The sequence below is a fragment of the Malus sylvestris genome, chromosome 8 (genome assembly GCF_916048215.2).
Source record: "Malus sylvestris chromosome 8, drMalSylv7.2, whole genome shotgun sequence".
Classification (NCBI taxonomy): Eukaryota; Viridiplantae; Streptophyta; class Magnoliopsida; order Rosales; family Rosaceae; genus Malus; species Malus sylvestris.
The window spans coordinates 8,440,992-8,497,776 of record NC_062267.1 but is presented as its reverse complement, the minus strand read 5'-3'; the positions used below and the strand labels follow the sequence as shown (position 1 = coordinate 8,497,776).

Genomic DNA, 56,785 nt, shown 5'->3' with positions numbered 1-56,785 from the left:
AAATCGAGCTGATTTACTGCAAAACAGAAGACCAGATTGCTGATATATTAACTAAAGCTTTGCCAAAGGATAGATTTGCTTGTCTAAAAGGATTGCTTTGTGTGAAATCAGCTAAAGGGTTAGAAGGGAATGTTGATGTGTAACCCTTGAGCTGATATCTTGGAGGCAAAGTCACAAGTTTTGAATTTCATTTTTATATGTTTATTTTCTGATGTAATTTGAGCCATTGGATCATAGTCCAAGTGGTATCTTCTCTAGCCTAAGATCTAAGTGATAGATTATGAGAAGTGTAATCACCTCATAGGGTGATAGAATTAAAGGCTAGGATTTAATCTTGGTGTAAAACTGTTAGAGAAGAATCTCACTTCTCTCTTCTCTAACGTTTGTATTTGGTTAGTGGAGTCTGAAATACAATCAGAACTTTCATCACTCTCATAGCACCATAGCTGCATTTTCTCTGCGACTTTCCTTCTACCCAAACACTTAAAACCTTTATAAAACTAAATACCATAAGCTATGAACTCTAACATGTATGTCATACGTTGATGTACTCTAGAATTTACGCAACTTCAAAAACACTGCCTCAGAATTCAGAACAATTAACATAAATTTCAAGACTTTGAATCATTTAGGCAAGATTAAAGAATCATGAACACTCGAAAAGTACATGTCTTGCAATGACCTACCCACCAGCTATAGGCAAGATTAAAGATGAAATGAAATCAGCCACAAACTCTTAAGCGACGTCATTTGATTCATCGACAATGCGCTCGACGGTGTCTAATACAAGCTTGCTGTCCACTAAGTACTTGATAAACCCTTTCAAGCTTGGAGATCCAGTTCTTAGCTCCCCTATCTACGAAACATCAAGAAGTAATTCTATCAACATCAATACAACAAGATTTATTGGTTCGAACATTTAAAACCAATAATCTGATACTAAAAGGAGGAAAACATTTAGGTTGTAAAACAGTCGATGCTGGGCGAAACACAATCCCATTCTCCAAGGCATGTCTGTGTAAAACTTAGGATTGCTCAAGAGTTCACTTCAATTGCATGCCTTTTCAAAGAGAGGCTGCATGTATTTATATTCCATTTCAAATTACATCAAGGAAAGAAAACCTTATTTACATTTAGGTTGATCACAACCTCCTGAAGTCACGGGAGCAGGAAGCAAACACTGACTTGGTCTAACATCCCCCCATTCCCAGCAAGTTGACAGGTGGAGGAAGAACAGGAAGCTTGGAAACAAGAAGCTTGAACCTTGTCGATGACAAACCTTTTGTGAACAAATCAATAACCTGATCTTGAGCACAGATGAAATTGACAAGTAATTCAGGTTGAACCACCTTATCTCGAACATAATGATAATCAACCTCCAAGTGCTTTGTCTATGAGTGAAACACAGGATTAGAAGCAAGGGCAATAGAGGAAATATTGTCGCACCAAATTGTGGGTATGTCAAGGTGCAAGTGTAAGTCTCGGAAAAGAGACCTGAGCCACCAAAGTTCTATAGCTGTATAAGCAAGCTGCCTATATTCAGCTTCTGAACTCGACCTACTAACTGTCTTTTGCTTCTTAGAACTCCATGACACGAGATTGGACCCAAAATAAATACAGAAACCACTAGTTGAATGTCTTGTATCAGGATTGCCAGCATAATTAACATAAAAAAAAGCCATGAAATGTGCAGTACCAGGTTTATAGACAAGGCCATGATTGTATGTGGCCTTTACATAACGAAGAATTCTTTTGACTGTCTGCCAATATGTACTCCTTAGAGAATGCATGAACTGACACACCTGGTTCACAGCATAGGAAAAGTCCGGTCTTGTGGTTATCAAATACTGTAATGCACGCACAACACTGCGGTACATCTCTGGATTGTCGTATGGTTCACCATCATAAGCACTAAGCTTGTGACCACTAAGGACATGAGTAGGAATAGGTTTAGCATCCAAAAACTTTGTATGTTTCAATAAGTCCAAAGCATACTTGGCTTGATTGAGATGCATTTGTTGCCGACAATAATTAACTTCGCCCCCCAGAAAGTAATGTAGATGACCCAAGTCTTCATTGAGAATAAAGTACCCAATTTCTTGATTAAGCTTGACATTTGACGAGGACTATTTCCTTTCAACAGGATGTCGTCCACATAAACCAATAAAACCAAATAGATCCTACTGTGATTGAAAACGAATAAACTGTAATCACAATTCGAAGCGTGAAACCCTAGTTAAAGAAAAAACTCTGAAAAACTTTGGAACCACGCTCGAGGGGACTTGTTTCAAGCCATATATGCTTCGTTGCAATTTACACACATGATTTGGATACTGCTGATCAACAAAGCTAGTAGGTTGTCGCATATATACATCATCTTTTAGAAATCCATGCAAGAATGCATTATGTACATCCAGTTGCCTTACATGCCATCTTTTTGAAAATGCTAAACTGAGGACAAGTTTAATGGTGTTGTGCTTGACCACAAGACTAAAGGTCTCCGTGTAATCAATTCCAGGCTGTTGATGAAACCCATTGGCGACCAACCTGGCCTTGTGTATCACATCCCAGCTCCGCCTCTGTCGTAGCACGATATTGTCTGCTTTGGGCCTCAACCACGCCTTCACGGTTTTATTTTTGGGAACTCACACGAGAACTTTCTAGTGGGTCACCCATCCTGGGATTACTCTTGTGTGATCTCGCTTAACTTCGGAGTTCTTATGGAATTCGAAGCCAATGAGTTCCCAAAAGGTCTCGTGTTATATAGAGGTGGGCATGTATATATAAGGCACATCACTCCCTATTCGTTGATCGATATGGGATGTTACAATCCACCCCTTAGGGGCCCGACATCTTTATCGACACACTCGTACCACATGACAAAGTGGTTCTGATACCAAATTGTCACATTCCGGCCCCGTGCTAAAAGAGGCAAACATGTACATATAAGGCATAGAGGATCCACTTTCCTGGGCGATGTGGGATCTAACAATCCACCCCCTTAGGGGCCCAACATCCTCATCTGCACAATTTCGGCCAGAGATTGGCTCTAATACCAAATTGTCACATCCTGACCCCGCCTCCGCCGTAGCATGATATTGTCCACTTTGGGCCCTTACCACGCCCTCATGGTTTTGTTTATGGGAACTCACACGAGAACTTGCTAGTGGGTCACCCATCTTGGGATTGCTCTCATAAGATCTCGCTTAACTTCGGAGTTCCTATGGAATCTGAAGCTAGTGAGTTCCCAAAAGGCCTCAAAGATTAGTAGAAACATGCAACACATATTTAAGGTTAGGTTTTAGCATTCAAGACTGCAAACGAGTTATCATTTGCTGCAGTGTTACAGAGGGAATCGAGGGCTGACTCATCTGTGTATTGGCATGATTTGATGATAACATAAGCTGATCTATATCTGACTCATGAAGTACTGCTCGTTTATTTAAATTGAGATTGGTGGAGATAAGGTTAAGTAAAGATATAGTGGGTGGTTGATTTAAAGGTTGTGGTACAATGGGATTTGAGAGAGGATTTATCAAATCTGAATGAGTGGATTTGGTTGAGGCAAGAACACTAAGGGTTGAGGTGAAGTTAGGGAGTTGGTGGATGAGGTTGACATTAATATAGGAAAAGTAAACAAAAGATCAGGAGATGTAGCACTACCTGTTGGATCAACGTTTTCTAGTGGAGATGTGGGTTCCTTAAATGGAAATGAGTCCTTATCGAATAGGACATGGCGAGACAAATAAATTTGTCTCGTGGACAAGTCCAGACATTTGTATCTTTGATGATTCAGTGAGTAACCTAAAAACACACACGGTTTTAACTTGGGTTGAAGTTTATTTTGTGCATAAGGCACAAGCCAAGGAAAACACTTACAACCAAATACCTTCAACGTCTCATATTTTGGAATTTTGGCAAACAGTTTTTCATATGGTGACTTATATGACAAAACCCGAGTTGGCAGTCTATTGATTAAATAAGTTGCCGTTAAACAAGCATCAAACTAGTATTTGTTTGGAATTTGAGAATGAGAAAGCATGACAACACTAGTTTCGACAATATGTCAATGTTTTCTTTCTGCAATACCATTTTGCTCAAGGTGTTTTGGACGCGAAAATCTTTGAGAGATTCCATGTGTTGCAAGAAACTGTTGAAAAACACGACTCTTGTACTCTTCCCCTTCATCACATTGAAGAATCTTAATGGAAGTGTTGAACATATTTTCCACCTTAGATTTAAATGTAACAAATATTTGAAACACTTCAGACTTATTTTTCATTGGAAAAATCCAAGAATATCTAGAATAATCATCCACAAACAAGACATAATATTTAAAACCTTCAATTGAAACAACTGGAGAACAGCAAACATCCAAATGTAAAATTTGTAAAGGAAATTGGGAAACAAACTCGGAAACACTAAATGGTAGTTTAGTACTCTTTCTTAGTGGACATGACTGACAAAACATTACATCAAAAGTACCATGAATTGGTACTCGTTTATTTGAAATTATTAACTTGATAATAGATGACGCAGGATGACCAAGACGTGAATGCCATTTTTGAGCTGAGACTCGAATGCATACACACACTGAAATAGGGTAATTGAACTGTTGATCGCCACCAAAAAATGGGTATAAGCCATTCTCACATCTCTCATGGAAAAGTGTCTTCCGGGTCTTGAGGTCCTTAACAAGAAAAAAATGAGGAAAGATAAGTAAATAACAATTGTTATCTAGGGTAAACCTGTGGGCAGAAATAATATTGGTTGAGGCAGTGGGACATCTTAGAATGTTTTTCAATTCAAATGAGCAAGACTTAGTTTCAATTTTATTTGAACCTAGATAAGAAATAGAGATACTAGTATCATTACCTACTCATTACCATTATACTCTTTTGGGTTGATCAAATTCTGAAGATCTGGAGTCACATGTGCATTAGCACCCGTGTCAAGCAGCCACTATCCATTAGGTTGCTTGTTGATTGTGACGGGTGATGTAGCCATAGCAGTAAGTCTCTTTGCTGGAATTCGCCCTTCATATGCTACATTCATTCTTTGGTATCAATCTAGGGCAGGGTGCCCTTATTTTCCACAGATTTAACAAGTGAGTCGTTCACATGTAGACGTGAACTTCTCACCATTGCAGCCAGAGTTGAGCCTTTGATTGTTGTTGCGAGGAAGAAACCTTCATTGGTAGGCAGCACCATCACCACGTGTAGACGGAGACACATTGCATCCATTGCCTCGAAGTCGTCCACCACGACCTCTTGCAGTCACAAATGCATTCACAGGAGCAACCTCCATAATAGGAGTAGTTTGCTCAGCCATCCTCATCTCCATTGTCAGTAGGAGAGCTTCAAGTGTAGGGTACGTGATTGGAGTGTCACGTGCCTGTGCAGCACTCACAATCATTTCATAGGTAGGACCCAGATTGTTCAAAATAATCTGGACAAGCTTGTTTATACCATATTTAGGACCTCGTATTTAGATCTCGTACAAATACTCAGGGGACTTAAATGTAATTATGGGATAAAGGAAGGGGCAAATATGTAATAAGTGAGGAGTCCTTATTCTATAAAAGGACCCATCACCCTCACAATTAGAGGAGGCCAAATTCTTAGGCCCTCTCACCCTCTCTCAACGCTCTCACTCTCAGAGCTCTCTCTCCTTCAAATAAATACAATCAGTGTGGACGTAGCCCAAACCTTGGGGTGAACCATGATACATCTTGTGTTATTTACATTACTTGCAGATTCACGGTCGGATTTACGTTGTTCCAAGACCTCCGGTTTTGGCATCAACATTTGGCGCCATCTGTGGGAAACGATACGAAAAGTTGTGTCGGTTCTCTTTCATTTTTTTCACCTCCACCGTGAATCTGCAAAAACCCACAAACCTCACTGCATTTTTCCAGAAAAAAAAAATTCACTAAGCTCCAAAACTCACCCCTTAAATACTATCACTCATCTCTCTCTTTCTCTCTGTAGAAAGCGTTCTATCTCTCTCTTCGATTCTCAGAAGAAAATAAAAAGCTTCAGTCTTTCTCTCTCTAGAAAACAGTGGGAGACAACCAGTACTCGTTTTCTCTCACCACTTTCAATCCTTCAAGGAAACTAGTGCTGATCGAGCATGCTTTGACGGCAGTCGGGTCTGGCAAAAAATGTGAAAGTTTCTTCGCGGCAGTCACAAGCTTTATGCTGCTGATACCTTATACAGAGAGGAAAACGAAAGGTTTTTTTTGAGAGAGAGGATGAGAGAGAGAGGCAACAGAAAAGGAGAGAGTGATGGCTACAGATTCATTTTGGTCCTACACGGACAAGCCTTACGCTCCTAGGATCTGTCAGATCCTCTCTCAATATCCTCAGATTAAGGAGTAAGTTCGATGCCCACTCCAAAACGACAATAAGCATGGAGTTTCAGACCCAGAGCATGGAAATTGATGGCAAAGAGGTCAAGGTTCAGATTTGGGACACCGCCGGACGGGAATGCTTCAAAGGCCGTCACCTATGTTTACTACCGTGGCACCATTGGATCTCTCTTACCCTCTGCCCTGCTCCCAATCATCGTCAACATCCAAAACCCATATGGCTCCCTCCAGCCTAGGGTTTTCATCCGCCGTCTCCAAGTCCATCAATCATTTGAGAAGCCAAAGCGTGGAAAGAAGAAATCAGGTGCTGTTGAAGAAACGCACAGAACGCAGGGTAGCATCTCTCTTTTGCGTTTGCTCCACAGAAATCTTCCTAGCTAGGAATTAGTACCAGTACGTTTTACACTTGGCCCATTTTTCTATTGTGTGTTTTGATCCCCTCTGTAATTTAGGGTGTGTTGGGCAAATGGCCCATTTTTCCGTTCTGTTCTTCCACATAGACCAGCACCACCAAGTAGGCCGCCTCTCACTCCTCCAAATCCTAAATTCCAGAAATTCCAGAACTGACCCAGAAAATTCCTCCACATAGCAGAAGCAAGATGAAGTTGATCGTATGCGGCGGTAGCACCAACGACTCGGCGATGTGAGTGGGTAGTTGCGCGAACCACGATGCGAGTAAGACGAGTGGCATGCAAAACCAAATATGTGGGGTCGTATGAGGTGGTAAAATGAATCTAGTGGCGACAAATAATATTGATGGGACTCGAGCGGGACCGGAAAGGAATGCCCTCGATGCGAGGGGTGGTTGGGGTATGCAAATACGACAGTGGGACACTGACGAGGCAATGCGTTGTCTGCCATCCTTGGCACACTCAGAGATGACACATGTACACTTATAGATGGCCCATTGTGCTATTAAAAAGAAAAAAATAGAGACAGGTTTACTGGAGTAGCATGGTCGATGTACACAGCAGTTCAGCTTGCTATGCACATTGTTTGCCTGGACAGAGATGGGCACTTCAGCGTCATGCAGCACTTCAGTGTCATGCAGTGAAAGCCTCCGCTGGATTAGCGACGTCGTTTAAACAGCAGCAACCCTAACGCTGCTGACGTCTTGGCCAGGAAGATTTACGTGGGGAACGTCCCGTTTGATATCTCTTCGACAGACTGTTGTCGGCTTTCTCGGCGTATAGAATGATTGAAGAGAGAGAGAGATGGAGGAGGACCAGGAGCGAGACAGAGAGAAGATAAAGATTGGAGTTTGTATGGTGGAAAAGCAGTAAAGGTAAAGCAGATTTTCTTTAAAACACACAACTGGAAAGTAAAGGAATTCAGACATCTAATGATGCCAAGCTGTTGCCATCCTACTACAAGGTCCCAGCATCCCCTTGTGTCAGTGCCTTGGGACGTTGGATTGACAGGACACCGAGCACCATTATTCCTAAAAAGAGCGGTCCTCCAAGAAAGCGAAAACAAAAGAGAAAGCAAAAGTAAAGAATAAACACCAATGATGTGATTTACTTTTCTGAATGATGTAAATTATTTTTCTTATCTTTCGGAGATATCTGTATAAACCACATCAGAGGGTAATATGTATAAACCCCATCAGAGGGTTAAAAAAAAAAAAAGGCAAAGCCCAAAAGAAATGGGCTAGCATGTTGTGGAGGGCGAAGACCCATAAGCCCAAAATAGCACAAACTAGGTGATCAAAAGTACGCCCAGTACTCCACAATTATTCGGCAACCTGCCGCTATTACTACCAACCAGGTGACCAAAAGTACGCCCAGTAGTCCAAAAATTATTCGGCAACCCGCCGCTATTACCACCAACCAGGTGATGAAATGTACAACCTGTACTCTAATATCATCTGGCAACTAGCCATTCATGCCACCAACCAGGTGATGAGATGTACAACCCGTACTCTAATTTTGCAACTAGCCATTCATGCCACAACCAGGTGATGAAATGTACAACCCGTACTCTTCTTCATGCCACCAACCAGGTGATCAAAAGTACGCCTAATACTCCAAATTATACATGAGCATTACTCATGTCGTTCATACATAAACATTCATGAGCATCACTCATGACAATCATACATAAACATTCATGACCATCACTCATGTTAACATTCATGAGCATCACTCATGACAACATCCATGAGCATCACTCATGTCAATCAACATAAGCATTCATGAGCATCACTCATGTCAATCAGCTTCAAAAGCTTCATTTACATAGCTCTAGCTTCGAAAGCTTCATTTACAAAGCTCTAGCTTCAAAAGCTTTATTTACAAGAGCTCTAGCTTCAAAAGCTTCATTTACAGAGCTCTAGCTTCAAAGCTTCATTTACAGAGCTCTAGCTTCAAAGTTCACTTACAAAGCTTTACCTACAAAGCTTCAGTGCAGGGTATACAAATACCGCCTCCGAACAATCGCCACTTCGGCCCATACATGGATTCAATTTGAAGTCTTCATTCAACAGACTCTATTGACCGAAGACTTGGGGGACTACATTATTTACCACATATTGGGCCTCAACTGAGCCTCATGAAAAATACTGGGGGGACTTAGCCCATTATTTATGTATTAAGGAGCAAACCCTTATTCTATAAAAGGGACTCCCTCACTTTCATTAGAGAGCACCCATCACTTATGTACTGAGGAGCGAGCCCTTGTTCTATAAAAGGGACTCCTTCACCTTCATTAGAGAGCAACGCCACCAGCTGAGCAATCGCCTCGCCGCGAGCATCACTCTAGCCCATCATTCATGTACTGAGGAGCGAACCCTTATTCTATAAAAGGGACTCCCTCACTTTCATTAGAGAGCACCCATTATTTATGTACTGAGGAGCGAGCCTTTATTTTATAAAAGGGACTCCCTCACCATCATTAGAGAGCATCAACTCTAGCCTATCATTCATGTATTGAGGAGGGAGCCCTTATTCTATAAAAGGGACTCCCTTATCTTCAAACGCCGCAAGCCGAGCCAACCAAGGTGCCATAAGCCACGAGCCGAGCAGCATCGCAGCGTGTGCTACTTCTAGTTGAGCGTCATTTCAGATTGAGCACCGCCTCATATCAAACCTCAGTTCAAGACAACATCTAGTTACTTCGGCCCACATATGGACTGAATTTCAAGTCTCCAGCCAAAAGACTCTCTTGACTGAAGACTTGGGAGACTATTGTTTATACCATATTTAGGGCCTCGTATTTAGATCTCGTACAAATACTCAGGGGACTTAAATGTAATTATGGGATAAAGGAAGGGGCAAATATGTAATAAGTGAGGAGTCCTTATTCTATAAAAGGACCCCTCACCCTCACAATTAGAGGAAGCCAAATTCTTAGGCCCTCTCACCCTCTCTCAACGCTCTCACTCTCATAGCTCTCTCTCCTTCAAATAAATACAATCAGTGTGGACGTAGCCCAAACCTTGGGGTGAACCACGATACATCTTGTGTTATTTACATTACTTGCAGATTCACGGTCGGATTTACGTTGTTCCAAGACCTCCGGTTTTGTGCATCAACAAAGCTCATCATCATTCACTGGTTGCTTAGCTAGGGCAAGGTTGTCAAAAATCGAGTTCATTCGATCAAGATAATCAACAATAGACATATCTCATTTCTTGGTTTGCATCAATTCATTATGAAGAAACAAAATGCAATTTTGGGATAAGGAAGCATACCACTGCTCGAGAGCTTCCTAGGTATCACAAGAGGATTTCTTGCTTGCCACGACAGACAACACAGATGGCGTGAGGGAGCCATTTATCCAACTTAGTATCATTTGATCATGCTGCACCCAGGTTGTATATTCAAGGTTGATGGCAGCGGTACCAGGAAGCTGTTTGGGAGGGCATGCGATGAACCCATCTACATAACCCATAAGGTCACAACTCTTGAGGATTGGTAGGATTTGAGCCAACCATAGAAGATAGTTGGTTCGATCCAGTTTGATGTTTAAGACTGTAGTCATGTAGGAGAAGGGGTTTGTCGCAGGTATTGCTAGGTTGGGAATGGAATTGGTTGGGGTTGCAGCACTGTTTGAGGTAACAGCCATTGGAAGAAAAAAAAAAGATCTGTGTCGTTGGACTGCTAGGGCTCTAATACCATGTAAAACTTAGGATTGCTCAAGAGTTCACTTCAATTGCATGCCTTTTCAATGAAAGGTTGCATGTATTTATATTCCATTTCATATTACATTAGGGAAAGAAATCCCTATTTACAAGGCTATTGAAAATTCAAATATTACAACAACCTATACAAAAGAAACATATCAGAGAAACAACAAACATTTAAAAGAGTTGTAACCTAAGCTAACTGTTCAAGGATAAGAATTTAGGTTGATCACAACCTCCTGAAGTCGAGGGAGCAGGAAGCAAACACTTACTTGGTCTAACAGTCTGTAAGAATAAAATTGCAGCAACTTATCCAAGAAACAAGAATTCATCCAATTAAATCGCAACTAGTCTAAATTTTGCATTTAACAGACTTAAGAACCAAAACCTTTTAGAACATACCTGCATTGTTCAATCCTGATGAAGAAGCCATTGCAGCCTATGTGTTCGAAACCTTCTCCTCTTTTACAATCACAATAGCTTCTCTAATCAATAGGACTTAGAACAACATAAGCTGGTATCGCAAGAGCAGTGGTTTGAACCATAAATATATAGTGCTCCTTTGTCCATTCCCTATTAGAATTGGACTGAGATTCAAGCTCATACGAACCATGAAGAATTACGAGACCTCATGAAGTTCCAACACTAAGTTCTTTTCCAAAACCAATTGGAACTTCTCTCAACTATGTTATCCTAAAACAATAAGGACAACCTAAACCGTTTTAACCAAGACTTTTCCATATCAATCTCAAACACTATAACCAGTTCTTGTATATGTTTCATACTCATAATCTTACAATGTCAGCAAGTTTGCTTCCAAAATGCTGGCAGCTATAGAAAACCTGAGGCGAGCATAAAACACCAGAGTTCTCATATAGAAAACGATAATAAACAGGTGAAGAACAGCATTATAAGTGAATTGTTCAATTATAGAAAGGTGCGTACAACTCCAATGGTGTTTTTCACGAGGTTATTGATATTATCTGCTCTTGCTTTATGCAGTATCTGCTTGACAACCAGACCTCCCATGCTGCAAACAAGAGAAAGCTGGTAGATTATTGCATTAAAAATATAATCATCTATAAATTATATTATATAAAAACTTAGTAATAAAAGGATGCTATGAGCTGTTTACAAAAAAACATAGAAAATCAATAAAATGCCCCTAGCAAAACTTTTTTTTATTAAAAAAACTCTTAGACAACTTTCTTTATCATTAAGGACACCTTTTTGTATTATTAAAGACACTTTCTTTATTATTAAGGACCTCATGAAGTGCGACTCATTTTTGCTTTTCATCCTTGTAATACAATACATGTTCTTAATAATAAGAAAAGTTGGCTAAGTGTTTTTCGATAAAAAGAGTTTTGTGAGGGACTTTTTATTAGTTCTCCCAAAAAACAAAGGATGCTGTGAACCAAAATAAAGAGAAAGATTGGTTACATTATTAACTGCACTAAAATTGAAGGTGAGAAAAGGAAGACACAATAAAAGACTATATCCTTTGGTTGTGAGACTCTGGACCACATTTGGTGTTTACCAGAAAGTTCATTTAGAAGAAAAACGTCTGCAGCACCTGCTTATTTTACTTCTGTTTTGTTTTTTTTGGGGATACAAAAAAACTCTGACAACACACAAGACCTCGAAGACATCCTTAAATCGGTCAAAGTTAGAACTCGAAATTGAAAAAATAAAGAGAAAGAGTGCATTTTATAGATGTGTGTGTGTGTGTATGTGATGACTGAAAAAAATATATATGTTATGGCTACTGTATGATTAAACCGAAAATGGCACACCAAGGGGATAGATTTGAACACACAAGCAACACTGTACAGACCTGTGAGTCACGAAAACAACAGGTCTATTCCCAATACCTGCAGAAAGAAGCTTCTCTAACAGCATCGAGCTAACTTCCTGCACGATCCAAAAACAAAGGAAGACAATTGGAAACTGCAAGGAGCTAAAAAACATCTAGATCAGCTACAGGCTCAAACATGATTTGTGGGTCAAATTTCTTCTAAAATCTCTTTGGGTCGATCTAATTTCTTCTGAATCTGTTTGGGTAGGTCTTGTGAGGCTTTTCATTGAGATGTTGTGTTGACAGTGATGTGCCAAAGGCATAAGGCGACTCACCAAGAAGACTAGGGCCATCAGGAGGCGACTCCCCAAGAAGACCAGGGACATCAGGAGCAGGGATGGGCAAATACCCATCGATTATAGGTAACCATAGTTATCCGTCCGAATTTCACGGTTACGGTTATAGGTAACCGTTTACCCGTGAAATTTATATGAGCGGTTATGAGTATTAAATACAGTTATAAACGAGTACCCATTTACCATTTATTTTAATAAATAAATAAAATTAAAAAACAAAAAACCTAAGCTAAGCTAAATCACAACATTCACTTTCCATAGAAATTGCATGTTGATTATAACATCCATTTCAATTATAACATCCAGTGCTAATGCTTATTGATTCTAGTGCTGGTGCTTATAACATCCAGTCCTGGTGCATATTAAGATAATGACTACCTTGAGTTTTAGAAGCTTTACTTTGTAATCGTATGGATGTTATAATTGAAGACTTGCTTGGGTATAGAAGAAAAATATGTTTGAAATACATGAATTTTCTTTCCAATATGCTTGCTCAAGTAATGAGAGGTATTTGCATGTTGATTATAACATCCATTTCATTATAACATCCAGTGCTAATGCTTATTGATTCCAATGTTGGTGCTTATAACATCCAGTCCTGGTGCATATTAAGATAATGACTACCTTGAGTTTTAGAAGCTTTACTTTGTAATCGTATGGATGTTATAATTGAAGACTTGTTTGGGTATAGAAGAAAAATATGTTTGAAATACATGAATTTTCTTTCCAATATGCTTGCTCAAGTAATGAGAGGTATTTTGTAAGTAACAAATTAATTCTTAGCAAATGTATCATATTACCTTGATTGATAACAGTTAAAAATATCGTTCGTAAATTATTATTTCAATTATTGGAGTTGTATACGGTTACGATTAAAAAAAATGTAAATAGGAGAAAAATGGGTAAACGGGTATATGGTTAGGGTTAAATAGATACGCGGTTATGGGTATGGTTAACCGTTTATAAACGGTTATGGATATGGGTATAACCATTTAGGTAATTACCCAACAGGTAAACGGTTGTGCGGGTATGAGTATAAACAGTTATAGATGAATAACTGCAGTTACTTGCTCGTCATAACCATTGTCCATTCATAATCAGGAGGCGCCTAATCAAGCACTAGGTACGGCTAATTTGCATTCCAGTAAAACTCGATTTTGATTTTCATTGATATATTCTACTTAGTGATTTCCCCTTCTGGTATTTTTCAATTTAGGATTTCATTGTGGGTTAGATAATTTATGATGTTGTATGGAATTAATTTGTTGTGATTGTTTAAATTGGGTCCTTTTTTCACTGATTTTTATTACCCTACTTTTTAGTTCGATATTATATCAAATGCTTTACTATGTCAATTAAATTTAGTTTAGTCTAAATCAGTCTAGCTTAGTTTTTGAAGTTAATCCAGTCTGGAAATATCCAGTGTAACAAACGCACAAATTTTAGACAGATGATGCAACTCGAAGTTCTTCTTGTGTGGAAGAAAGAATTTGTCCCCACCCTAGGAAGCACCTTCATGTCCACCCAAATTGATTTAAACCAAAACTAAGTTTAGACCTGTCCAATTAAATAAGGATGAAAGTATCCTTCAACTGCGACAGATTAATTCGTTTGTTCCTTTTATTCCAAACACCGAATTTAAAGGTTGATTATTCCTTAGGGTTTGGATTATTTCAACAGTTTGATTTAATCCAACATCTGGCTGTTTTGGTTTGTTTTTTCAAAGGCACGTGTTAAGAGTCTAATTATTTGCAAACTAAGAGATGACTATTCTTATCACTTTTTAAAAAGAAGAATTTGAAGTACGATTGGATAAAGTTACATATTATCCTATCTGTCAACCTCGTATTGTTGAATTGGCTACTGCCATATGTAAGACCAATTGGTTGACATCGAATAAATTCAATCACTTTTTCTGTTTTTTTTTTAACTGAATTAATAAAATACGGCAGCATGACATTGAATAAATTCAATATATAATTCTAAGAAAAGCTTAAAAAATTCTGTCAAAAATGACACTCTTCATAAATTTTCTGTCATCTTATATTTCTCACAATATTTTAAAATGTTAGCACAGTAATTGATTGTGAGGTAGCAAAAAAGTCCACAAAAAGTCAAGAATCTCCTTAGCATTTCTCTATAATTATTCCCATTTATGCATGAGGCTATATATGCCGGTTTAATTACGTATAAAACCCCTTACGGGCTTAAAATTGTGTTTGCCTGCAAGTTTTGATTGGACGATGACGATGCTTATTATATAAAAACACTAATAATATTTTTTTCGTTGAAATCACTGCACATAATCGCCAAAAACTTGAAGAATTCTGCAATTTTATATCACCCAACAGTTAGAGATAAAGATCAAAATATGCACCATAATCCGAAAGGCATGATTAAGCACGCAAATGAATCAACTAAAAATCTATGATCAGCATAATGAGTTGAAAAACGAACAAGATTGTTTGACGCGCACACCATAAACCTAATGATAATTAATAGACCTTCGCAGCGGTCGAGACAAAATCTTGTTGCAGCCACATATACATCCATGATCAGTTAAATATTTGAAAAAATAAGCAAAGTTTCTCAAGGAACTATATTTACACCTCATAGCAGGAGCATCAGGTTATTTATTTATTTTTAAAATTTTTCTATTGTTAGAAAAATGGAGGAAAGTTTGAAACTATTACAATAAGTTAAAAGATGTGAAGTCTCGGAGGCCACATAAGTGAAAACCCAACACCTATTCACTATTTAACAAAAAAAATTAAAATTAAAATTAAAAATTAAAAAACAAAACTTACTCGCTAGAATATTCGACCACATGCAAACATATCAAGTTAGTTCTGATGAAATACTTGAAAAGGCAACGTTCATTTTTATTTTCTTCATAAAGTAAGCCTAAAAATATAAAAGTCGGTCCGCTTTAAATCCAGAAATTGAAAACCAATAACCTGAAAAGTACCAAGGTTCTGACTTTTTAACCCTCACGCTTCACTCTTGTTATAAAAAATAAATAAATAAATAAATCTAACAAAAAATAAATACCATCAAATTCGAACCCAAAACTCCACATATAGAAGCAAAACTAACATATTAAGCTTAACCTCATAAAGCAAAGCAAACCTAAATCTCAAAAGAGAAAGCTGAGCAGGGAAACACAAATTCATCACCAAACCATACATTGTATGGATGAACCATTCGAAGAAGTGCCGGGCAGAGGAGATGTAGTCTTCAACTTAAGAGATGGGTGAATTGGTGGTTTTTTGTTATAGGTGGGATATCTTATTCTTAACTAGAATAGCTATACAAGGTTAATTTTAAAATTATATTATGCTGTTGCCATCATAAAACTACGAAACCCTAACAGAAGGGGTTCGTGAAATGATTTTGAAACATCAGGGGGTATTTCTGTTACTTTTAAAATTTGAGATGGTTTTGTGAAAACTCAAAAAATCTCAAGAGGTGTATGCGTAATTACAAGTCAATATTGCATGCAGGAATATATTACATACGCAAGAGCCTCATCAAGCTGGATATTGGCTGCATAAAATTTGGGAGGAGTTACAAAAACGATATTAGTATTATGAACTGTCTATTTATTGCATGCAGAAATATATTAATACAATAAAAATATTACGAACCATCTATTTATTTGCTACAATTGATTGGCCATCCATTGTAATTTTATTGATTTTCTTATAGATTATGTTTATAAAATATTTTGTAATAAAAATAATTTGGATCATAAGCAAAAAGTCTTGTGAATTAGCTACGAAGTTTTGTGTGGAAATTCCTCTACAATTCTTGTGGAGTCAGTTATCTCCCATAGTCAATTAGATACAACTATAATTAATTAATTCGCCTAATTTCTGAAGGACCGGCTCAGCAATTCAGCATGGGTTATTATCCACACGTTGGAAATTATCTAAGGGGAGGTTGCATGCATATTTCCCGGAAGATGGGTTACCATACAGAAACACGCATGCACGAAAGCTGGTGTTATAAATACCAAGACTACTTCTCTCAAAGCATAACTCAGAAATCTCTCTCTCTCTCTCTCTCTCTCTCTCTCTCTCTCTCTCTCTCTCTCTCGCTAACTGATCTGATGGAAAGAAGCGGTAGAGTAGAGCCCCCCACAGTCTTTGGAAAGATAGTCACAGTTCTCAGCATCGATGGGGGCGGAATAAGAGGCCTCATTCCGGCAACCATTCTTGCTTTCCTCGAATCTGAACTTCAGGTATATAAGACTTTCTGTCAATATATATATAAGTACTTTACCATATCTGTTTTAATAGTACTTTAAGTGATTTATTTTCCCAATTAAGTACAAATAAGATTAATGTCATTGGTGGTACTGCAGAAGCTGGATGGTGAAGATGCAAGGATCGCTGACTATTTTGATGTGATTGCAGGAACAAGCACAGGTGGTCTTGTGACCGCTATGCTCGCAGCCCCAAACGAGAATAACCGCCCACTGTTCGCTGCCAAAGATATTATAGACTTCTACTTAAATCTATGCCCTAAAATCTTCTCCCAAAACAGGTAATGCATGCTTAATTAATTACATGTTAATTATGTCAACTTAATTAATTTTTATATTTTGGATATTCATAATAATTGTTGCTCTAACGGTTTAAACGACAGTTGGCCAATTTTTCCCAATACGACAAAGATTATCAAAGCTCTAGCAGGACCAAAATACAATGGCAAGTATTTGCATCGCTTGATTAGGAAAAGGTTGGGCAACAAAAGATTGCACGACACATTGACTAATGTTGTAATTCCCACATTTGACATCAAGAATCTCCAGCCAGCTATCTTCTCCAACTTTAAGGTAATTCACCGTCTTTCTGATATATTAACTAATTCGAATAATTTTAGTATATTCCAGAATATTCTATACGTCAAAGTATTGTAAAATTTGTTCACGTCTAAAAATTATTTAAGCAAATTACTCATTATGTTGTAATATAATATGATGTGCTTATTTTTGTTGGCAGGTGAAAAAGAAGCCATCATACGATGCCTTACTCTCTGACATATGCATTGGAACCTCAGCGGCACCAACTTATCTTCCAGCTCATTATTTTGAAACCAAGAACGTTGCAGGCAGAACTAGGGAATTCAACCTTATAGATGGCGGCGTGGCTGCAAATAATCCGGTATATGTGATAGGAGGAGTTATATTACCAGATTGTCAATTTATACCACTGATTTTAAAAGTAAACTTCGGGATTATAAAAAATTAACTTAAACACTCAACACACTTTTGTCCTTGCAGACTTTACTTGCTGTTTGTGAAGTTACAAACGAAATAAGGAAGGCGAATCCAGACGTTTTTCCTGTGAAACCTATGGACTATGGGAGATTTCTAGTGATATCATTAGGAACTGGTTCATCAAAAGCTGAAATGAAATACCATGCAAGCTCTTCAGCGAAATGGGGCCTGTTGAATTGGTTAACCAGCGGTGGCTCCACCCCCATCATTAATGTTTTCAGTCAAGCAAGCAACGATATGGTTGATCTTCACCTTTCTGCAATTTTCCAAGCCCTTCATTCTGAAGAAAATTATCTTAGAATTCAGGTACTGAACCCGTCATCCGAAATGCATTTTATCCATAGATTCATCAGTATAACTTTTTTTTAGAATAATGTTGTTTAGACACAAAAACTGACATCATTTCTGATACCAAACGTAGGATGATACCCTTCGTGGGACAATAGCTTCTGTGGATATAGCCACAAAGAAGAATTTGACCAATCTTGTGAAAGTTGGAGAAGGGCTATTGAAAAAACCGGTTTCTCGGGTTAATTTGGACAGTGGCAAGTTTGAGGCTACTAAGCATGAGACAAATGCAGAGGCTCTTACAAGGTAAAATATTTATCATTAAACCAACAGATTTATATATGTAATTGGTGAGTAGTGAAAAATTGTAATTTAATTACTACAATTTTCAGGTTTGCTAAACTACTGTCGGAAGAGAAGAGGAGGCGCCAAGCAGGGTCAACCAACGGGCATACTGAAAGTACTTACTGATTAATTGTTACCCTAAGACGATGACAAGTCATTATTCTTTAAATTATACTGTTTGGAAATGTAAATTATGGATAATTCAAGGGTATGGGGGCAAATGGCAACCATATACTCCATCTCTTAATATTTGTTTGTGTTCTAATAAATCCCTGTTGGGATATCACTGTAGATCTCTCTGTAATCGATATATTCATTCTTTTGTTAATTTGTTGGTTGTTGGATACTCAATAAAATTAAGCTTTCATTTTAAAAACACGGTATTACAGTCCTACACAGTTCTTCATCATGGTGTACGCAAGAGTATTAGAGTATGCAATTACAAGAAGCAGCCATCCTATTCAGGCAGCATTATGAATATATTTGGAGGATATTAAATCGAATATGCAGAGTGAAATTATGAGATTTTGGATTAATTTCTCAACTCTCACATACTGATAACATGTATCACAGTACGTATCAATGGAAGAAAATGCAGAAAACTAAAGAGAATGTATGAGAGAGAATTGAGAGAATCAAGCTTCTGAGATTTCTTAGATGATTCCATCAGTCACAATACAAGCCGTATATATTGCTAGTAGTAGTAGTAGCAGCAGCTCAGCATGCAAGCTAGCATCATAACCACCTAACTTCCTAACTAATTTGACAGCTGATGTGGCGCTGATGTATTACATTTCTTAACTGCAATAGATGATGATGTAGCAGCATTATCACAGTCTTCATCCCCCTCAATCTCAGCTGGGATTCCGCAGCTTGAGATTGTAACAATGCTTGATAAAAGCAGGACTACGTAAACCCTTAGTTAATACATTCGCAGGTTGCTCTTCAGTTGGTATGTATTGGATCTGTAAATCTCCTTGCTGCCCTCTCTCTCTTACAAAATGATGGTATGTATCAAGATGTTTAATCCTTGAATAGAAAATTGGGTTTTCACTTAATGCAATAGCAGACATATTGTCACAGTGAATGACAGGTGGACTATGAACAAACACCTTCAAATCCTTCAATATATTCCTTATCCAAGCTATATCAGCTACAATGTGTGCCAAAGCTTTGTATTCGGCTTCAATTGAACTTTGAGAAACTGAGCTTTGTTTCTTTGATTGCCACAAAATTGGATTATTGCCCAAGTGAACCACATATCTTGTGATTGATCTTCGAGTATTCCAATCCGCAGCCCAATCCGAATCTGAGAATGCATTGATTAGAGTAACCGTATCTGCATTAAAACTAATTCCAGTGTTGATTGTCCCTTGGAGGTACCTTAGGATCCTTTTTAACAGCTCCAAAATGTATATCAGTTGGAGTAGACATGAACTGACATACAATATTTACTGCAAATGCAATATTTGGCCTAATGAAGGTTCTAATAAACCAACTAAATTTCTATACATTGATGGATTTGTGAGTAACTCTCTTTCTATTTGCAGCATTTGATGATATGGCTTACACGGGGTATTTGCAGGTTTACAAGAGTCCATTCCTGCCTTGTGGATTAAATCCTCGACATACTTGGACTGGTTTACAAATATGTCTCCATCACTTTGATATTGGGGTTGCAATCCCAGAAAATAAGTAAGCTTTCCCATATCCTTCAACTCAAAGACTTCAGATAATTCTTGCACCACTTTTTAAACTTTTGTAGCATTTAAACCAGTCAAAATAATATCATCCACATATAATAATAGGATGATAATATTTGATCCATCTTGTTTAACAAAGAGACTAGTATCTGAGGCTGAAGCTTTGAAACCCAAGACTGTCAAATAGCTAGTGAATTTCGAATTCCAGGCTCTTGGTGCCTGTTTCAATCCATATAAGGACTTAATCAACTTACAAACATGAAAGGGATAGGATGGATCAACAAAGCCCTAAGATTGCTTCATGTATACCTCTTCTTGCAAATCTCCATGCAGAAATGCATTTTTAATATCCAATTGCCTGAGAATCTAATGATTGGTAGCAGCTAAAGCTAGAAGGATTCTCACAGTGGTATGCCTTACAACTGGACTAAAAGTATCGAGATAATCAATACCATGTTCTTGAGAAAAACCCTGACCTACCAACCTTGATTTATACCTTGACACATTGCCATCTAGATTCTTCTTAACCTTGTACACCCATTTACTCCCTACAATTGCTCTATCTTGAGGTGGTGGAACTAAAACCGATGTCCTTTAAGCTCTAAGAGAGTCATGCTCTTCTTGCATTTTTGTTTGCCATTATGGTATAGTTGCTACTTTTCGAAATGTAGCAGGTTCAAGTACATCAGAAATTTCAAAAACAAATGAATACCCATCAGTGAATGGTTCTTCATCTATAATTTGCAAAGATTGTAACTCCGGAAAAGCTATAACCAGTGCAACATAATTTCTTCTTTCAATTGCTCTATTCTTTAGTCTAGTGAGCATTGAATGAGTTCAAGTGACAAGTTGTTGAATTCCATCAGAGGACAGGTAATACAAATATTGTACCAGAGTGATGGTGTAATGGGGAGAGATGTTGTGAAGATGTTAATGATGTGATATCATTGCTCTTGTGCAACAGTCCAGAACTGTTAACTCCTTCTATGTTTTGAACTGTTTCATGAATAGCAGGACTATCAGAACCTGCACTTACATCACCAGTTATGATAGACACTGAGTTAAGGTCTTGAAAATTGTATTAAAGTTGTGCAGAAGTGGATGATCTAACACCTGGAACTTGTAAATGTATTAGAACTGGGGGTTGTAATGATATTTGCACTACACTTGAGGTCTTCTTTGTTGAAACATGCTTGAAATGATATGTCTTCATCATGAATTACATGTCTGGACAAAATAATCATTCTGGTCTTATTGTCATAACATATTACTCCCTTATAACCATGCGCAAAACCAAGAAATACACTGAGTTGATCTTGGTTCCAATTTATTATGATTGAATGATCTCAGTAATTGATAGACTGCGTGCCAAATACCTTAAGATTCTTCATGTCAGGAATAGTCTAAAACACAATATGATATGGAGATTTCATGTGTAAGCCTCTACTAGGCATTCGATTGATTAGAAAAGCTGCATGAGAACATGCATGATACCAAAAATGAATATGTAGTTGTGCATCTGACATCAAACTGATAACTGTCTCAACTACATGCCTCTTTTTCTTCTCAGTAACTCTATTATGTTGGGGAGTGTGAGGACAGGAAACATGGTGTATAATACCCTTTGCATCCAAAAATTCTTTAAACAAATTACTCATATACTCTCATCCGCCATCAGATTGTAAAATTTTGATTAACACTTGAAACTGGTTCAAAACAAAGGCATGGAATTTTGTAAAAATTGAGAAAGCATCTGATTTATTCACCATTGGAAATATCCATACAAACCTAGAATAATCATCAACAAAGGTAAGTAATACCTATAACCTTCCACATATTTCACAGGTGAAGGCCTTTATACATCTGAAGGATTTTCTCAAAAATAACAGTAGACCTATCTTGCTTTATATGAAATGGCAGCCTACTCAATTTTCCTTGAATACAAGAACTACACATGGATTAACATGAATCTATACTATTTGACAACTCATTATTCTGCAGCATCATACTAAGAACTTCTTCAGATGAATGTCCCAACCTTTTATGCCAAATTGTAGCTTTAATCTTCTTACCAACAAATGCAGCACACTTTCCCATTCTTGTAACACTAGACTTGAACAACATTGTAATTGGTATCTTGAACAGCTCCCCATCATCACTATTTCCTTGGTACAATATCCTTCAAGTTGCCTTGTCTTGTACAAAGAATATCAAATTCTATCGTTTTAGTAGAGTTTTATTAAATGGCCTCTATTTGTGTTTAGGTGCGTCGGTGGGAAGTGACATTGTCTTCTCTAGTTCGAGCGGCTCCCCGGAAAAAAAAATATATGTGAGTGGACCCCTTCTTGAATTGCATGTTTTTATAAAATATTAGGTTTGCATGCATTGCATATTTCACGAATTGAATATGTTTTATATTATGTTTTACGGATTTCCATACTTAGGGTTTACGGAGAATTTATGATTTATTTAACTTACTTTTACAAAATATTTATGATTTATCGAATTTATGTTTTACTAAGGGTTATGAATTATTGAATTTTTGTATATGAAATTCTATGGATTTACGAAAATGAGTTATCATGGATTTATGAGATGAGCCTTTGAGCTTTTGAGCTCTAGATTTGATATGAGATTTTTGAGATATGTTTTCGGTGCTTAACTAATGGGTTATCATACAACACATACACATAACCGAGTATGTAGACGTTTATGACCATAGTATACAATTGATGATATTTGTGACATACTTCCAGCTTCATTAGCCTGGGGCTAGTGTCGGTGTGTTATGTTATATGTAAATGTTTCTTCTCTGGCGTAATCTAGAGTCGTACAGCTTCACCTTCAGGTGATAGACCCTATATTTCTTCTCTGGCATAAGTCGCGTAACCCAGAGTCGTAGAGCTTCACCTTCGGGTAATAGACCCTATATTTCTTCTCTGACGTAACCCAGAGTCGTACTGCTTCACCTTCAAGTGATGGACCCATTACATATACATATACATATACATATATATATATTTGTTTCTTCTCTGGCGTAACTCAGAGTCATACAGTTTCACCTTCGAGTGATGGACCCACTACACATACATATACATATATATATGTGTATATATATATATATGTATATATGTTTCCTTTTTAGCGTAACCCAAAGTCGTACAGCTTCACCTTCGGGTGATGGATCCTATATTTCTTCACTTGTGTATCCCGATGTCGTACAACTTCACCTTTGGGTGATGGTTATGCCTTCGAGCCACTATGATACCCCTAGTTGAGTACATCATTGATGTGATTTATGAATGTTTTACAGATTTGCCTTCGGGCGACTATATTACCTTTACCAAGCACTGGTGCTCTAGATTCTACGTACTTGTTTTACAAACATTTTTCATGGCATGCTAGAGTTTTCAAAAAACCTATTATGTAGTACTATACATATGTGTTTTCAAAATAGGGGGTTAGTGTGTTCAGAAAGAAAATGGTTTTCTTATTATTAGTATTATTATTATAAACTTTGATCCACTCATCCTTTGTTTTACACCCCCTTCAGGAGTTAGAATCAAGGCACACGGTCCCGGCGTTAGGGCACTTACGCATAGGTATCGCATAGGTATCTTCGAGTCTTCTCTGTGTAGGACCCATTCCTTTGTTCGTATCTCTTTATAATAATTCTTTCACATTATTTTTGATTAGTTGTATGCTCTGAACACATTCATGTATTGGCATTTTTCTTTATAATTACATATTTTCTTTGTAGGCATGTTTAAAATGGCTTCGTTACCCTCGGATGTCGGCCATCACGTACTCATCCTGGTATTAGAGGGATATTAGGATCGGGACATGTCAATCAAGATTTGGATGGATCCTTATCTTTTATCTCTAGACTCGCGGCCACACTGTATTTATTACTTGGATCTAGACTTTGTAATTTCAATAGATAATTTCTTTGTTCGTATCTTTTTATAATAATTCTTTCATATTATTCTTGAATAGTTGTATACTCTGAACACATTCATGCATTGGCATTTTTCTTTATAATTACATATTTTCTTTGTAGGCATGTTTAAAATGGCTTTGTTACCTTCGGGTGTCGGCCAGCACGTACCCATCTTGGTATTAAAGGGATATTGGGATTGGGACGTGTCCATCAAGATTTGGATGGATCCCTATTTTTTATCTCTAGACTCACGGCCACAATGTATTTATTACTTGGATCTAGACTTTGTAATTTCAATAGATAATTTCTCTGAACTTAAATGCTGCCTAGGGTTTTAGACATGCTGAATTTAGAAACGTTGCCTAGGGTTTTGGACAGGCTGAATTTAGAAATGTTGCCCAGGACAATATGGAGAGAATAAATAAAATGATATAAAGTATTTTTCTAATTAATTTAATTCTTAATTTTTCACGTATTGAATTACAAATACGAACTATAATATGAAATTTATATAACTCGTTAATTTTCATGTGTTTGCAAACGCAAAGAAAAGTCATAAATTAGAAATGCTTATGTTTATGTGTTAGTAAACACATAGAAGTCAAGAATTGAAATGATTCTGCTACCCAAACGTTTACTGACTTAATGGATCGAAATCAAAACTAGGTTCGATTACTATAACAAAATAATTTATAGAATTTTTTTTCAACTATTTACGAGTAAAATTTTCAAAAGAAAAATATTACTTTGATAATAATACTATTTTAATTTCTTTAAAATATTATTTGCTATATATTTGGTTGAGACTTGAAGCCATTGTTGGAAGTTCCAGAAGCACATAACTCAAGTCTTATAAGCGAGCTGCCATAATCAAACCATAAGCCACGTAAGGACAGGAAGCCCCTAATCGATAGGTACAACTTGCCACTAGAACTTGACCACAAATTATTAATGTTGTTTGTACCATACTTGCTACTAGAACTTGACCACAAATTATTAATGTTGTTTGTACCATACTTGACCAATCCCAAAACTATCGAGCACCTATCAACGTTATACCGTCAAGGACCTAGAAGAGTTTCCCTCCAACTAGGAGGCCAATCACAGTACGACACGTGTCGACATCAGAAGCCAATCATAGCGCGACATGTGTCAACATCATAAGCCAATCACAACACGACACGTGTCAATGTCAGAACAAAGCTAGAAACTTTCTTCTATAAAAGGAGATCATTCTCCCACAATATTTCCTAATGTCTCTTTTGAACTCTTCATACATGCTTGGATTACTTCCGGTGAAGATTAGATCATCCACATATAAGCACACAATTAGAATATCTTCATCTTTGACTTTGATGTAGAGAGCATGTTCATGAGGGCACTTGGTGAAGTTGTTTTCTTGGAAGTACTTGTCAATGCGACTATTCCATGCTCATGGCGCTTGTTTTAACCCATAGAGGGCTTTCTTCAGCTTCAGAACTTTGTCTTCATGCCTTTTGATTTCATAGCCTGACGGTTGCTGAATGTAGACTTCTTCTTCAAGGACTCCATTTAGGAAAGCAAACTTCACATCCATTTGTTGAATATTCCATTTGTTTTGAGCTACCAAAGAAATTAGTAATCGTATAGTTTCCAACCGAATAACGGGCGCAAATACCTCATCATAGTCGATTCCGGCTCTTTGACTATAGCCCTTCGCCACTAATCTCGCCTTGTATCTTTCAACCTCTCCGTTGGCATTTTTCTTTGTCTTGTACACCCACTTGACTCCGATGGCTTTGTGTCATTTCGGAAGAATAGCGATTTCCCATGTATCATTCTTCTGGATTGCTTCAATTTCTTCATCCATTGCTTTCCTCCACTTAGTATCTTGCACTGCTTCTTGGAAGTCAACTGGTTCACAATCAGCAAAGAGACAGAAAAGTGTAGGATTATCGAGTCTTTCGGCTACCTCATAAAGATCTCGTAGACTTCTTGTGCGTGGTACTTCTCTTTCATTTAGACTCTCACTTGATGATGTTGATGCTGGTGAATTGCCATGATTGGTTAATGTTCGTGAAGTAGGTAGAGTAGTGGATTCTTGTTGAACTTCTCTTGCTTGCTCCATCATCCCTTGTTCATTATCTTCTTCAAACTGAGGAAATAAGTGAAGATCACCTACATGGGAACCAAAATCCAATTCTCTTTCTTCATCGAATGTCACGTCTCGACTGATCATCATCTTCCCATTGTTTAGATTATACAGCTTATAGCCTTTTGAAATTGAGTCATAGCTGATGAAGATAAATTTCTCACTTTTGTCGTCGAGTTTGGTCTCTTCTCGTCTGGTACATGTACATGGGATATGCTTCCAAAAACTCTTAGATGGGAGATACCTGGTTTTCTTCCACTCCATGCTTCTTGCGGAGTCTTCCCCCACACACTTCTTGTTGGAGACCGATTGGATAGGTAGATAGCACATGCTATAGCTTCTGCCCACAACTTCTTAGGCAATCTCTTGCTTTTGAGCATACTTCGAGCCATGTCGAGGATGGTTCGATTTTTTCTTTCCGCCACACCATTTTGTTGAGGGGATCTTGGAACTGTCAATGGTCGACGAATTCCATTGGCATCACTAAATTCTTGAAATTCCTTCGAAGTGAATTGTCCTCCTCGATTAGATCTCATGGCTTTGATCTTGTAACCACTTTCTTTTTCTACGGCGGCTTTGAACTTCTTGAATGCTCCAAATACCTCTGATTTCTACTTTAAGAAATACACCCAGGTTTTCCTTGAAAAATCATCAATGAAGAGAAGGAAATAATTATTTTTACCCAAAGAGCTTGGTTTTATTGGACCGCACACATCGGTGTGAATAAGCTCGAGTGGCTTCTGGGCTCTTATGGTTGACTCATTTGGAAAGCTTTTCCTGAACTATTTCCCAAGTAAACATCCTTCGCAAACTTGATCAGGATGGCTAATGCACGATAAGCCTCTCACCATCTCCTTCTTGGACAATAACTCGAGTCCCCCAAAGTTAAGATGCCCAAAATGAAGATTCCAAAGCCAGGATGTGTCTGTGCACTTTGCAACGTCATTTTGAATATTCATAGGAAACATCCTATTCTTTGACATTTTCACCTTGGCAATTAATCTTCCTTTGTCATCTCTAAGAAAAAGGCTATAATTTTTCATGTGAATATCATAACCTTTTTCTAAGAGTTGACCCAAACTTAAAATGTTGCTTTTCATATTGGGCACGTAGTAGACATTTGAAATTACTTGGTGACCGCCATTTTTTAGGGGAATAAGGATGTTACCTTTTCCTTTTACGGGTATTTTGGATTCGTCTCCAAAAGAAACGTTGCCACTCATCGATTCATTGAGCTCTACGAACATGCTTCTTCTTCCGCACATGTGGTTGCTGGCGCCGGTGTCAAGATACCATGTATAGTCTTGGTCTCCATCATTGTTCTGGCATGCTAGTAGCACAAGGCCATTATCTTCTTTCTCTTCTTTCACATAATTGACCTTCTTATCAGGCCTGTTGCTTGGAGCTCTACATTCCCAAGCATAATGCCCAAACTTTTGACAATTGTAGCATTGAACTTGAGATTTTTCATACCTCAAGTTTGAGCGTCCTCTTCCACGACCATTTGTTGAGCTTCCTTCTCTTTCGTAGTTGTTATGATTGTTGAAGTTCCAACCACGTCCACGTCCATGTCCACGTCCGCGACCTTGACCACGACTTCTTTCGTACTGGCTTCTCTCGTTGTCCAAGCTTTCTTCTTTCTTCTTTGGCTGGACATGCGTCTTGAGGAGCTGCTCATCATTCCCTTGCCTCTTCTTATGTTTCTCTTCATATGCTTATAGCAAACCCATTAATTGTTCTATACTAATTTCTTCCAAGTTTTTAGTTTCTTCAATCGTCACGACAATGTGCTCGAACTTGGGGTCCAACTAGCGTAGTATCTTCTCCATAATTCTAACATCTTCTAACTTTTCTCCGTTTCTTTTTAATTGATTGGAAACGGCTAAGACTCTTGAGAAATAATCAAAGATTGATTTAGACCCTTTCATATGTAGAGATTCGAACTCACTTCTTAATACTTGAAGACGAACCTTTTTCACTTGTTCGGCTCCTTTGTAAGAGGTTTGAAGCTTCTCCCATGCTTGCTTGGCCCAGGTTGCACTCGAGACCTTCTTAAAGCCATTGTCATCTAATGCTTAGTAGATGAGGTAGAGAGCCTTCTGGTCTCTCTTTCTTGAGTCTTTCAAACTCTCATTCTGGGGTTGGGACAAAGTAGCTTCATCTTCTGGCTCAGTGTAGCCTTTCTCCACGACTTCCCAGACATCATGTGCTCCCAAAAGGGCCTTCATTTTGATACTCCAATTATCGAAGTTGTTGTTGTCGAGCACTGGAACTTGGAAGGCTGCCATAGCGTTGCTAGCCATAGCTCTGATACCACTTTGTTGGGGTTTAAAAAGACTTCACTACTTTAGAGATGTTTATCTCACAAAAAAGAATGTAATGCGGCGGAATTGATAGGCAAGAGAAAGAAAGAATACTCAAGGTATTACACAAGATTTTTTATTCACTCACAAACTTAGTACAAGATGAAACACTCAAACACTCTTCGAAGCTTTGTTGCTTCTTCCCACTTCTCACTACTTGCTTTCTTGGTTGTTTTCACTTCTTCTTGCTACTTGATTTCTTGGTTGTTTCAAATGGTGTGGATGCCTTCTCCTTTTATAGGCATGGATGGAACCTTGGAGAAGCATGGAAACATCATGCTAGATATATCTAAATAATTCCATTACCTTCCTATGCTAGAATTATCTACACTAATCTTGTATGTTGGTGGAATCCTCACCATTCTTCTAGACTCTTCCACTAACTTGAACTTTGCTAAAATTCTCTAGCATGTGTATGGATCTTTCTTTGTGCATGGACTAGATCCATTATCTTTAGGCCAAGACAAGATTACAATTCAACACCTTTGTCGTTAAAATTATCGAGGGCCTTTTCGATGAGTGAGGGTGTGGAAAGACGAAATGGGCCAATTGATGCCGAGACCGCTTTCTCCATTAACGTCGACGACATCGTTAACGGTGTTACGTTGCAAACTGTGTCACACCGTCTCGAGCTCCCTAAGCTAATATCACAAATAAATAACATTTATCTTCAAATATTTGCTACTTTTATAATTTACATCCACGACATTTATTTTTAAATAATTACAATGCCTCCAAGTCAACAAAGTTTTCTGCTCTCTGTTTTGCGAGGGCCAAGAAGACGTTGGTACGCAGCAAAGTGTTACATAGTCTTTCACAAATATATATGGACCGACTCTGAAGTGTTACATCTATTATGCATATGATACGATACAACAGTTGCTTTTTTCTACAAAATTCAAAAATGTTAATGATACAACAATGCTAACAGAGTACAAAGAATAATGGTTATGCAACTCTCTGGGTGGTGGAGAATGTACAGAAATCTGATGTGTCAAAACTATGGACGAAACTCTGATGTGTCAAAATTATGCTTTTGCTTCCGTTTCCGCCTCCCCCTCCGCCCAGTAATGACTCGGGGTTACCTGATCCCTTTGGATGAAAATCCACCGGTGACTCCTGGCGCGCTTGGATTTGGAACATTCGTGAACATAATTCCTGAGGCATGCTCCCTTTACACAACTGCCTGCTTATTTCTGGCTTGCTTTCAGCTTCCGCAAAAACTGTAATATCTCTGTATATGAGGGATCACTGCGGCTGAGTGGTTTGCACGAGTTTATGTGATCTGTTGAGTCTAATACCTGTTCCAAAGTTACAAATTAATGCCGAAAATAAACAGACATGTAGAATATGGAACACTAATTACTGGAAGCAAGTTATAGTCTAGGGTTTGTTATCATCATTTTTTTAGGCAGATGACCTAACCGATTTTTTAGTGATCTACATTTGTTTGCAATCATACTTACAACGAGATCACCAAATCCAGGATATGCTGATTCAATTGGTACAATTTCCATTCGGAAGGCCCATCCGCCGTAACCTTCAACAATTGGAGTTACCTTGGTCTGCAAAAGGAGTCATTACCTAATTAACAAGTTCACAAAATCGCATATTGACACAAGCACCACCACAAAACTTTAGAGGTACCTCACAGAAACTGAGGACTTTAAGCATCCCCTTCTTGTGAAGCTGACGGATAAAGTCATTAAGCTCTACTAATCTTGGAGATCCACTTCTTAGCTCCCCTATCTACGAAACATCAAGAAGTAATTCTATCAACATCAATACAGCAGGATTTGCTGGTCCGAACATTCAGAACCAGCGATCTGATACTATAGGGAGGAAAATGTTTAGGTTGTAAACATCATATACTAACAGTTGGTGCTGGGCGAAACACAAATCCCATTCTCCAAGGCATGTCAGCTAGTTTGCTTCCAAAATGTGGGCAGCTATAGAAAACCTGAAGCGAGCATAAAACACCAGAGTTCTCATATAGAAAACAGTAACAAACAGGTGAAGAACAGCATTGTAAGTGAATTGTTCAATTATAGGAAGGTCCGTACAACTCCAATGGTGTTTTTCACGAGGTTATCGATATTATCTGCTCTTGCTTTATGCAGTATCTGCTTGACAACCAGACCTCCCATGCTGCAAACAAGAGAAAGCTAGTAGATTATTGCATTAAAAAACAGAATCATCTATAAATTATATTGTATAAAAATTTAGTAATAAAAGTATGCTATAAACTGTTTACCAAAAAAATAGAAAATCAATAAAATGCCCCTAGCAAAACCTATTTTTATTAAAAAAACTCTTAGACAACTTTCTTTATCATTAAGGACACTTTTTTGTATAATTAAGGACACTTTTTTTATTATACAGGACCTCATGAAGTGCAACTCATTTTTGTTTATCGTCCTTATAATACCATACATGTTCTTAATAATAAGAAAAGTTGACCAAGTGTTTTTCAAAAAAAAAGAGTTTTGTGAGGGACTTTTTATTAGTTCTCCCAAAAAACAAAGGATGCTGTGAACCAAAATAAAGAGAAAGATTGGTTGCATTATTTACTGCACTAAAATTGAAGGTGAGAAAAGGAAGACACAATAAAAGACTATATCATTTGGTTGTGAGACTCTGTACCACATTTGGTGTTTACCAGAAAGTTCATTTAAAAGAAAAACGTCTGCAGCACCTGCTTCTTTTACTTCTGTTTTGTTTTTTCGGGGATACAAAAAACTCTGACAACACACAAGACCTCAAAGACATCCTTAAATCGGTCAAAGTTAGAACTTGAAATTGAAAAAAATAAAGAGAGAGTGCATTTTATATGTGTGTGTGTGTATGTGATGACTGAAAAAAATAAATATGTTATAGCCACTGTATGATTAAAACCGAAAATGGCACAACAGTGGGATAGATTCGAACACACAGGCAACACTGTACAGACCTGTGAGTCACGAAAACAACAGGTCGATTCCCAATACCTGCAGAAACAAGCTTCTCTAACAGCATCGAGCTAACTTCCTGCACAATCCAAAAACAAATGAAGACAATTGGAAACTGCAAGGAGCTAAAAAACATCTAGATCAGCTACAGGCTCAAACATGAGTTGTTGGCGAAACCAAAGATCATTGCCTAAAATTAACTCATGCACAGATTCATATGTTCTACAAATCAATAAACTACTGAAGTCATTAGAATCTGAATCACTAGCAATGAAGAGAATGCTCTTAACACCCTATAGAAACCAATTTCTATCAACCAAAAAACACTGACCTGAAGAGGCAGGCTAGCACCGGACCACTGTGTTAGATTTGTCTGCATATAACATTCAGATAGAGTTAGATGCCAATGAGGGGACCAGCCTACAAGAAAATAATAAATTTAATACAACAATCACAAGAACAAACCTTGTATTTAAGGGTAAACATACGAGCTCGAGGAAAGTCAGATGAAAGCCATTCACCTGGCCAGAATGTTCCTAGCTTTCCCGCTTCCTGGTCAATCTTCTCTACTAAGCCAGACTTGGTGGATGACTTGTCCTCAGATATGCGCCAAGTCTTATAAGGGCCCCCACGGAGGCCATGGACAAAAACAATATCCAGAAGAGGCTCCCTTGTGGCTGCATTACTACGAGATGCATCCATAGAACTGGATATGTTAACATCATCTGAAATTCTGGTCACACATTTATCCACACTCTCAACAGAATTTACTTGATCCGAAGAGGATGCATCCCTTGGACTTGTGTCTTGGTCACTTTTTTCAGGGCAATTCCAATGGGGAAGTTCAGGATTGATTAAGAATATCATGTCATCATAAGAGGGACAAATTTTTTTTCCATTTGCAATAACAGCATCGGGAACATCACCATTTGCAGAATCTCTTTGGCGTCCGCAAAATACATTTATAAGTGTTTTTCTAGCATAACTTTGAATTTTAAGATCACCACAACCTGAGATCTTACCATTAGCACAATCCTCAAGCCATTTACACCAAGTTTTATCTGCTATTATGACTCTCTGGACTTTTGGATGTATTGAAAGAATAGTCAAGAGCCTCGCTGCATGCCTACGGATGTGAGCTGTGGGTGGAACTTGGACACTAGATTGACCATTACTATCTGGAATAGATGACTCTTTAGAAACATTTGAGGTTCGCTCTTGTGCCTCAAGCGTCTTAGAAGCATCATAAGCTTCTATGGCAGCAAGTTTCTCATAATCATCACATAACAAAAACCGTCTCAGCAAACATAAGACTCCAAAATCTGTTAGTTTCTCCTGACATAAAGAATCGTCAGCACAAACTTCAGTCAGTGCTTTGATTCCCTTCAGAGTTGCCACTGCAGAATCTGCTGCATTAACCTTAGGCAAACTATCTTTCCTTAGGGTTTTAAATGGCCCAGAAAAAGGTTCAGCGGACAGAAGATCTGCCAGTGGAAATGTATCAATAGAATCAGTGGTTGTTCCCAGCTGATTTCCTGCTAGATTAACAACAGATGCCAATAACTGATTAGAAGTCTGTGCAGCAAAAAGCATGTTTGACTGATCAATTTGTGTCTGCAAAAGAAAAACTAAGGTCAATATGTACATTCTAAACAAAACTAGATAAGTGAAACGAAATTGAAGTGGTTTCAGCATAAAGAAAAATTGGAAGCAACATTCTTAAAGATACAAAAGAATTTCCAAACAGGAAATAAGAATGCTGACCTTCACATTCACAGATCTAGCCTGAGGGGTTCCTTTAACTGATGCCTTTTTCAAAGTGAGAATTTCAGTAAGCAGAATAGCTAACCATCCCTGAGAAATGGGTACAGAGTATGGTCCATGGTCTTCGAGAATGCGAGAAAGGATTTTTATCGCTGACAAACGTAATGTGTCAGAAGAAGGTTTTCCAAACACCCAACGGAGTAATACAGCAGACCACCTTTGGCCTTCTTCAAGAGGTAAATGCAAGTCCCCAGAACAAAGCAATTCCAATGCCTTTGACAATGCTTCTTGCACATCATTATGCTTCATCGTTCGCTTCGCAATGTCTCTTATCAGATGAAGACCCTTCTCCATCACTATATTCCGTGCTTCAGGGCTCCTCTCAACAGAAATCAAGAATGCTGACAAAGCCACCCGAGCCAAAGTAATGTCTTCGTTTTTAGTTGCCTGAGAAACAGTAGAAAGAAGACTGGAACTCCAATCAGAAACTGAATCGTTCAGGGGTAGATTCTGATCCTCTAATAGCAACCGAGCCACCAAACTTCCGTGCCATTTGACTGATCTCTCAGGCGCCATTAAAGCGGTCATAATAGCTTGCCCATCTGCATCCAGTTCCTCTATTCGTGATCTATTCACTTCTGATGCCATCGCCCAGTTTGCCAATGCCCATGTAGCAAAAGGAACAGCAACATGTTGACAATTCAAATCATCCCAGAGGCCAGGAACAACAGCAGAAGACAGATTACTTTGTGCTAGAGAACTGGCATGCATATTTTGCAGGACAAGATTATGAGGATTAACCCTTCCTGATCCCAACTCACTAGTATCAGCGCTTCCCAGCTTCACAACTCCATTTTTTCTTGATAGGCCTAAAACTGATGTACCCCCCAGAACTTTAATACCAATCCCCTCGATTCCACTGTCACCATCTTCGTCATCTTCATTTTCATGTGACTCGTCCAAACGCATGCCACCTTCTTCAATAACTTGAATGGCAGCTGCTATATCCCGCGTTTCAGCATTGGCTGACAGGCATGGCTTAAAGGACACTTTTTCTAAACTATCACAGTTGGCTGTGACGATATCCATAATGGCAGCTACAAGCATGCTCCTGCCTTTCAAATTTTCAGAAACATCAAGTGAACTACGACCTGCACGCTGTTCCAACAGAAATTCCATTGATTAATACTAAAACAGAACTAAACGCATCAACAAACTTGGTTATGAAGCTCGAGTGATGTTAATTAAAATGGGGCACAGAGGATCCTACCGATGCTCACTGGAAATTGCCTCAAAGCATTTCCCTATTGAAAGTTATCGTCTTTATCATGTTGATCTTGGTTACCATCCTAGTGCACAGAATTTTCAATAGAAAGACAATGGCAGTGCTCATAACGAAAAATGAATTCAATGCGGCAAACGCTAAAGGTCCAAACTTTTCCTAATTTGAAAAATTCAACGAAATTCAAGAGAAGAATGGAGAAAGCTTACCTTCTTAGACGGATGAGGCTGGCAGGAGAAAATGAACCTAAAGAGATTGGGAACGGCGCCGGGCCTGCCGAGCACGGCGGCGGACACATTAGGATCGGAGATCAAGAAGGCGAGAGCTCTAGCCGACTCGGCCTGGGTCCTATACCCATCCCTAGGGACAGCCACCGACTCGAGCAGCCAATCGACAACGGCGCCACCTCCAGCCCCAACTAGGGCGGCCCTTCGGCTGGCATTGGCGGCGGCAATATCAGCAAGGAACGCAGCGACCCGGAGCTCGAAGCCGGAGCGGACCTCGTGGTTGGCAGAGGACAAGATGGAGCTGAGAGAGTGCCAGAGAACGGAGGCGGCGACGCCGGTCTGTTGAGCGTGGTCGAGAAGCTTCCTGAATGACTCGGTGGATTTGAGGACGGCATGTCGTACTCCGTTATATATAGAATTCGACGACTTGTCGTCGCAGTCCGTCGAAACGACGACGTACAAGGCGATCAGGGCGGAGGCGAGAGTGCCGGAGAGCGCGATGGCGGCGGTGCGAGGGAGAGAGGAAGCGCCAGGGACAGAATACAGAGGGTTTACGCGGTGATGTCGAACAGACGGAGGATGCGGGACTTGGTCGGAATTCTTGCGATTGTTGGGGGGCTCGTCGGGGTTTCTGGAAGCGGAAGAGGAAAATAAGCGGGCGGGATTGTGATGACGGTGGTGGTGGGGGAAGAGGTGGTGGCAGTAGCGGCGGTTTGTGTAACAGAGGCGGAGCAACATTTGGGGAATCGGGGATTGTGGTGGGAAATGATTAGTTTCTGTTTGGGGGAAAAGAGGGAAGGTGTTGGGGATGGAGGCTTTCCATGGCGGGAGGAAATTTGGCGATTTGTACGGAGAAGTAGGGGTGGTATTGGTACAATAACAGTAACAAAACCATGTACCAATTACCATACCAAACTTTTGGAATGATAAAATCTATTATCATTATAGTGCCAAATTTTTGGTATAACGAATTTTGGCATGTCAAATAATTCGGTTGGCATGGTATAGTAATGGTAATTACCATTTTATTTTGGGCAAAAATTTGATTTTTTTTTTCCAACCCAATTCATGGCTCAAACGTGTTTTGGCCACTCTTTTGGCTTTCTAAAACTTTTTTTATTTAATTATGAGAATTTTATAGAGATTTATTTAAGAAACAAGAAATAAATAGATGGAAGAATTGCTGAAAGAACTCAACATCCCTGAAAAAAATAGTACAAAGATTCATAAATTTCATCTCTACATTCTGTAAAATTGTACAAAAAATTAACTTGATAGACAAAGCCAATGAGAAAGACATCCTAATTTGATCAAGGACAAGATGAGATGGACTGCGAAAAGAGAGAGAGAGTCGCCAGAACGGGAGTAACAGAGATGAAGCCGATGGCTAGATGGGTGAAAAGATGAAGAGTCACAGCGTAAGAAAGCTTAGTTTTTTTTATTGGGAAAGTAGAGGTTAGATGGTGAGATGATTGGATAAATGACTAGGGAAAAAATATAAATTGCATATATAATGATAATAATACCTAATTATATATATATATATATGAATAAATAAATGATATAATATTAATAGTAGTGGTACGGTACGGTATACCATTGATAATGGTTTTGAATATCATTACCATACCAAAAATGTATGGTACGGTACAAATATCATACCATTACCAATGATACAATTTTTTTGGCACAACTTTGATATCGTACTGTTGATCCTAAAAACTACCAAGTCTACGTGGCGCGCAGGCCGAGTAATCTATGAGCTAACTACGTCATTCGGTTGAATGCGGGGCGTGCCAACTTGTCGGCCGAGCTCGGCCGAGGAGTAAAATATGCTGATGTTGTGTTGAGTGCGCGACCGACTTCTACGTCTTGCGATTGCGACCGAGGAAGGAACACGTCTCGGCCTCTTGGGTTCTCAAACCTGAAGACAAGGCTACTATTCTTACGAAGTTTACAAATCGTCGTCGTCGGATTCGATCACAGTGATGGTATTCGTCAGAGTAAACTCACGCTGAATCGACACCAAAGTGTAAAGGCACAAATACTCAAAGCGGATATATTTCTTAACAATAAACGTGGTTCGGCCATCGGAATGCCGAACTCTAAATCCCACTTGAGAGTATCCAATCATAAACTAACTCGGCGTGCAATGTGCCGAGCCTAATAAACTGTAACACCTCACTTCCCCGAGAAGGCTAATGAGATGACCTCGACTAATAAAGATTCAGAAATCTTTTTCGACCAAGACTTGAATAGATAACCAGTCACCCTCGACGCAGTGTTATCTATGCCGGCTGAAGATGCTGCGAGATCGGCTGGTTCTACAGTGACAGTGATATCTATGCCGACTGAAGATATCACCGGTTGCCTTCACAGTGTTATTTATCCAAACTGAAGGTGTGTCGGCGAAAAAAGAAAAGGAAAAAATCTCAAGGTTGTTAAGAGAATTTGCGCAGGGCAGTTGTGTGTTGAATTCAAGGGGGCCTGTTTCGATGTCTTCCTTCCCTATTTATAGCAGGCAGCCAACCTGTACTGAATCCTAATCACTCCCGGATTAGAACTCCTTCTCATTATCCAATTTCATTTCGACCACTCATATTCCTACGAGGACTCCGAACATAACTCGTTATCAGACTGTATTCAATCTTAGCATCCTGATCCCATCGAGACTCCTTCTCACAACAGGATTCGTCAACATTCCATTTTCTAATAAGATATGGCTAATTTCGACCGTGCAGCCCATGGGCTAAATATCTCCTACTGACACCTGTACACGACTTCTGGGCCGAGAGAGGATTTAAACCCGGCCTATCCAACATTGGGCCGAGTTAATTCTAACTCGGCCTAAACAATATTTTGGGCCCAAACAGGTACAGTTAGTAATTTGGTTGATATGGTAATTTGGCAAAAAATTTCACCCCTACGGAGAAGTGTTTAAGTGTAAAAGAAGGGTCTACAGAAACAGGAATTTTCCTGGAAAAGATGCGAACCTCTTCCTCAAGTAACGGGCCGGATGCAAACCTCTACCTCGGAACCGGGCCTGATGGGCCTGGGCTTTGCTTGGTTTTCCTCTTTTACTCTTTTTTTTCTAGTTTTTTGGGTCAAATTTTTTGTTTATTTTCTTAAAGCTTTGCTCAATCAGTATTATTGTATGGAGAGTTTCGCTACTGCACATGAGCCACTTGCACATCAGTTGAACAAATCAAATCTTGGCGACTCGTTTTCATTTAAAAAAAAATGGAAGGTCGAGATTTGTTTAAATCAACTGATGCGCAAGGAATGCGCATGTGGCTCATGTGTAGGAGGGAAGTTCTCTTATTGTATGCTTAATTAGAATAAGAAGAAATTAGAATGAGTAGTCATTGGATTAAGAAAGGAAACATAATGAAAACTAGCAACTGGTACAGACGCTATACGTGTGCAATTCAATTTTCTTTCCATTATGGTATGAGTTACATGAACTTATGAAATACAATTACTAACATTAGTGAAATAAAACCAAACTTATGAGTTAGGCAATACTTTCAAAATTTTATAATAATTTGTAAAGATATTATTACATGCAACACTAAAATCATCACTAACTTCAGTTGGATGAGGATCCTTTTTGTAGGGATCCTAGGGATTCTTGCACCATAGCTGTTCGTCGTATTATTACTTGCAACACTAAAATCATCACTAACTTCAGTACTTCGGATAAGGATCCTCTCCGGATCCTCTTTGTAGGAATCATAGGGATTCTTACATCATAACTGTTCATAGTACATCGTGCGGCTAGTTTTCGTCAAATATTATTTGTGTTTAATTTTTAAATAACAAAGTCAAATAATTTTTTATTGCATGATGTATGATGAATGGCCAAGGTGTGAGGGTTCCTAGATTCCTCACAATTTGATTCCGAATGGGATCCAAATCCTAGTACATCTCCCAAAAGTTGTATAATGTGGAACTCTACTTGGATGAAACCAAACCTTGCAAAAAAGGGTAAAAACAAGGGAATCTTAATGAAACACTTCTGGTACTATTCACTTTTAATGTTAAGGACATTGTTACCTTGAAAAGTCACTTCTTGTACTATTTACTTACACAGTTATTTTATCATTTTGATTAAAACTAAAATTTTTGATAATTTTTCATTAGTTTTCCTTAAAAACAATCAAATGCAACAAAATAAGTAATCGAGGAGTGATAAATCATGATTAATATATGTATTTCAATGACACATCTAACGAATTGCAAGAGATTTTTAATGCTTAAAAATTTCTTCCTCCACCCTCGCATAAGATGCAGAGACTAAATAATGAGGCTTATACATTCAGAACATTGTATGCCCATTCATGGTGGGAGGTGCTCCAATTTAGGGTTCATGGGTCAAAGAGGCAGGGGCTGGCGATAGAGGGCTCATGGGAGAAAACACAAAGGATGTGGGAAAAGTTATTGGGTGGTGGGTCTGGTGGAGGGCGATTAGGGTTTTGGAGGAGAGGAAGAGCATACATAATTTGCAAGTGGGTTAGAGGCAAGCGAGTTGGGCGATTATGTTATTATTACATGGTTATGAGGTTTACATACAATACAAATTTGTGGTTTGTAATTACTATATTACTTATATTTTTTTTTTTCTGTTCATTTTTAATTAGAGGGTTAGAATGATAATTTAATAGAGATTTAGTTGACAACCAAAATTCTATTAATATAGTTTTAGACCATCCATGTTTTACTTACAAAAAATGAATTTGTAAGGAATTGATATCATTCACATTCTTATGTTTGCTAGAACCAAGACGGACCTGCGATCTCTTCTTGTTGCACTACTACAATATTAGCTTTAAGTGTCGGATGATGGTGGCGGTTAATAAGCCATTATGTCGGATAAAACATATCCGACACATCATTTGGTTAGTGTCGGATAAAAGTGAATTTTTGTCAGATATAACCGACAGGAATTCCTAGCGGATATTTACTGTCGGATCAAACCGACATAAAATTATTATAACCGCCAGTATTTGTGAATTCTTTTTTTTTAATATTTTTTTTATATATTCTTGCGGTTTTGAAGTTAATGGTGACGGTTATAACCGATAGAAATTGACTATTTTATTATTTTAGTATTATGGTAGTTATAACCGACAAAATACTACTATTTTATTATTTTTACGCCAAAAGTTTTTCAGTTTGTTGTTCATTCAAATTTCTTTCTCTTCTTCATCTTCAATCCTCAATCTTCATCTTCAATCATCAATCCCCAATCTTCAATCTTCAATCTTCATCTTCAATCTTCATCTTCAATCTTCAAACCTTTTCTTCTCTTCATCTTCAATCTTTTTGTTCTCTTCATCTCACAGTAAATTTTTCATTTCTTTTGCTTCCATACTTTTTATCTTCTATTTCTTTCTTCATCAAGCACTTCATCTTTTTCTTCTCTTCGTCTCTCAGTAAGTTTTTTATTTCTTTTGCTTCCATACTTTTCATCTTCTATTTCTTTCTTCATCAAGCATTTCGTGGCTTATTTTTATTTTCTGATTTGATTTTGCAGGAGCTTTTCTTAGTTGGCTGACTACGTAAAGCGTAGATCGACGACAGAATTCTTCAATAGTTCAGGTTTTATTACTGAACTTCTTAATGTTTAAATTGTTTGTTTAACACACAAGATTATTTATTTAGAGATTTAAATTTAATTTGTAAGATAAATTAGGAATATTTGTGTTCCATTAGTTTATTTTATTTACTTAAATTGTTATGAAAAAATTGAGATAAATATTATTTGTAAATATTGATGTTAAATTGACAATATTTAATATACCGTAAATTGGTAATATTTAGTAATATAGGTATATATTATGTTAATTAATTAAATATTTCACTCTAATTGCTATGAGGTTATACAAAACTTAAATTTAATAAATATTAAAAGTGTAGATAAACATATTTTTGTTAACCTTTTATTTTTTTTTTAATTTGTTTTACTGTGATAGGTGTTGGAAATTAAATTGCAATTATGATAGTTCGAGGTTGAAAGATAGGGATTGAAATTTCTGATAGTTATGCCTACATGACAAGGATTGAAAGATTGTAGGCATCTTAGTTTCAACGTAATATTTGCTCTCATACAGTGGTAAAACATGAAAAAGAGTTGGTTGACAGTATTGCGAAATTTGGAAGCGTATATAGATTAAATTAATTTGTTTTTGGATCAAGCAGTTGCGAATCGCGCTGGCCCCGATAAGTTTAGATGTCCTTGCAAAAAATGTTGTAATTGGTATACTTTTGTTAGAAAAACTATTGTTGAACATCTTGTGTTATATGATATGGATAAAAATTACAAAAATGCTTCGTGGCGACATCATGGGGAACCTTTCATTGGAGAGCAAAATATGGGGATTGGAGAAGAAGGTGTTGGGCCATCTACTGAAATAGGAGATCGGTTGACTGGTATTCATAATGTTCTTAATGATGTATTTGTTCAACCATTAACAAAAGAAGGTGTTGGGTCGTCTACTAAACCCTTTTCTGGTGAAGGGCGTCCGAAAGAGGTCGAGACTTTTTTAAGTTGCTTGAAGAGGCAGATCAAGATTTGTGGCCAGGTTGTAAAGAATTTAAAAAATTGGAGGCGATTGTAAGATTGTATCAGATCAAGTGTTTAGCAAGAATGTTGGACGGGATCTTCACCACGTTACTCGAGTTAATTAAAAAAATGTTGCCTGATGGAGATTGTTTGCCTGAATCTTGTTATAAGGCAAAAAAATTTATAAATGACTTGGGTTTGACGTATGTGAAGATTGATGCGTGTCCCAATAATTGTATGATCTATTGGAAAGACACTGCAGAGTTGACCGCATGCTCAGTTTGTGATGAATCAAGATATAAAAATGTCAATGAAGAGGATGGCTCTAGAAAAAAAGTCGCAGCTAAGGTTATGTGGTAGTTTCCTTTAAAACCATGATTGCAGGGGTTGTATATGTTGAAGCACAAGGCTAAACATATGAGGTGGCATGCAATTGAATGTCCTAATGATGGGTTTATGAGACATCCTTCAGATTCTCCAACATGGAAGCATTTAGATAATTTATATCTGGAGTTTTGATTAGAAATTTGAAATGCCTGATTAGGGTTGGCAGTGATGGATTTAATCCTTTTGGAAAAATAAGGCAAGACTATAGCACATAGCCTGTGGTGCTTTTAGTTTACAATTTACCGCCTTAGATGTGTATGAAGCAACCGAATTTGTTGTTCTCTCTATTAATACTAGGACCACGCAGTCTTGGTAAAGAGATTGATGTGTACATGCGTCCATTAATTGATGAGTTGAATGAGTTGTGGGAGGTGGGCACGCCTATTTATGATGCGTATTCTAACCAAAATTTTACGATGAAGACTACTGTTTTATGGACTATAAGTGATTTTCTGACTTATGGAATGTTATCAGGATGAAGTACACATGGATATAAAGCATGTCCACATTGCATGCATGATAAAGAATCTATTTACTTGCCGGCGAGTCGTAGCTATTTAGGGCATCGACGCTTTCTTCATGTTGATCATAGGTTTCGAAGGCAAACCACATCTTTTAATGGTCGGTGAGAGCATTGTAGTGCACCAAGGCAGTGGATTGGTTTACAATGTCCTGAGGAACTTTGTACTTTAAGATTTACTTTTGGAAAACCAAATAAAGATGCTTCAGTTGGGCAACGTAGAAAACAAACTAAGAGCAATACAAGTAGTAAAAGTCAGTGGAATAAGAAATCTATTTTTTATGAACTACCTTATTGGAGGCATCTATTGATTAGACACAATCTTGATGTTATGCATATTGAAAAAAAAAAAATGTGACAATGTAGTGGGAACATTGTTAGATATAGATAAAAAGTCTAAGGATGGATTGGTTGGACGTGCAGATCTTGAGATCTTGAACATAAGACATGGACAACATCCACATAGAGAAGGAAATAGAACATTTTGACCTCTAGCATTGTTCACATTGAAAAGAAAAGAAAAAACTGCATTTTGTGAAGTGTTGTCTACTATTTAGGTTCCTGATGGATATTCATCAAATTTTTCACGATGTGTGCATTTGAATGAACGAAAAATACATGGATTGAAAAGCCATGATTGCCATGTTTTAATGCAGCATTACTCCCGTTTGCAATACGTGCGGTTTTGCCTAAATTTGTTACTATGATATTATTAGAGTTTAGTGCAATTTTCAGACAATTGTGTAGCAAGGAGTTCGATGAAGGTTTCAAGCAATTGAATTCAAGAATTGCCTTGACATTATGTCAATTGGAGAAGATATTCTCGTCTACATTTTTTGATGTAATAATGCACCTCCCAGTTCACTTGGCAGATAAAGCAGCTATTGCAAGGTCTGTTCAATATAGATAGATGTATCCAATTGAACGGTAATTAACAATTCTTTATAAAATTTGTTAATTTATAATGATAATTTTTTATTAGTAATTATAATAATTTGTGTTTTGTATTTTAATTATAGGTATTTGCAAACATTGAAGCGCTATGTTCATAATAAGGGTCATCATGAATGTTCTATTGCTGAAGCATAGTTGGTGGATGAGTGCTTGTCCTTTTGCTCCATGTATCTTAGAGATGTTGAGTCTCGTCGCACTTGTAGAGGTCGAAATGAAGATGGTATTAGACGTGGAGTATCTGGTGGGTTATCAAATTTTGACTCTAAAGGATGTTATATGGGTTCAGGAGAAAATGTGGAGCTCGGGTTAAATGTTCTTAATCAGTGCCACAGATACATTCTAAGTAATTGTGATGAGGTTAACCCATTTAGAAGGTAAGAACATCTAGTCATACGTCTTAATGTTTTATCAATTTTCTTTACTTTAAAAAATTAGTTAAGCATAGTTGGACCTGATTGGCTAGGCAACATGAGGAATTCTTGAAAAATCAACATTGTCGAGCAAAGTTGATTGTGCGACAAATCAAAGGGCTAAGCAAGAAGGAAGTTCCATAATGGTTTAAGCAACATGTGAGTTAATATAATAGTCACATTATTACTTTTTTTTTTTACATTTTAATTATGACGTGTTTATATTTGTCTTGTCAACTTTTATCCTTTTACTTATTACAAATTAATTCAAGATGTCATGCTAATGAAATCTTGATATCTAAAGACTTGCATTGGCTAGCCAATTATCCTAGTAGGGTTATAATGAAATATAAAAGTCACATTATTCATGGGTTCAAATTTCGTACAAAATATGTGGACGATAAGCATAAGAATCAAAATTGTGGTGTCTTTGTACCTGCAAATGTCCCTGGTGCAATTAGGCAAGTGAATTGTTATGGCAGAGTCATAGACATGTTTAAGGTTAGATATTATGGCCCTACCGAAGCAGGAGATAAGGGTCGAGCTGTGATGTTGTTTAAGTGCAAATGAGTTAATTGTGAAAGTCCAAGAGGTATGAAGATCGATCAATATGGATTTACTTTAGTAAACTTTAATCGATTGAGATTTAAAGAGGATCATTTCATATTAGCTTCACAAGCATTTTATGTGGAGGACACAATCAAAAAAGATTGACATGTTGTTGTTCGAACACAACCGAGAGATTTGTTTGACGTATTAGAGGATAATGATGCAATTGATGATTATATCATACCTGATTTGGATGATCGTGTACTTAACAATGAAAATTTGCATACAAGGGTTGGCGTGGAAGAGACTCCTTTTCGCGAAGTATTACCGTTGCCTACCCAATTCCCTGATTTTGTCAATGCCGACGATGACCTAACAAAAGATGAAATGGAATAGTTTTATTATTTACTTTATGCTTTTTAAGGATTAATTAGACTATATTTCAATTTGTGTGGTGACTTTTATTTAAAATATTTTAGTTAGTGTGGTAAAATTTAAAATGTTATTTAAAAACATATGGTTTAATTTTTTTTTTTTCACTCATGGCCCTGTCGGATATAACCGACACGAACGGAACAAAATTTTGGGTGGGATATTTCCTGCAACTTTGATTCAAAAAAATTAAAGGTGCACAAAAACCGACGGAGGAAAATTTTGTGGCAGTTTTTGGATATTTTTTTTTGTTATAACCGACACAAACCTGACATGCATATTAAATAGGCAGGCGTTTTTCAGTCAGGTTGTCGGATATAACCGACACCATTTACTTTATTGTCGGTCATAACCAACACTATTCTGACATTTATAAATGTACCATTTTGACATACATAAATGTGTTGTACTGACAGAAACATAAAAGCTCTGTCGGATTTTGATTTCTTGGCGGATATAACCGACAACATTTATTACCCTCAACTACTTCCCATTTTTACTTCAGCCTTTTCTTTTTTCTTTCCCATTTTCACTTTTGTTGTTCTCTTCCTTTCCATTCTCACTTCCAACCATTTTTACTCTTACCCAATTTCACTTCTACCCATTTTTACTCCTCTTCCCTTTTCTATGGAGGAAAAAAAGTAGGACCCGCAGAGCTGCTATTCCGAAGTAGGAAGAGAGACAACTTTGTCTATTTGATTCGATAGGGAAATGTGTTAGTGAAAATGCCACTGAATTTTCGTAATTGATAGCCTCGGAGGTTGAGGATCCAAGACATATTCCATTGAAGAGGGATTGGCGCTTGGTTCCTGAAAATGATAAGGAAGTTTTGAGGGAAAGAATTAAAGTATATATTTTCGTTTTGTACTTCTATATTTCAAGACTATATTTCGGATCTGTACTAACATGTTTGTTTTTATGAATATAGGGGAATATCATTTTTCTTGATGAAAACTGCGACAAAATGCCATTGATTCATAACACAAATCTCCATGTTGCAGATCATACATACAAGGAATACCGTAATTGTTTAAAAGCGGAGTATTACACCAAAAGACAAGAGCATGAGCGCTTAGAACCTCCCTCTGGTGTGGATGGTGGTGAGTGGGCCAAGATGTTAGCGTATTGGGATAATCCTAAAAAAGGTAAAAAATTAATGATTTGATATTTGGTATTGAAATATGTTTGTCTTATAAGGTTTTTCTTTACTTTTCAGGAGGTGGTAGAGAAAAAAAGTATAATCAGGAGTTAAAAACGATGAACCATACAATTGGTTCAAAAACGTTTGCTCGGGTTTGCGAGGAACTTGTATGTGTCGCTAATTTGTAATATATGTAGTGTTTTTTATTTTTGTATTTATAATCTGGGGTTAATATGTATTTGTTATTTTCTTTTAACATATTTAAAGAAGAACAAGCATGGGAAGGAGCCGGATCCCATCTCTTTTTTTCGAGCTACCCATACCTGTAAAGATGACTCTTGGATTGATGAATCGTCACAGCAGATAGGGTAAATGATTTATAACTCTATTCAAATTATGACTATTTGTATTTAATTCTTATTTATCTTTCTATTTGGATTGATGAATTTGTGTTCTAACACATTATTTAAACAATAATATTGCATTTGTTTAAACACAGAATATGTGTTTTTATGAACCTTGTTTATCGTTCTGTTTGGATTGATGAATCTATTTTTATGAATCTTATTTATTTTTCTATATTTCAACTCTTAATAATCTTTTATTATTTTGTTTAAATATTATATTGCAAGACATATATGGGGAGTCAAATTCAGTCAATTGTGGAGTCTAGAGAAAAGGACACCTCTGAGGTTAAAATATAGATTTATGTTGAGCAGATGGGTTCTGAGACTAGAAATAGGGTTTGAGGTTATGGTCATGGGGTGATACCAACGATGGTGTCATATGCAAGCTTTTCAGGTGCTAGGTCTTCCAGGAAATCATCCAGGGGTACATTGGCCAAGGTGGTAGCCGAGAACAACGAATTGAGGAGGAGGGAGGAAGAAGCCTCCAGAAAGTTGGCGGCGGTAACGGTTGAGCTTGAGAATTAAAGACCTTGCAGCAGCAGGTAAACCAGCAGCAACAGGTGATGAACCAGCAGATGATGAAGCAGCAATAGCAAATATTGATGTTGCTTATTCCGCAACATCTGCATAGGCCACCACTCAGCCTTCAGGCATCACAACATTCGGCCCCTAGTCAGCCACATGCACCTGCATATCCCTTGCAGCATATGCATTTTCAGCTGCAGTATCCAATGCCAGTATATCTACCTCAGATGGCTTCTCCCGGTGACTCACATATTTATGCAGGTGTTTTCAATAATGGATTATCCCTAGGTTTGTTTTTCGGATTGCTGTCGGGTAGTTTTGATGGGGATGTGATGAGGTATTTGGGAGCACATGAAGGATTTGCATAAGGCTTTGGATCACAAGGAGGATCGGCATAAGGCTCTGGAGCATAGGGAGGTTCGTCAGAAGGCTCGGGTTCTATAGAATAGTTTGTTGGTTTTCCTTACGGCTATGTCTGACACTTTATCTACTTCGGCCAAATGTTTTTTGTCTAGTTATGTATTATGGTGGATTCAGATGACCGTATTGTAGGTTAATTTATATTTAACGTCTACTTTATGTGTTATGGCGGATTCAAAAGACATTATTGTATGTTACAAGCTTTGTTTATTTTATTCACTCTTTAAAATATTTTTTATTCATTCAGTAAAATTAAAAAAAAAACAGAATGTTGTTTATTTTTTTAATTATTAATATTTTTCTGTCGGTTGTGACCGACGGACAATAGTAGATTTAATTTTTTTTTAATTTTTCTATCGGTTAGGACCGACAGGAAGTTGATGTGAATCCAACGATATTTTTAATTTCTTGGTGGTCAGGAATGGCATTAATTGATAATATCCAACAGTAGTTTAATATTTATTGTCGCATATATCCGACACAAGTTCTATCGATTATAGAGTGTTTGCTGTTAGAAAATTAATTTCTTGACACTGGCAATTCTGTCGCTTAGTATATCCACCATTGCATCCATTTTCTGTCGGATTTTGCTTAATATTCTATAGTAATGTTGGTCTTCGCCGGTGGATAGGGCAGTCAAGGTAAATGTGGATGCTAGCTGGAAGGGGGTGAACGGGGGTTGCCATGTCGGTGCAGTAATTCGTGATTCTGCTTCTTGTTGCTTAATGGTAAGGAGAAGAGAAATTTGGGCACCCTCTGCGATGATGGCTAAGGCGAAGGGGATTTTGGAAGGTTGTATGGTGGATGGGCAGCGGGGTTTTGAGCGGGTTATGGTGGAGTTGGATTTGAATGAGATTATCACTTGGCTAATGAGAAATATTGAACTGAGTAATTGGGAGGTGTTCCCAATCTTGGTGGAAATTCGTAGGGTTGTTGTGGGTTTCAAATCATGTGACTGGTCTTGGGTTCCATGATCAGCCAATGGAGCAGCGGATTTTGTGGCGTCGCATGCTGGAGTGAAGATGTGCAACTCTGTCTAGGTCCATCGACCCCCATCTTCGTTTGTCAGTGTGCTTAACAAGGATGGTCTCCCTTGCCCTCCTTCATAGTTTTTTTGTATAACGAGCTATAGGTGACAGGAGAATGTCTTCATGTCGTAGCTTTACCTATTTCTCGTTGTTGTTTCTTATTGGCCCGGGGTGGCTTTCTATACTTCTCTGGCTTTGGCCTTGGTTATGCTATTATCTAGTCCCCCCCCCCCCCCCCAAAAAAAGAATGGAAAACATAAATGCATCTAGGTATTCTCCTACTTGAAAGATGAAAAAATCAATGAGAAATGAGATTAACATGTGATTGTTTATTTCATACCAAATTCTCCATATCCTTATTCTGATAACTTGGTAAGTAAACATGCCCAAATAAATAGGCATGTCCCAAGTGTTTACCATCAAGAATCGAATGAAAAAAATAAACCTGAACTCAAATAAAGTGTTAACATATTCGGAATTAAAATTGGGAATTGTTACTGGTATTCCAAAAATCTCATTTTGCACTCTAAACTTTGTATAATTAGAAAGAAAAATACATTTGTGAGGAGTTTAAATGAGATTTTTTTGAGTGCTAATAACAGTTTTCTTAAAATAATTAATTATGAAAACACATCAATATAAAAATAAATTACCTTTCATCATTCAAAATTGAGAAGGCAATTTTGGTGTAAAAATTTGAAATCTATTCATGCTTTTACATTTTTGCCTCCCACATTAGAGCTATACTACCTGTTGAGGAAGGGTAATGGTGATGACAAGCAATCGCTTTTACTATTCACTCTAAAAAGGCAATTGCTCTAGCAGCCCAAAAATGAATCTCGTATTATCCTTTCATGCTTTTCTATTCACTCTAAAAAGGCAAACTTTTGGAGTAAAGTGGCAATTTCGAAAAGAATACTTAGTCTATCAATCACGTATTATCCTTACGTAAGTTGAGAAGAGTATTAGTGTGTTTAGTAGTGTGCATCAGTCTATTCAAAATGTGACAAATACTTAGGTCCACCTCAAGACAGATAATTATCTATTAGATAATACGTGGCTAACACTTAGGGTGTGTTTCTTTGACGTCCTTAAGTTTCACTAGAGTAAACTGACTTATCAGTCCGTGTTTGGTGCGAAAGGAGACTAACTTTAATGAGGCTAAGTGCACTCATGCCAACAAAATCCTTCGCTAGATATTCTTAGCGAGACATCCCCCCCCCCCCCACCCCCCAACAAAACCCGTCTCCTAACACCTGCTTTGCTTCCATTGTCCTCATACCAATTGCTTCGTTTGCTTTGTCTGCTTTGGCAACCTGCGCTGCTTTGCTTCCCCAACCCACCGCTGCAACCCAATTCCATCAACTGGTACAATCTGCTAAATTCTCATCTTCCTCGTTTAATTTCTTCTCAAACCTCTTTGGGTCGGTTTAATTTCTTCTAAAATCTTTCTGGGTCGGTCTAATTTCTTATGAAATCTCTTTGGGTCGATCTAATGAATCTCTTTGGGTCAGTCTGGTGAGGCTTTTCATTAAGATGTTGTGTTGACAGTGATGTGCCAAAGGCATAAGGCGACTCACCAAGAAGACTAGGGCCATCAAGACGCGACTCCCCAAGAAGACTAGGGACATTAGGAGGAGGGATGAGCAAATATCCATCGGTTATGGGTAACCGTAGTTACCCGTCCGAATTTCACGGTTACAATTATGGGTAACCGTTTACCCGTGAAATTTATATGGGCGGTTATGGGTATTAACTACAGTTATAAACGGGTATCCATTTACCGTTTATTTTAATATATACATAAAATTAAAAAACAAAAAACCTAAGCTAAGCTAAATCACAACATTCACGTTCCATAGAAATTGCATGTTGATTATAACATCCATTTCAATTATAACATCTAGTGCTAATGCTTATTGATTCCAGTGCTAGTGCTTATAACATCCAGTCTTAGTGCATATTGATTATAATATACTCAACCTAAGATAATGACTACCTTGACTTTTAGAAGCTTTACTTTGTAATCGTATGAATGTCATAATTGAAGACTTGCTTGGGTATAGAAGAAAAATATGTTTGAAATACATGAATTTTCTTTCCAATATGCTTGCTCAAGTAACGAGAGGTATTTTGTTAGTAATAGATCAATTCTTAGCAAATATATCATATTACCTTCATTGATAACAGTTAAAAATATCATTCGTAAATTATTATTTCAATTATTGGAGTTGTATACTGTTACGGTTAAAAAAAACATGTAAATAGGAGAAAAAAGGGGTAAATGGGTTAAAAAAATGTGTAAACGGGTATACGGTTAGGGTTAAATAGATACGCGGTTATGGGTATGGTTTACCATTTATATATGGTTACGGGTATGGATATAACCGTTTAGGCAATTACCCAACGGGTAAACGATTATGCGGGTATGAGTATAAACAGTTATGAGTAAATAACTGCGATTACCTACGCGTCATAATCATTGTCCATTCCTAATCATGGGGCGCCTAACCAAGCACTTGGTACGGCTAATTTGCATCCCAGTAAAACCCGATTTTGATTTTCATTGATATATTCTACTTAGTGATTTCCCCTTCTGGTATTTTGCAATTTAGGATTTCATTGTGGGTTAGATAATTTATGATGTTGTATGGAATTAATTTCTTGTGATTGTTCAAATTGGGTCCTTTTTTCACTGATTTTTATTACTCTGTTTTTTAGTTGGATACTATATCAAACGCTTTACTATGTCAATCTAATTTAGTATAGTCTAAATCAGTCCAGCTTAGTTTTTGAAGTTAATCTAGTCAGAAATTATCCGATGTAACAAACGCACTCTTATTAGACAGATGACGCAACTCGAAGTTCTTCTTGTGTAGAAGAAAGAATTTGTCCCCACCCTAAGAAGCACCTTCATGTCCACCCTAATCGATTTAAACCAAAACTAAGTTTAGAATAAGGAAGAAAGTATCCTTCAATTGCGACAGATTAATTCGTTTGTTCCTTTTATTCCAAACCCCGAATTGAAGGGTTGATTATTCCTTAGGGTTTGGATTATTTCAACAGTTTGATTTAATCCAACATATGGCTGTTTTGGTTTGTTTTTTCAAGGCACATGTTAAGAGTCTAATTATTTTGCAAACTAAGAGATGACTATTCATCTCACTTTTTAAAAAGAAGAATTTGAAGTACGATTGGATAAAGTTACATATTATCCTATCTGTCAACCTCATATTGTTGAATTGGCTACTGCCATATATAAAGACCAATTGGTTGACAACGAATAAATTCAATCGCTTTTTCTGTTTTTTGAACTGAATTAATAAAATACGGCTGCATGACATTGAATAAATCCAATATATAATTATGAGAAAAGCTCATAAAACTCTGTTAAAAGTGAGACGCTCCATATGAATTTTTTGTTATCTTATGTTTCTCACAATATTTTAAAATGTTAGCACGGTGATATTGTAAGGTAGCAAAAAAATCCACGAAAAGTCAAGAGTCTCCTTAACATTTCTCTATAATTGTTCCCATTTATGCATGAGGCTATATATGCCAGTTTAATTACGTATAAACCCTCGTACGGGCTTAAAATAGTGTTTGCCTATAAGTTTTGATTAGACGATGCTTATTATATAAAAACACTAATAATATTTTTTTCGTTGAAATCACTGCACATAATCGCCAAAAACTTGAAGAATTCTGCAATGTTATGTCACCCAACAGTTAGAGATAAAGATCAAAATATGCATCAGAATCCGAAAGGCATGATTAAGCACGCAAATGAAAAGACCTTTGCATCAGTCAAAATAAAACTCAATCAACTAAAAATCTATGATCAGCATAATTAGTTGAAAAAAGAACAAGATTGTTTGACGCGCACACCATAAACCTAATGATAATTAAAAGACCTTGGCAGCGGTCGAGACAAAATCTTGTTGCAGCCACATATACATCCATGATCAGTTAATTATTGGAAAAATAAGCAAAGTTTCTCAAGGAACTATATTTACACCTCATAGCAGACGCATCAGGTTATTTATTTATTTTTAAAATTTTCTTATTGTTAAAAGGAAGGGAGAGAGTTCGAAACTATTACAATAATTTAGGAGATGAAAAGTTTCGAACCGGGAACACATAAGTGAAAACCCAACACCTACTCACTATTTCACAAAAAAAAAAAAAAAAACACCTACTCACTAGAATATTACATGCAAACACATCAAGATAGTTATGAAGAAATACTTGAGAAGGCAACGTTCATTTTTATTTTATTCATAAAGTAAACCTCAAAATATAAAAGTCGGTCCGCTTTAAATCCAGAAATTGAAAACCAACCTATAAACCTGAAAAATGCCAATGTTCTGACTTTTTAACCCTCACGCTTCACTCTTGTTATAAAAAAAATTTAATCTAAAAAAAAAAAAAAAGCTTAACTTCACAAGAAACACAAAATTAAGTAAAAATCATAACGCAAAGCAAACAAATATCTTAAATAAAAAAAATAAAAAAATAAAAAAATAAAAAAATAAAAAAATAAACCATCAATTTCGAACCCAAAACTCCACATTTAGAAGCAAAAACTAACAAATGAAGCTTAACCTCATAAAGCAAAGCAGACCTAAATCTCCAAAAGGAAAGCTGAGCTGGGAAACACAAATTCATCACCAAACCATACACTGTATGGATGAACCATTCGAAGAAGTGCCGAGCAGAGGAGATGTAGTCTTCAACTTAAGAGATGGGTGAATTGGGGTTTTTTGTTAGGGGTGTGCTATCCACACACCCCATTTTACTTCTTACACACCTCTTGTTAATTTCTATCCATTTATTTTCTTCAATTTATCTGATCAAACGGCCAAAAATTAGAAGGATGTGTGAAAAGTAAAATGGGATGTGTGAATATCACACCCCATTTGTTATAGGTGTGGGATATCTTGTTCTTAACTAGAATAGCTATACAAGGTTAATTTTAAAATTATTTTATGCTGATGTCAGCATAAAACTACGAAACCCTAACGGAAAGGGTTTGTGAAATGATTTTGAAACATCAAGGGGTATTTCTGTTACTTTCAAAATTTGAGAGGGTTTTATGAAAACTCAAAAAATCTCAAGAGGTGTATGTGTCAATATTGCATGTAGGAATATATTACATACGCAAGAGCTTCATCAAGCTGGATATTGGTTGCATAAAATTTTGGAGGAGATTCTAGTCATCGAATTTTACAAAAACAATAAAGTATTACGAACTGTATATTTATTGCATGCAGAAATATATTAATACAGTAAAAATATTACAAACCATTTATTTATTTGCTATAATTGATTGACTATCCATTGTAATTTTATTGATTTTCTTATAGAGATTATGTTTATAAAATATTTTGTAATAAGAATAATTTGGATCATAAGCAAAAAGTCTCGTGAATTAGCCACGAAGTTTTGTGTGGAAATTCCTCTACAGTTCTTGTGGAGTCAGTCATCTCTCTAAATAGTATATGGAAGCTTGCCGGATTGTTGTGTTACGTTTGGATACTATTAAGACTAGAATTAATCATCAGTCCGACTTCTACAGTTAAAATAGTCAATTAAATACGGCTATAATTAATTAATTCGCCTAATTTCTGAAGGACCGGCTCAGCAATTCAGCATGGGCTATTATCCACACGTTGGAAATTTATCTAAGGGGAGGTTGCATGCATATTTCCCGGAAGATGAGTTACCATGCAGAAACACGCATACACGAAAGCTGGCGTTATAAATACCATGACTACTACTCTCAAAGCATAACTCAGAAATCTCTCTCTCTCTCTCTCTCTCTCTCTCTCTCTCTCTAGCTGATCTGATGGAAAGAAGCGGTAGAGTAGAGCCCCCCACAGTCTTTGGAAAGATAGTCACAATTCTCAGTATCGATGGGGGCGGAATAAGAGGCCTCATTCCGGCAACCATTCTTGCTTTCCTCGAATCTGAACTTCAGGCATATAAGACTTTCTCTCAATATATAAAAGTTCTTTACCATCTGTGTTATAATAGTACTTTTAAGTGATTTATTTTCCCAATTAAGTACTAATAAGATTAATGTCATTGGTGGTACTGCAGAAGCTGGATGGTGAAGATGCAAGAATCGCGGACTATTTTGATGTGATTGCAGGAACAAGCACAGGTGGTCTTGTGACTGCTATGCTCGCAGCCCCAAACGAGAATAACCGCCCACTGTTCGCTGCCAAAGATGTTATAGACTTCTACATTAATCAATGCCCTAAAATCTTCCCCCAAAACACGTAATGCATGCTTAATTAATTACATGTTAATTATGTCCACTTAATTAATTTTTTATATTTTGGATATTCATAATAATTTTTGCTCTAATGGTTTAAACGACAGTTGGCCAATTTTTCCTAATACGACAAAGATTATCAAAGCTCTAGCAGGACCAAAATACAATGGCAAGTATTTGCATCGCTTGATTAGGGAAAGGCTGGGCAACAAAAAACTGCACGACACGTTGACTAATGTTGTAATTCCCACATTTGACATCAAGAATCTCCAGCCAGCTATCTTCTCCAACTTTAAGGTAATTCACCGTCTTTGGTATATTAACTAACTCAAATTTTTAGTATATTCCAGAATATTTTATACGTCAAAATATTGTAAAAGTTGTTCACGACTAAAAATTATTTAAGCAAATTACTCATATATATTGTAATATAATATGATGTGCTTATTTTTGTTGGCAGGTGAAAAAGAAGCCATCATACGATGCCTTACTCTCTGACATATGCATTGGAACCTCAGCAGCACCAACTTATCTTCCAGCTCATTATTTTGAAACCAAGAACGCTGCAGGCAGAACTAGGGAATTCAACCTTATAGATGGCGGAATGGCTGCAAATAATCCGGTATATGTGATAGGAGGAGTTATATTACCAGATTGTCAATTTATACCGTTGATTTTAAAAGTAAACTTCGGGATTATAAAAAAAATAACTTAAACACTTAAAACATTTTGTCCTTGCAGACTTCACTTGCTCTTTGTGAAGTTACAAATGAAATAAGGAAGGCGAATCCAGACGTCTTTCCTGTGAAACCTATGGACTATGGGAGATTTCTAGTGATATCATTAGGAACTGGTTCATCAAAAGCTGAAATGAAATACCAAGCACGCTCTGCAGCGAAATGGGGCCTGTTGAATTGGTTAACCAGCGGTGGCTCCACCCCAATCATTAATATATTCAGTCAAGCAGGCGCCGATATGGTTGATCTTCACCTTTCTGCAGCTTTCCAAGCCCTTCATTCTGAAGAAAATTATCTTAGAATTCAGGTACTGAACTCGTCATCCGAAATGCATTTATCCATAGATTCATCACTACTACTTTTTTAGAATAATGTTGTTTAGACACAAAAATCTGACATCATTTCTGATACCAAACGTAGGATGATACCCTTCGTGGGACAATAACTTCTGTGGATAGAGCCACAAAGAAGAATTTGACCAATCTTGTGAAAGTTGGTGAAGGGCTATTGAAAAAACCAGTTTCTCGGGTTAATTTGGACAGTGGCAGGTTTGAGGCTACTAAGCATGAGACAAATGCAGAGGCTCTTACAAGGTAAAATATTTATCATTAAACCAAAAGATTTATATATGTAAATGGTGATTAGTGAAAAATCGTAACTTAAATACTATAATTTTCAGGTTTGCTAAACTACTGTCGGAAGAGAAGAGGAGGCGCCAAGCAGGGTCAACCAACGGGCATGCTGAAAATAATTACTGATTAATTGTTACCCTAAGACCATGACAAGTCATTATTCTTTAAATTATACTGTCTGGTAATGTAAATTGTAATAAATTATGGATAGTTCAAGGGTATTGGGGCAAATGGCCACCATATACTCCATCTTTTAATATTTGTTTGTGTTCGAATAAATCCCTGCTGGGATATCACAGATCTCTCTGTAATCGATATATTCATTCTTTTGTTAATTTGTTGGTTGTTGGATCCTCAATAAAATTAAGCTTTCATTTTAAAAACACGGACTACGTACAGTCCTACAGTTCTTCATCATGGTGTACGCAAGAGTATTAAAATATACAATTACAAGAAGCAGCCATCCTATTCAGGCAGCATTATGTATATATTTCGAGGATATTAAACCGAATATGCAGAGTGAAATGATGAGATTTTGGATTGATTTCTCAACTCTCACATGCAGCTATTTCTAATATCCTTAATTCGGTGAAAATCTCCTCTTATTGTGTGGCAGAACACGGACCTAAAAGATATGGATTAGCGTGAAGTGGAAAAAAAATAGCATGAATACGATGATAATTGTAGTTTATTGACATGAGAGCAAGTCCACCGGAGTGGACTTTGCCCAGGACCCAGCACAAAACAGGGCCAGCACCTGTCTATCAAGTCCACCCCTTCATGTTGACTGGTACCCAGCCCGAGCTGGGTTCTGGACCAGCCCAAAAGAGACTGAGACAGAAGCCGGGGAGGTGGCCTGGCGCGTGCGCTTCACGC

The 56,785-nt window shown here is 37.4% G+C and overlaps 2 protein-coding genes across 7 annotated transcripts; one reads left to right on the top strand and one right to left on the bottom strand.

Moving 5' to 3' along the window:
• The first annotated feature begins 16,684 nt into the window (after window positions 1-16,684).
• On the top strand, window positions 16,685-56,292 carry LOC126631564 (patatin-like protein 2). 4 transcript variants are annotated; one of them, XM_050301684.1, is made up of 7 exons: window positions 16,685-16,890; window positions 17,014-17,195; window positions 17,298-17,487; window positions 17,654-17,833; window positions 17,935-18,237; window positions 18,353-18,525; window positions 18,612-18,940. In XM_050301684.1, the coding sequence occupies exons 1-7, from the start codon at window positions 16,759-16,761 to the stop codon at window positions 18,688-18,690; spliced, it is 1,239 nt and encodes a 412-aa protein (XP_050157641.1). In that variant the 5' UTR covers window positions 16,685-16,758; the 3' UTR covers window positions 18,691-18,940. The 4 variants fall into 4 exon arrangements, with proteins under 4 accessions (XP_050157641.1, XP_050157644.1, XP_050157643.1 ...); XM_050301687.1 differs by having other exon boundaries at window positions 16,686-16,890; window positions 17,654-17,815; XM_050301686.1 differs by lacking the exons at window positions 17,014-17,195; window positions 17,298-17,487; window positions 17,654-17,833; ... (1 more) ...; window positions 18,353-18,525; window positions 18,612-18,940 and adding exons at window positions 54,363-54,544; window positions 54,648-54,837; window positions 55,001-55,162; ... (1 more) ...; window positions 55,698-55,870; window positions 55,957-56,292 and having other exon boundaries at window positions 16,728-16,890.
• Window positions 29,529-35,792, bottom strand: LOC126631561 (uncharacterized). 3 transcript variants are annotated; one of them, XM_050301680.1, is made up of 11 exons: window positions 34,905-35,043; window positions 34,684-34,762; window positions 33,414-34,571; window positions 32,115-33,263; window positions 31,981-32,022; window positions 31,652-31,728; window positions 30,765-30,849; window positions 30,578-30,661; window positions 30,349-30,450; window positions 30,168-30,266; window positions 29,529-30,002 (listed from the first exon to the last, which is right to left on the bottom strand). In XM_050301680.1, exons 3-11 carry the CDS (start codon window positions 34,518-34,520, stop codon window positions 29,892-29,894), a joined length of 2,856 nt encoding a protein of 951 aa, XP_050157637.1. In that variant the 5' UTR covers window positions 34,521-34,571; window positions 34,684-34,762; window positions 34,905-35,043; the 3' UTR covers window positions 29,529-29,891. The 3 variants fall into 3 exon arrangements, 2 of the variants coding, with proteins under 2 accessions (XP_050157637.1, XP_050157636.1); XM_050301679.1 differs by lacking the exon at window positions 34,684-34,762 and having other exon boundaries at window positions 34,905-35,790; XR_007626391.1 differs by lacking the exons at window positions 29,529-30,002; window positions 30,168-30,266; window positions 34,684-34,762 and having other exon boundaries at window positions 30,387-30,450; window positions 31,689-31,728; window positions 34,905-35,792.
• Window positions 56,293-56,785: the final 493 nt, after the last annotated feature.

Bases quoted from the DNA above. Each gene is read 5' to 3' on its own strand.
- LOC126631564 (XM_050301684.1), top strand. From the start codon at position 16,759: ATGGAAAGAAGCGGTAGAGTAGAGCCCCCCACAGTCTTTGGAAAGATA. The intron at 16,891-17,013 runs GTATATAAGACT...GTGGTACTGCAG, and splicing joins TCCTCGAATCTGAACTTCAG to AAGCTGGATGGTGAAGATGC. The intron at 17,196-17,297 runs GTAATGCATGCT...TTTAAACGACAG, and splicing joins AAAATCTTCTCCCAAAACAG to TTGGCCAATTTTTCCCAATA.
- LOC126631561 (XM_050301679.1), bottom strand. From the start codon at position 35,660: ATGTTGCTCCGCCTCTGTTACACAAACCGCCGCTACTGCCACCACCTC. The intron at 33,264-33,413 runs GTCAGCATTCTT...TTTCTTTTGCAG, and splicing joins CTAGATCTGTGAATGTGAAG to ACACAAATTGATCAGTCAAA. The intron at 32,023-32,114 runs GTTTGTTCTTGT...TGTTATATGCAG, and splicing joins TGTTTACCCTTAAATACAAG to ACAAATCTAACACAGTGGTC.